Source organism: Miscanthus floridulus, chromosome 8 (assembly GCF_019320115.1).
Source record: "Miscanthus floridulus cultivar M001 chromosome 8, ASM1932011v1, whole genome shotgun sequence".
Taxonomy (NCBI): domain Eukaryota; kingdom Viridiplantae; phylum Streptophyta; class Magnoliopsida; order Poales; family Poaceae; genus Miscanthus; species Miscanthus floridulus.
Window position 1 is genome coordinate 138,739,175 of NC_089587.1, and position 57,150 is coordinate 138,796,324.

General features: G+C 47.0%; 2 protein-coding genes across 3 annotated transcripts; both read right to left on the reverse strand.

The window, feature by feature from the left end:
* Positions 1-30,018: 30,018 nt before the first annotated feature.
* On the reverse strand, positions 30,019-32,345 carry LOC136473578 (transcription factor BHLH6-like). Of its 2 annotated transcripts, none has more exons than XM_066471230.1 (5): positions 32,073-32,345; positions 31,741-31,975; positions 31,405-31,647; positions 30,996-31,166; positions 30,019-30,422 (listed from the first exon to the last, which is right to left on the reverse strand). In XM_066471230.1, exons 1-5 carry the CDS (start codon positions 32,144-32,146, stop codon positions 30,312-30,314), a joined length of 834 nt encoding a protein of 277 aa, XP_066327327.1. In that variant the 5' UTR covers positions 32,147-32,345; the 3' UTR covers positions 30,019-30,311. The 2 variants fall into 2 exon arrangements, with proteins under 2 accessions (XP_066327327.1, XP_066327328.1); XM_066471231.1 differs by having other exon boundaries at positions 30,019-30,410; positions 32,073-32,340.
* Positions 32,346-38,000: 5,655 nt separating this feature from the next.
* LOC136473579 (protein SMAX1-LIKE 4-like) lies at positions 38,001-41,149 on the reverse strand. The gene is made up of 3 exons (XM_066471232.1): positions 39,634-41,149; positions 39,070-39,295; positions 38,001-38,922 (listed from the first exon to the last, which is right to left on the reverse strand). The coding sequence occupies exons 1-3, from the start codon at positions 41,094-41,096 to the stop codon at positions 38,260-38,262; spliced, it is 2,352 nt and encodes a 783-aa protein (XP_066327329.1). The 5' UTR covers positions 41,097-41,149; the 3' UTR covers positions 38,001-38,259.
* Between the last annotated feature and the right edge of the window lie 16,001 nt (positions 41,150-57,150).

A 57,150-nucleotide genomic window follows, 5' to 3' on the forward strand; every position in this document is an offset into this window, starting at 1 on the left:
GATGTGCTGGAGCAGGATGCTTGAACCCAGAGGGATAAGTTTGACGCCATAGTTGTCAGAGTAAAACCAGTGCTCGACAGCGTTGACCTAGAGGTGGCTCCTCAACCCGACGGCAGGCTGTCGCACCCAGACATCGTCATCCAAAGGTGCAAGACGGCATGGGAGAGCTTCAAGAGCTTCAACCACGACGTCGTTGTTATCGGCATTACTCATGCCCTTGCGGTGGTTTGGTCCCACTATCAATCCATTGACCTTCAGGCGATAGGGGCCGGATTCGCTAAAGGGCTGAGCGAGGTGGAGACCCAGCAGCTGGAGGATGAGGTGGAGGATGTGGCGAAAAAGCTAGCCGGCGACATCGACCTGTTTGGTGAAACGAGCGATGATGGCAAAGCTCGGTGATCTACTCAGAGATTATCATCTATAATATCTGGACAGGGTAGTTAGAATGCGTGAAAGCGCAAAAAACACTTATATATGTGATAAATGTTATAAGGTGCATGTGTATGCAGTTTGCTTGTATTTCGGCGAAAAAATCTTCATAGTTTTAACCATAACGCAATTATACATAGTATAAGTAGCGTCCGAGCAGTTGGTTCGCTACTGACCCCCATGGCCTTGGCTAGCCCATAGTCCATAACGTCGAGCGCGGAGCCCGTGCACATGTAGGAGGAACATTCGTGACCAAGGAACCACAGCCGACCACCCATAACATAGAGCGCGGAGCCCGTGGCATGTGTAGGGAGAGATCAGAGATTGCGTCTTCACCATATAGAATAGAGCGGAACATGTGCTGCTCGGCGGTTGTCGAAATAACTTGGAGATATATGTAGTATAACTGGTGTCCGTGCAATTAGTTCAGTGCTGAGCTCTCGGCCTTGGCTAGCCCATAGCCCATAACGCTGAGCGCAGAGCCCATGGACATGCAGGAGGAACAGGCGTGACCAAGGAACCATAGCCGACCACCCATAATGCAGAGCGTGGAGCCCGTGGCACGTGTAGGGAGAGATCGGAGACCGGGTCTTCTCTGAAGAGAACAAAAAAGAACGTATGCTGCTCGCTGATCGGCGAAATATCTTGGAGATTCAGAGCAAAAAGTTTGGCGATTTGGAGAGACATGTTTGGCGAAATACGTTGGAGATTTGGAGAAAACGTGTTTGGCGATTCCAAGAAACTCGTTCGGCGAAAACGTTGGAGATTTGGATAAATGTGGTCGGTGCAGCTATGGCGATTTCATATTGGAGTTCGTTATGGAGTAGCTGAAAGCTCGGCGACCATAAGTGGAGATTAAACCATAATAGAGAAATAATGGGGACAAATTGCGGAGATCAAAACTTTATTCATCATAAAGTGGAGAGTACATATCTAGGGCGTTTCAAGGATAGAAACATATGAGGTGTTCGATGTGCCATGGGTTGGGGACATCAATTCCATCTAAGTCACATAGGCGATAAGACCCTGGCTGGGTGACCCCTTTGACGATGTAAGGCCCTTCCCAGGGGGAGGAGAGCTTGTGCATCCCTTCGGTTTTTTGCTTTCTACGGAGAACGACGTCGCCGACATCAAATGAACAACCTTTCATGTTGTGATTGTAGTACCTCTGCAAGCCTTCTAGATATTTGGCTGTGTGGACACAAATGATTAGGTGTTCCTCCTTGGCCCTATCAACGTCCTCTGTCCGAACAGCTGTGGCTTGCTCTTCGTCATAATTTTCCACCCTAGGTGCTCGGAAGGCAATATCTGTTGGTAGTATAGCTTCTGAGCCATAGACCAAGAAATATAGAGACACACCGGTGCTGCGACTAGCTTGAGTGCATAGTCCCTAGACTATAGCTGGTAGCTCCTTGAGCCATCTGCCCGAATGTTTTTCTTCTTTCTGATATAGCCTCTTTTTGAGAGCATCAAGGATCAAGCCATTCGCCCATTTGACCTGGTCGTTGGCTCTAGGATGGGCAATGGAGACGTACTTGATGGAGATGCATTGGTCTTCGTAGAAGTCCCAAAAGTGATGGCCAGTAAACATAGTTCCAAGGTTAGTGATGATGCTGTTCAGGAGACCAAATTTGTGGATGATATCTTCGAAGAGCTCGACTGCTTTCTTTGCAGTAGCTGAGACGAGCGGTTTATACTCGATCCACTTGGAGAACTTGTCAATGGCAACATATACGTATTAGAAACCACCTAGCGCTGGCTTGAAAGGCATAATCATATCTAGTCCCCAGCATGTGAAGGGCCAGGAAACTAGGGATGGTCTATAGCTCTTGTGCCAGCACGTGTATCTGCTTGGCGAAAAATTGGCATCCTTCACAACGTCGGACTTAGGTCTTCTGCATCGGAGATGGCCGTGGGCCGGTAAAAACAAGAATGAAAAGCTTTGCCGACCAATGTTCTCGAGGCCACATGGTTGCCTCAGGAGCCAGAGTGAATTTCAAGAAGTAGCTTCACTCCATCTTCTTAGGCTGATGCATTTTTTGTAGAATCCCTTCCTTGGCACTTTTCCTCATCAAGTTGCCATCTACCAGCACGTAATGCTTGCTTCGATGGATTAGGTGTTTGGTTTCAGTCTTATTGGTGGGTACTTTGGCACTGGAGAGGTACTTGATGAACCGTTCCCTCCAATCGGCGGTCAGCAAAGGTACCATAAGTACCAGCTTGCTCGGCGGGGGGAACTTCCTGAATTTCCTTTTCTTCCTTAATGGATGGCCCCAGAAGATCTTGAATGAAGACCCCCAGCAGAATCGTGCAGCTCGAGAGGAGCCTAACTGTGGACAAGTGATCAGCTGAGCTGATTTTGATCGCATACCACGTGGTGGTACTCAATACCGTAGAACTTCCCTTCAAGCTTCCTGATTTCAGACGCAATATGCATCCATCTTCTCGCTGGAGCAGGACCAGTCTTTGTTGAGCTAGTTGATGACCAACGTGGAGTCCCCGTATACCATGAGATGTTTGACATTGAGCTCAATGGCTATACGGAGTCCATGGAGACATGCTTCGTATTCAACGATGTTGTTGGAGGCCGGAAAGTGTATCCGGAGAACGTATTAGAGTTTATCCTTGGTCGGCGTAATGAACAGGATGCCCGCACCAACACCATTGATGTTAAGGGCGCCATCGAAGTACATCACCCAGTGCTCGGGGTAGGTGGCAGCGATGGGCTCTTGGATCTCGGTCCATTCAGTGACAAAATCAGCGAGCGCCTGAGACTTGATAGTAGGCCTGCTTCTGAATTCAATGGAGTAAGTGCCGAGCTAAACCGCCCACTTGATGATGCAGGCCATTGGCCTCTTTGTTGTGGAGAATGTCCCCCAGAGGGAACTCGGTAACCATGGTGATCTTGTAATATTCGAAGTAGTGGTGGAGCTTGCGCGATGTAATCAGGATGGCGTATAGCAGCTTTTGGACCTGAGCATAATGAGTTTTGGGCTCGTTAGTGACCTTGCTGATGAAGTATACCGAACGTTGCACCTTATAGGCATGCCCAGCCTCCTCGCGTTCGACCACGATGGCTGTGCAGACGACGTGAGAAGTAGCGGCGATGTAGATTAGGAGAGTTTCGTCTAGTCATTGTGCCGTCATGATCGGAGGCTTTGTTCAGAACAACTTAAGCTGCTCGAAAGCTGTGTCTGCCTCCTTTGACTAGGAAAAGCACTCGGAGGCCTTGAGGAGTTTGAAGAAAGGTAGCCCTTTTTCACCGAGGCACGATATGAAGCGGCTTAAGGCAGCCATGCAGCCTGTAAGCTTCTACATGTCCTTGATGCACGTTGGTCATTTCATGTTGGTGATGGCGGAGACCTTATCAGGATTGGGCTCGATGCCTCGTACACTGACAATGTAGCCCAGGAGTATACCTGATGGAACTCCAAAGATGCACTTTGAAGGGTTCAGCTTCCATCGATATCTTTTTAGGTTGGCGAACGTTTCTTCGAGGTCGGCGATAAGATCATCGGTGGTCTTGGACTTGACGACCACATCATCGATGTAAGCATCGACATTGCGGCCAGTCTATTGAACAAGGCACATCTGGATAGACCTTTGATAAGTCGCCATGGCATTCTTGAGTCTGAAGGACATGGTGGTGTAGCAATACGCACCGAAGGGCGTGATGAATGATGTCTTGATCTGGTCTTCTTCCTTGAGGGAGATCTAGTGATAGCCGGAGTAACAGTCAAGGAAGGAGAGCAGTTTGCAGCCGGCGGTGGAGTCTACAACCTCGTCTATCCGAGGCAAACCGAAGGGGTCTTTAGGGCAGTGTTTGTTAAGATCAGTGTAATCAACACACATTCTCCATTCTTTATTCTTTTTTCGAACGAGAACAGGGTTTGCTAACCACTCAGGATGATACACTTCCTTTATAAATCCAACAGCTAAGAGCCATTTTATTTCTACCCTAATAGCCTCCTTCTTGTCTGGCGCAAATCGGCAGAGTTTCTGCTTGATCGGTTTGGCGGTCGGCAAGACATTCAAGGAGTGCTCGATCTTCTCCCGTGGTACCCCTAGCATGTCTGCTGGTTTCCAAGCAAACACATCGGCATTGGCACGTAGGAAGGAGACAAGCGCGCTTTCCTATTTGGGGTCAAGGTGAGCCCCAATCTTCACGGTCTTGGAGGGGTCGTCAAGGCCGAGGCCGACCTCCTTCATTTCCTTGGACTTGGTAGAGGTGCGGGGATGCTCCAGCTCTGGGATCTCCATGTCATCGGCGGGCAACGTCTTGGCTTCGATGACCACACTAGCCATCTAGATGGATAGGTCGGTGGCTTCAGTGAGGGCGAGACTCTCTGTCTCACAGGCATAGGCGATGGAGAGGGTGGCCCGTAGGGCCAGAACTCCTACAGGCGAAGGCATCTTCAGCACCAGATACACGTAGTGTGCTACAGCCATGAACTTGGCCAAAGCTAGCTGGCCAAGTATGGCATGGTAGGCGGTGTTGAAGTCAGCGACATAGAAGTTGATGTGCTCGATGTGGTAGTTGCTTGCCGTGCTGAACTATACTGGTAGGGTGATCTCTCCAAATGGTTTGGAGGCCCTGCCAAGTACCACACCCCAAATGGAGGAGTCGAAGGGTGTGAGATCTGCTAATCTGAGGCCCAGCTCCTTTAGGGCTCTAACGAAGAGGAGATTCAGAGCGCTCCCACCGTCGACGAGCACTTTTTTGAAAAGCACCTTCTGGACGGTTGCATTGAGGACGAGGGGGAAATGCCCTATGTAGGGAATGTCCGCCCACTGGTCGGCCCTGCTGAAGGTGATGGGGACCTCAGACCATGGGCTATAGGTGGGGTTGGCGGTGTTGTCCTCCGTAGTGACAGCGAGCACCCAACATGCGGTGAGCTTCCATTCTCTTCTGCTCTCAGTGGAGGCGAGGCCCCCGAAGATTGTGGCGACCACCTTGTCATGGTCCTAGAAAGCATTGTCATTGCCCCCAGGTGGTCGGCGACCTCCAACTCCGTCGTTGGCATCATCATCTAGCTTTTTGTCCTAGAACTCCTTAGCCAAACCGAGGTAGTTTTTCATCTTGTGCTTAGCGTTCTTATGGAGAGGGCATGGGCCGTCAAGGATCTTTTTGTACTGCTCGTCATAGTTGCGCTTGGTGTGAGGTTGATTGATGGTAGCATTGATGTGGTCTGGTCGGTGGCAGTGATTTTGACCAGACTTCGGCCCTTCTCGGCCTGATCACGACTGCTATCACGATGGTAACTACGGTCGTCGAAGTAGGCGGTCAGTTGTGGTGTCGATCGTCGGAGCGGTCATCAGTAGCGACGTGTTGGGTGATGAGTGCCCACATCCTCATTGAAGCGCACCTCGGCTTCCTCGGCGTCGGCGTACTGGTTGGTGGTTGTGATCATCTCGCCAATCTAAGTGGGCGGCTTGCGGTTGAACTTGGAGCGAAGCTCGCGGTGATGGAGTCCTCGGATGAAGGATGGTGATGACCTCGGACTTTCCGTGATGTTTGGAATAGAATTCCTCATCTCAGAAAAGCAGTCGGATGTAGCTATAGAGGAGCTCAGATGGCTTTTGGTTGATGCGGTTCAGATCATGCTTGATGCCCTGGCCGAGTACGCGTAGCCATGTAATTGTCAAGTGAAGACTTTTTTAGCTCTTCCCTAGGATCCGATAGAATCCGGGGCAAGGCTTGTGAACCAGCTCATAGCAGGCCGACTGTGAGCATGATGGGGACATAGTTTGCCATGACACTAGTGTCTCCTCTAGCGGCGTGGATAGCAGTGGCGTAAGCCTATAGCCACTATGTTGGGTTCATCCTTCCTTTGTAGGGCTCGACCCTAATGATTTGGAAACCATGGGCCACTAGAGTGTTTGGAGCGCCCTTGTGAAAGTTGGCAGCCCCTTAGGGTTGTTGGTTCCATCATCTATAGTGTTGTTGGTGGCGATTGGCTCGAGAGCTAAGTTTGGGTTACCGTACTCTTGCTCGTACTCCTGGCGGCGGCGTACTTCGTCATCATGGTGATCGAAGCGGCGTTCGTCGATACATCATCGTACATCTCAGAGATTGTTGAGGTGCACTCAGACGTCCTGGTGGACCTCCTGGTCAGGTTGGCGGTGATGTTCAATGTGGTTGCCCCTAGCTCAGCCCTAGAGGAATTGCCTGTCGTCACGGCGCTGGTCGGTGAAGTGACTTGGGCGGCGATCGGATCTTATGGCGACTGATCGATGAATCGAAGTGGTGGAGTATGAAGGTCTCTGATCCTGGCGAATCTCATTGACCTGGCAGTGCGCTGCTTTAAGCATGGCGGCAACCTTGGTGAGCTCGGGCATCTGCGGGAGGTGGGCGAGCTCATTGGCGGCCACTGCTAGATTGGCGCTTGGAGTCTTGAAGACGTCGTGGCCATCAACGCGAAGAAACTCTTCATCGAGATTGCGCTGGAGTGGCCTTCCTTACAAGTTGAGCTGCTGTTTGGCCATCGCAAGGGCATTCTCATTTGCTCGGCGTTGTGCACGGTTGACGTTCTGGTTCTCACGAGCGGTGCATTCCTCCTCGGTTTCGCCATTCCGAGGGGCACTGTCGACGCTGACGTTGAAGATTGTGCCACCACGGAATGGAGGGAGAGGAAGTTGCTTGGTGAAGGTTTCAGCGAGGGTCTCCGTAGAGCCCTAGGACTCAGAGCCGGATTCTCCTCCAGGATGATCTGGAGTGACGCTCTGGAGCGTCGACTGACGTGGAGCATGTTGACGGCTAGCGGAGGCTGGTCGGCGATCTGGTCGGCGAATTTGCCCCTTAGGGTGTCTTGGAAGGTGGCGGCAACATTGGTGAGCCCGAAGGGTAGAGCCACAACTCCTAGAGTTTTCCGAGCAGCCTCTAATAGATTTGGATCGGAGGGTGGTCAGCGCTGAACCAAAGTGTCCAGAGCTGATTCGGTGATGGATAGGCAATCGGCGAGCTTTAGACCGACCCAATCGATGGATTCGATCAGATCGTCGATGTTGATCTACCTCCTTTGGTAGCGAGGAAGCGGGCGGCGAGTTGCTGATGAAGGCGACCTCAGAGGTAGTTCCGAGATCAGATCTGTAGTCGCAGGTGCGGGGATGATTGGCACATAATCAAACTGTGCCGGCTCGAGGAGCTCTCTAACTCTATCAGCATTGATGATCAAGGAGACCGATCCGACCATGAAGATCTAGCCGGGCTGTGGGAGGGACGAAGAGCCTGTGGAAAAAGCCATCTTGTTCGATAGGGAAACAGCACGCAAGCCCCTACCTGGCGCACCAACTGTCGATAGAATATCATCGGCAGTCCTCTGAGGGGTATCCCACGAAGGTAGATTGATCGGCAGAGAAGCGTGAGATCAAGAATAAGAAGGCAATAGAGACACACGAGTTAGATAGGTTCAGGCCATTAGTATGACGTAATACCCTACTCGTATGGTCTGTTGGTTTGTATTAGCTATCGTATGATATTGCGGGAGTTTGGAGGGGTCCCTGCCCGCCTTATATAGTCCGGGGAGCAGGGTTACAAGTCGGTTAGATCTGAGAGATAACCGGAAAGTAACAACTGATTACAAGAATCTTGGGATCATACATATCCTAACAGATCTCGTAGTATCTTTAGGATATCTTCTAGATGTCTTGCGGGAAGCGCTGAGCAGAGTCATGGGCTAGGCCACCCCTAAGGGTGCAGCCCTTGTGGTCTGTCGTGGGTATCCAGGGTCATACCCCCACACAAACTTATTATCCCGAGCACATACTTGGGTATGGGCGCTTGGAAGACTTGTTACTCTCTTGTCATGGGTTCTGGCTCTTTCCGGACCAACTATTTTGGTGGTTTTTGGGTTAGGAGGTCCTTACACCGCACTAAGTCCAGGACTCAGGGGCGAGGGCTTGGAGTCCTAGTTTGGACAGGGACTTGGACCCCATCATAGGAGGGTAGTGGGTTGGTCCTGCTTGTGCCCGGGGTACAAGCGGGGCATATGTTTTCGGGGTACCCAACTGGGGGCATTGATTTGCGAATCGTCGAGAAATCTGGTATGGCTTGTCTAAACTCTAGGACCATAGTAAGAACTAGAAGATGAAAGGTGATGAAAAGGAAATCTGATAGCTTACCACCTGCTTGAAAGTAGTACAGGTGCTTACATAGGATGGTTAGTTAATGAACTAATGCACTGCTAATACAAATCTAATATAAGGATGCACTTTTAGTATTGTTTCTGCAGATGCAATAAACCCACAAGCCAGATAGCCTTGCATATCCTTGGAGTCTTTTCTTTCCACCTATCGAGTAAGTCTTGCTGAGTGCAATTGAGTACTCAGGGTTTTATTCCCCCTATTGCAGGTGACAGGTGGATGCTAGAGCTAACTCTTATGTGTGGATTCCTCCTGGTGGGCTCAGAGATGATTTCCTTACGCTGCGATCATAGTTTTTATTTATAACTCTCACCAAATGTTTTATAAAGGAAAGTTTTATAATCTGTTGTCATAGTTTACATATCAATGCTTCATCATGCCATGAATAGATAATTATTTCCACCGTAATTCTGATCACATGTTTATATTCCGCCGTTACATTAAATTGTTCATAACTCTGATAATATGATTACATTCCGTTGTTATAATAATAAATATTATACTCTGATGTTGTATTAAAGGTGATGTAAGAAATGGTTAATAATGATGTAAGCTTTATTCTCTCATTTGTGATCCTGATGGAAAAATATGGATTTTTGGGTTCTCCCATGGGGTGTGCCCGACAGAACCAAGTAATTTGGTGTTCTCCCTTGAGTGCTTAGTGTCTAATGGAAGACGAGCACTCCTAGGAGGCATTAGATTAGGCGGTTCTGCCACAAAATCCCATGTGAATGAAGTTTACTCCAATTGATCTTAGGGCTATTCCTGAGCTACCTAGTGCTAGGTTTAACAATTGTGCACCACACCTAACCCACTAGACTTACCTAGGTCAAGCTACTAGTCCATTCCCCCCTTAATAGTATGGCCAAAGGAAAAACAAAGTCCTAAACTACTCTAAGTGTCTCTCCATCACCAAACGACACTTAGAACTAGTCCGTCCTTAACCTTGCTGTCCATCCTTTGAAAACCAAAACAATTTCCATCGATAGGGGCTTGACAACCATGATTGTCCAATCAATTGCCATTACCATAACCTAACTTAAATTGCCTCTGCAAAACACATGTTAGTCATAGTAATCTTGTGTCGTCATTAATCACCGAAACCTAACTAGGGGACTAAATGCTTTCAGTAGTGTTTAAAATTACTTAGCAAACTAACAATTATGCCAATGAACGGGATGAATAAGCATATCTATTTTTACCTTCTCTAATAGTTTCTAATAATTATCTTCCTAAAACTTAAAAATCGGGTAGAAAGAAGGAAAACTAGTTGAGAGGGTGAAAAAATGTGCGAAAACATGAGTGGGAGTGTCCGGATGGATAGTAAGCGTGGAGCGCACTCGTATATTTTTATGAGTTAATAGTGGGATATTTATTGCATGCTTATCATTAAAAACTTTAGGATATCTTAAAAAACTCTCAAATTCTGATTTTGGCAAAAAGAAAAGAAAACAACACTCTAACTACTTTGTATCTAAACTGCATATAGATAACCATTTGGTAAATCTCCCCCTCAACCCACAAATATGCACAGGTGTTTTGTGCGTTATTTGTCCAGGCGCCCCCTCCACTGTGATTTTCACATGGTTTCCCTGTTTCATCCGATTTTTCCTTCTCCCACACGCTTCTAAGTTTTAGGAAGCCAATTGAAAGTGCATATAAGCTCTAAGTGGGTTTTGGTGAATTGAATTACAACACGATTAAGGGACTAACAAATTTCATGATAATGACATATATTTAGTCCTTGATATGGTTTTGGTGAATTGAATTACAACACGATTACAACATGATCCCATGAGCCAGCTTCTGAAACTCTACCTAAAAATCATCTACTGACTCAGTCTATCTAAGAGCATCAAACCGCTTGAGTAATAACTGACATTGATTCTTGTCAAAACAGTTCATCACCAATTCACACAACTACTCCCAATCCTCAATCCAGCCCTTCCTTTGAATCATCTGCAACCACGTCTTGGTGACTCCCTTGAAGTTCAGAGCATTCGTAAGCCGGTGCTGGCTAAATCGGTGGTGATGTAGGAGCTATCGTAAGACGCACCTCAATCGAGTCCACCCATGACACTACAAGCTCTACTAGCCTGGTCACCACGTCTAGCGAGGTAAATGTACCCTACGCTCGCTCACGCAATTCATCGAACGTCGTGTTCGCGGTCGCCTGCCATGCCCCAATGGCATCCACCGAGTCCATGGCACTCTGCATCATCATCTAGAAACCCATGAATTGCTTCATCATCAACCCAAGCTAAGTCAAAATCTCCTCCACTGACATCGCCATATCCTTCTAGAACTTGGATGGTCCTCTCTTCGGTGCTAGGCTTACGAGTAATCAACCGATTCCCACAGTGATCCCGAATTGCTCACCGACCCGTCAACCTCGGCTCAGACCTATGGAGACACCGAATCAACATCGAAGTGGAGACGATGAATCCTACCGACGGGGATTACGAATGTGATCAAGGTGACACAACCGATGTATCAATGGCTTTGATACCAATTATCATGAATCCGCTCGTGAATTCGTACATGATAACTAGAATTGGAGTTAGGGATTTGGGAGAGCAGGGAACCAAGGATAGAACAGCAAGAACAGAAATGTCAGGAGGAAGGATTCTATTCAGAGAAGTTCTATTTTAGTTGTTCGATACCGACTCCATCCTTTACAAGGCATTATATATGCCCGCATGGCCACGCCATCAAGACACCAAGCCAAGTAACCGACTCACAAGTAGTAATGGCGCCAATAGAATCACAACGCTCAGTAGGATCGAATCACCCCACACTTTCATCAGACTTCCCAGCCGTGACAAAAGTAGTTGGACACCCAACAATGACTCTACCCTTCCTTGCCGCCTTCTTGCTTATCCTGACATTGCCCCCTCCTCAAAATGTAGCTTGCACCCAAGCTGTAAAGGATGGAAAACGCCGACGCAAATCAGAAGCCTCTTCCCAGGTAGTCAGTGATTCCGGTAGGCCTGACCACTAAACCTTGATCTAGGACAACACAGTAGCACCTTTGTGCACCATTCGTGCTTCCAGAAAATGAACTGGCTGGGGTGAACTCAATGGGTCATCTAGAATGTCAGAAATATCATCTTGAACTAGCACTGAAGCTGGAATGTGGCATTTGAGCTATGAGACATGTACCATAGGATGAATCTTGCACTCAGCCAGTAACTACAGGTGATAAGCAATAGTACCCACTCTAGCCAACACCTTGAAGGGCCCATAATAATGAAAGCTGAGTTTCTGATTACTTCTTGGTGCCATCGAGGTTTCAATGTAAGGCTACAGTTTTAGGTATACCATTTCATCCACAGCAAATTCTTTTTCAGAGCGATGCAAATCTACAAAGTGTTTCATTCTGTGTTGTGCTCGGTGCAAATTATACTGAATGATATCCTAGAGCAGGTTTCTTTCAAACAACCACTATTCCAAATCAGGGGCATGGGACTGAATCTCATTGGAGATACAAAAGTGTCTAGGTGAGTGGCCATACAATACCTATGAAAGGGGACCATGATGCTTAAGAGGGGGGGGTGAATTATGCAACTTAAAAGTCTAACTCTAAACTATGGCCTCTGTTTCTATTCTTAGCAAAACCTATGCAAAAGATAAATTATCTAAATGTGCAACTATGGTTTTGCTAGTGTGTTGCTATCTCTACCGCAAAAGGAGTTATGCAAACAATGTAAATGCGGAAGCTAAAGAGTAAGGTAGAGATATGCAAACTCCCATCGACGACTCTAGTATTTTTACCAAGGTATCCAGAAGCGCGCAAGCTTTCCCTAGTCCTCGTTGGAGCCCCTCGCAAGGAATCCCTCACAAGGGCTAAGCTCCTAGTCGGCTAACTCCATGGATAGCCCTGGGCCTTCTCCACATGCAAGTGGGTCTCTGGTGTGCCTTTCGGCAAGCCTCTCCCAGACCGCTCCCCGCCGTCTTCACTATCAAGCTTCCAGCCAAACCATCGTGGGCCTTGTTCCCTTCGGTACACGGTGGCGGCCACACCACAAACACAGTTGGTATGATCTCGCAAGACTACAAGCCCCTCTAATGTACAACAATGGTGCGCGCAAGCACCGAGTGGTAAGAAGTATGCAAACCTCACTAAACATTAGGCCCAAACCTAGAGCAAGCGCATAAGCAGTGGTCTAATTAACCTAAGCACTTCGCAAAGTACCTACGCTAATCACCTAATGAACCACTAAGCACTATGCAAGTAGAGACACTAAAATGGTGTATTAACACCCTTGGAATGTTTTCGCAGCTCCACTCTTCTCAAATGGCCGGTTGGGGGGTCTATTTATAAGCCCCACTAAGAAAGTAGCCGTTGGGAACGAAACCCACCTTTCTGCTACTGACCGGACGCTGCTGTCGTCCTAACTGGACGTGTCCGGTCGTCCCAACCGTTGGAGTGCGCGTGTTGATCGGACGCTGGGCTAAGTCTGGTCATCATCGATTGAACGTGTTCGGTCATGCTGGCGCCGCTCTGGAACCTCTCTTGAAACGATCAGACACTACACTTCATGCGTCCGGTCGTCCAGTGCCGCTGCGTCTGGTCACGCTGAAAACATTGCCATGACGATGAACAGTGTCATCGATGCGTCCAGTCACTGCTTCGCTCAGCGTTCGGTCATAACTGCTGACGCCTGGTGTCACCGAGCAACTGATCGGACATGTTCGGTCCTTGTTAGGGCCGTGTCCGGTTACCTCTACCGAGCTCATTTCTTCGCGATCTTAGGTCCAGCTTGGTTCCCATCTTTGTGCTTGGACTTTGCTTGATATCTTGGGTCTTCTCTTGTGTTTCTAGGGTCTTGCTTATGGTGTTGATTGTGGGGTCATCATGTCACCTTCGTCCAAGTCATGTCTTGCACCCTATTGAACTACAAAACAATTACTTACAAATTCATTAGTCCAATTTGGTTGTGTTGGTCATCAAACACCCAAATCCAAAGTAGATGAGCCTAGGGTCCATTTTCCTTACAATCTCCGTCTTTTTGGTGATTGATGACAACACGACCAAAATAAGCAAATAATAAAAAATTTAGAATTTAAAAACTATTTACTTGCTAGGATGCAATGCAAAGGGCAAGGTTATATGATGCTAAAAGATACCACATGTAAACATTTTTGGAAACTTAACTTGCCCATGCAAATGTCCCCATGTGGCATTATGGATTTAAGCCTCCCCCTAACTGCATAATCCACTATCCTCCCTTTTTGGACCATTACCACTTGTAAATTATTATGATCGGGTTTGCTTTTGGTCCTACAAATTCTCCCCCTTTGGAATCAAACACTGAAAAGGAAACATTAGTAGCATAAGGGAGGGTCAAACTTTGTGATCCATTGTATGTGGAGTGGAATAGGTCACAAAATTTGACTCTCACATTACATAGACTAAGCTCCCCCTAAATATATGCATACATATGATGGAGAATGTAGTTTATGCATAATTGACAAATTAATGCTCAAGGGAGTTTAATCTATATAATGCATGGAGAAAGCATATAAATACCAAAGTGAAATCAACATGATGATATCAGTTTAGAAATACCACATGTGGAAACCAATTTGATTTATACCACTTGCAATAGGTGATGGATATTTGAAGTATGATGCTTAACTCCGGGGAGTCCATTTTCCTTGCAATGAAACTACTACACACATGATAAGCTTGAAAATGTGTTAGTCTCAAAGTATCCAACTTGTATAGTAACCTTCCCCTAAATTTGTGCACACAAGCATGGAATACTTGTAGGAGACATGCACATTGATTTTAGATTCAAAAATACCACTTGAAAGATGACATCACATGAATGTGAGAATCATTTCCGAAGGTGATATTTGGGAGAAATTATCTACAATTTGGAATTTGGCACATATTTTATGAACAATTGTAAAACAAGCTATGTGCCACGCTCCTAAACAATTTAAACCATGTAGGTTTGCCCCAAGGGTTAGGAGCGAAACCGAGCAAGCCTACCATAAGATATACCTAGTGTATGCATGACAAAAGATATAAGCATACAAATGCAAACCTAGGCATGAAAAGGAACTAGATGCTAATTAAAATTGTAAGAAATTAAATCTAGTTACCTAAGATGGGAAGGAGAATTAGGGTCCATAGTATTCACTAACCCACTTGGCAATTACCTTGTCCATAATGATGCACCCCATAAAATGCACCCGTACTTTGCCAAGTCTCCAAATTCCCTGAAGTCCATCGGACTTCTCACTTCCCTTTTGGGATCCAAACCTTCTTCGTGCTCTTCATGTTGGAAATGATCTCTTTTGGCACCCAAATGCGTTTAGCCCTATTGTTGGCTTGCTTGTTCACCTTGATGGCCACCACCTTGTCATTTTTCTTCTTCTTCAAGAGATAAGGTGTGGAGGCCTTTTTGTCCACCTTGTTGGTGTAGGTGTTGGTGAGCTTGCTTATTTCCTTTTTGTTTTTCTCTTTCTTCTTAGCTCCTCCCCCATTCTTCACCTTGCACTCATAGGACTTGTGGCCTTCCTTGTGGCATACGTAGCAAACCACGGCTTATCCTTCATCAAGCTTCTTCACTCCCTTGACGGTGTTATCTTGATGAACTTGGGCTAGCTCTATTTTGCCTCTTACTTGAGTCAAGTCCTTGGTAAGGCGAGCCACTTCTTGCTTGAGTTGCTCATTCTCCATTGCAACCTCTTGTGTGCATGTATCTACAACAACTTTTTTAACACAAACTTGGTTGCTCAAGGGTGAGTCTAAACATAAATCATTGCAAGAAGTAGAAGCATCCTTTTTAGGCTTGTCAAAGATAGAACTTTTCTTTTTAGGTACCTTGGTGAGGGTTGTACCGACGGCTTCAACATTAGCAACTTTATTAGTTAGCTCATCAAAATGTTTGCACATGGTTTCCATTTTAGCTAGTAAACTTTTATAAGCATCTTGTGAGCTAGCTAACTTTTCTTTTAATTTTTCATTTTTCTTTACAAGTTGCTCATCATTGATTGTGCATGCATTTGTTGTTGCACTAGCCTCAAGTTGCTAAATTTTAGTAGATAGTTCAATATTAAGATTAGCAAATGTCTCATATTGTTCAAGCAAGGTTTTATATGCTTCTTGTGAACTATCTAGCTTTTCTTGCAACATTTTTAGCTTCATTTGTTGGCTAGTGCAAGCCTTAGTATATTTAAGATTTTCTTGCACAAGTTCATTAAGAGAAGGCATTTCATCATCACTATCACTCTCACTAGAGGATGAGCTTTTGTTACCTCATGCCATAAGGAACACACGAGAAGAGCTTGACGATGAGTGCTTGAGGACTCACCTCTTGTGATGGTCTTCTTCTTCACTTAAAGAATCATCCCATGACCTTATTGATGTGAGGGCTTTGTCCTTGCATGCCTTCTTCTTTGTCTTGGGTGTGGGCTTGTTTGGACAAACTTCCACAAAGTGCCCCAACTCACTGCATCCATAGCATCCTTTCTTTCTTTGCTCATTTCTTTGATTGGTGAAGATGAAATCTTGAATTTGGATGGGCACACCCTTGACATTGAGCCTTTGGATCATCTTCTCCACCTTGTTGATAAGTTTGATTGATTCTTCATCAAGGTTGGAGGTGGAGGAGGAAGATTGATCATCATCACTTGAATCTTCATCATCATCATCATCCTCATTTTCTTCTTCATCTTCACTTGAGGAGCTTGAGCTTGAGCTTGTCTCAACTTGCTTGCCCTTCATCTTCTTTTTGTCACTACATGCGAGAGCTTTGCCTTTGCTTGATGAAGAAGCTTTCTCTTAACCCATCTTCCGTGATATTTCAAATGCCACTATCTTGCCAATGACTATGGCCAGGGTCATGGTGCTCAAGTCCTCCATGTTGTGAAGAATGGTGATGATGCTTGCATATTTCTTTTGTGGTAGCACGGAGATGATCTTCCTCATGATGTCCGCATCATCTAGCTTTGTTAATCCTATTGAATGGAGATCATTGATAATTAGATTCAAATAAGAATACATATCACGAACAAGCTCATCATCATTCATTTTAAAGGAATCATAATTTTGTTTAGCTAGACAATGTTTTTGCTCACGGACATTAGTTATGCTATCATGGAGCTCTTGGAGTTTTAACCAAATTCCATGTGTCGTATTTAAAGTGAACACTTGGTTAAACACATCCATGCTAAAAGATTCAAACAAGCAATTTTTAGCTCTAGCATTGAAATGAATTTTTTTTTCTTCACTCTTTGTGGGTTTATCGGGATTCTAAATGGGTTTCATCCCGTCATGAGTGACTCTCCAAACACCCAAATCTACTGCCTCAAGGTGACAAGCCATTCTAGCTTTATAGTAAGGGAAGTTAGTGCCGTCAAAGTGCGGGGGCCTAGAGGTATCCATCCCAACCACTCTAAATAGTGTCGGCTCAACGGCGGTGAAGCCAAAGGTCCAAATTGAGCCAATCAGCTCTGATACCAATTGAAAGGGGACTATGACACCTAAGAGGGGGGTGAATTAGGCAACTTAAAAGTCTAACTCTAAACTATGGCATCTTTTTCTATTCTTAGCAAAACCTATGCAAAAGATAAACTATCTAAATGTGCAACTATGGTTTTGCTAGTGTGTTGCTATCTCTACCGCAAAAGGAGTTATGCAAACAATGTAAATGCGGAAGCTAAAGAGTAAGGTAGAGATATGCAAACTCCCGTCGATAACTTCGGTATTTTTACCGAGGTATCGAGAAGCATGCAAGCTTCCCCCTAGTCCTCGTTGGAGCTCCTCACAAGGAATCCCTCACAAGGGCCAAGCTCCCGGTCAAGTAACTCCATGGATAGCCCCGAGCCTTCCCCACGCGCAAGTGAGTCTCTGGTGTGCCTTTCGGCAAGCCTCTCCGAGACCGCTCCCTGCCGTCTTCACTATCAAGCTTCCGGCCAAATAGCCGCGGGCCTTGTTCCCTTCGGTACATGGCAGCAGCCACACCACAAACATGGTTGGTGTGATCTCACAAGACTACAAGCCCCTCCAACATATAACAATGGTGCGCGCAAGCACCGAGTGGTAAGAGGTATGCAAACCTCACTAAACACTAGGCATAAACCTAGAGCAAGCGCATAAGTGGTGGTCTAATCAACCTAAGCACTTCGCAAAGCACCTATGCTAATCACCTAATGAACCACTAAGCACTATGCAAGTGGAGATCACTAAAATGGTGTATTAACACCCTTGGAAAGTTTCCTTAGCTCCACTCTTCTCAAATGGCCGGTTGGGGGTCTACTTTAAGCCCCACTAAGAAAGTAGTCATTGGGGACAAAACCCACCTTTCTGCTACTGACCGGACGCTACTGTCGTCCTGACCGGATGCGTCCGATCGTCCCGACCGTTGCAGCGTGCGCGATGATCGTATGCTGGGCTAAGTCTGGTCATCATCGATCAGACATGTCCGGTCATGCTGGCACCGCTCTGGAACCTCTCTAAAAATGATCAGACGCTGCACTTCGTACGTTCGGTCATCTAGTGCCACTGCGTCCGGTCACGCTGAAAACATTGTCGTGATGATGAATAGTATCACCAGTGCGTCCGGTCACTGCTTCGCTTAGCGTTCGGTCATAACTGCTGACGCCTGGTGTCGCCGAGCAACTGATCGGATGCGTTTCGGTCCTTGTTAGGGCCGCGTCCGGTCACCTCTATCGAGCTCATTTCTTCACGATCTTGCGTCCGGTTGGTTTCCATCTTTGTGCTTGGACTTTGCTTGATATCTTGGGTCTTCTCTTGTATTTCTAGGGCCTTGCTTATGGTGTTGATCATGGGATCATCATGTCGCCTTCGTCCAAGTCACGTCTTGCACCCTATTGAACTACAAAACAATTACTTGCAAATTCATTAGTCCAATTTGGTTGTGTTGGTCATCAAACACTAAAATCCAAAGTAGATGGGCCTAGGGTCCATTTTCCTTACAACCTCAAAAGGAGATTTGCCCAATGCTGAATGGTATGTAGTGTTGTACCAAAACTTAGCCAATGGTAGCCACTTAGCCCACTGCTTAGGACAAGAATGCACACTGCATCTAAGAAATCCCTCCAAGCACTGATTCAATCTCTCAGTTTGCCCATCAGTTTGAAGATGATAAGAAGAACTCATCAACAGCTAAGTATCAGTAAGTTTGAATAAATCTCTCCAGAAAGCACTAGTGAATATCTTGTCTCTATAAAAAATGATGCTTTCAGGTAGCCCATGAAGCTTGTACACATGATCCATAAAAACCTAAGCCACTTGCATTGCATTGAAGGGATGGGCCAAAGGAATAAAGTGCCCATACTTAGTGAATTTGTCAATGACAACCAAAATTGTATCAAATTTGTTTGACTTAGGCAACCCTTCAAAAAATCCATAGATATCACCTTCTAGGCCTATAGAGGTATAGGTAAAGGCTGTAATAGCCCAGCTAGTTTAGAGTGTTCTACCTTTGCTTGCTAGCACACAGAGCAAGATTTGATGAAGTCTTTGATTGAGTTTTTCATATTAGGCCAAGAAAAGAGCTGCCTAATTCTATAATAAGAGGCTTGAAATCCTGAGTGGCCACCCACACCACTAGTGCATAGCTTGGATCACATGTTGCTGAGCCAAGGAATTATTGCCCAACCACACTCTGCCCTTGTGCCTAAGAATACCATCTTGTATAGAAAATGAGCTATCCATAGCAGAATTTGTACTGAGCTCTTGAAGTAACTTAGTAGCTTCAGGATCCACCAGATACCCTTCCTTGACTTTACTCAACCAATCAGGGTTGGAGACAGCCACTGCCATAACAAACTCAAGAGCAGCACACCTAGAGAGAGAGTTAGCAGCCTGATTAGTGATACCTTGCTTGAACTGAATCTTAAATTGTAGATCCCTTAACTTCAATAGTGCTTTTTGTTGCAGTTTGGTTGTGATTCTTTATTCAGTCAGATGGAGCAAACTTCTATGATCAATTCTAATAACAAACTCTTGATGTTGCAAATAGGCTCTCCACTTATCTACTGCCATGATTATAGCCATGCACTATTTCTCATAGGTAGATAAAGCTTGGTTTTTAGCACACACAGGTTTGCTCAGATATGCTATTGGATGCCCCTCCTACATCAACACAGCACCAAATCCAATATCACTAGCATCAGTCTCCAACACAAATTATTTCTGAAAATTTAGTATTGCTAGCACTAGGGCCTGAACCAGGGAAGACTTGAGCTGAGTAAAAGCTTCCTCAGTAACAGAAGTTCAAACAAATGGGCTGGTTTCTTGAGCAAATTAGATAGTGATCTACTGATAAGGCCATAATGATTGATGAATTTCATATAGTATCCAGTAAGACCTAGGAAACCTCTCAACTCTTTCAGTTTCTTAGGCCTTGGCCACTGTTGAACAGCAGCAATATTGGATGCCTCAGTGGTAACACCTTTTCTAGAAATGCAGTGGCCCAAATACTCAACCTCTCTTTGAGCAAAGAAACATTTAGACCTCTTTAGGAGGAACTGGTGTTCCCTGATAACTAGAAACACCTTCTTCAATAACTCTAAATGCTCATCTAAGGTAGCTGAGTAAATCAAGATGTCATCCATAAAGACTAGGACTCCCTTCCTTAACAAATGAGCAAATATGTGATTCATTACTCCTTGGAAAGTTGCAGGAGCATTTGTGAGTCCAAAACCCATCACTAAGAACGCATATAAGCCACTATGAGTCTTGAAAGCAGTCTTATGTGTATCAGCAGGGTTAATGCACAACTGATGATAACCAGCCCTAAAATCTAATTTGGAAAACCACTGTGCACCTGCTAACTCATCAATTAACTCCTCTACAATAGGCATAGGATGTTTGTTCTTGACAGTCTGAGCATTTAAACGTCTATAGTCTACACAAAACCTCCATGACCCATCTTTCTTCCTTACTAAGAGCACTAGGCTTCCCCTGGGTTTAATGATTCCAATTTTTAACATCTCTGCCAACTGCTTCTCAATCTCATCCTTCTGGGCTAGAGAGTGCCTGTAGGCTCTGATGTTGATAGGCTGAGCTCTAGGCAAGAGAGGTATTTGTGATCAAATGGCCTAGGTGGAGGCAAAGTAATGGGTGCCTGAAAAATATCTTCAAACTACCCCAACAACTAAACTTCAGAATGTAGCTGCTGATTAGAAATTACAGCAATGTCCACCATCTCCTAAAACTGCATGTACTGTTGATCATCCAATCTTAACTGAATATAATGAGAAATAGCTTGTCTATTAAGAAGACCTTGCAAGGCTTTACTGGAAATAGCTGGGCACTGCTCAAGATCAGAAGTTAAGCCTTGCAATGGCACTCTCTTGCCATTTACAGTAAACCTCATAAGCTTTCTACCCCAATGAACCCACATTGGGCTATGCTCCTCAAGCCAATCAACCCCAACAATCATATCAAAACACTTGAGAGGTAGGATGCCAACTGAGGAGAAAAAAGTATGCCCCTGAGCAGTCCACTGCAAACTTGGATTCTTCTGGTCACACACCATTGGGCTTCTATCATCTACCATCAGCTGAACTAGAATACAAGAGACTATAGCCATTTATAGATGAGCAGCCAGTCTGTCACTAATAAAAGACCCCACACTGTCTGAGTCAACTAGAATGAGCATAGTCAATTTGCCAATGCTACCACGCAATCTCATAGTTCTCCTTCTAATATTGTCCTGAGAAGTTGCCTAAGATACAGTTGTAATGACCTCATCTTCCACTTCCATAGACACCTCTTCCTCAGGGTCATCTATAGGCTCAAGAGCATCCAAGATTTCTTCTAGAACATGCAAGGGAACCTGAGCAGGACATTTATGGTTGTTGCTCCACTTTGCCCCACACTTGAAGCATAACCCATTTTTCTTTCTCAACTCTCTTAGGGAAGCCAACTTATCCTCACCCTCCTTGATAGAGTTCTCAGCTTTGCCTCTGTCAATATCTAGAGTCTTGGATTTATCATATGACGGCCTAAAGTTACTCTTGGGATAGATACTAAACTTTGATTTCCCTTGAGCTAATCCTGCAAAAGGGCCAGAGCACTAGCAGTGTCCACATCTTTGGGCATATGCAGGGTGATGACTATTAGTTGATCTAGGCCTATTGGGCCCTTGGATCCACACCCTGATCGGGGGCGCCCAACCCTAATATGGTTGGTGGGCCCTCATCACACAGCGCCATAAATAGGAGGTGGGGGCCGGGGCGCTCGAGTCATGAGGTTCGCCTGAGCCGCCTAGCACCCCACCTATAGTACTAAACCCTAACCGATCACAGAGGGGGCACTGCTAAAGATCAAAAGCGTCGCCACCACCTTTGCATGATCTCAGAGGACTGCTACGATGCTAAGCTGCCCTACGACCTCTACACCAACCCCAGACGACACCGCTACTGCACCGCCACCTGGTTATCGCCAAGCACTACGATGGGAGCCCATCTTCATCCAAGGCAGCTGATGGTTTGGACCTTTTCACCCCTCTCTCTCATTCTATCTCTAATCCAGTACTAGTAGATGCTTCTAGGACTCACGGTTTAATTCAAAATGCAAGTAGACAAGCTAGATGTATGCCTAGCGATCCTGTTTTAGGTTCAACAATGGTATCAGACGCCTAAGTAGGTGTATATCTAGCCTATCAGAACCATCTGTCTAGATGTAGATCATGTCAGGGGTAAGAAACAGATTAGATCCGTTCGAATTTGAGAAGAGAAGAGGGTCATCAAACCCTAACCCCAACTGGGTGAAGGAAAGGAGTAAGAAGAAGAGGGACTCGGTGACAAGAAGAACCCAAATCTGAGCTCAAACCCACGAAGAACTCGCTGGGGAAGATCAATAGTGACTCTAGTGAGTCAAACCCTAACCCTAAACCCCAACCGGATGAAATCCGAGAAGAACAGAGAAGAAGATCCAAAAGGAAATGAAGAAAAAGAGAAAGGGGAAGAAAGGAAGGGGCCTACCACGCCGTTGCACCGTGTTGTCGCCTCGTCGACACGCGAGAAGAAGGCCGGTGCTTGTCAGGCTCTGGCCAAGGGCACCGAGGCCAGGCCACTCGACAGCGGCGCGCTCACCCGCTAGGGAGCACGTGTGCTAGAGAGGGGGCCGGTGACGGCGCCGTCATCACTCTCGCCTCACTCAATGTCGCTGCCTAGGCTAAGAGAGAGAAGGGAGAAGAAAGAATGGCACTAGGGTTTCGGGGAGGGCGACGCGGCGCCATTTTTGATCGGCCGAGATTGCCGTGCGACCGTCGGATCTGATCCAATGGCGACCACATAACGGGCCGCCTTTCGGCCCAGGCGGGCGAGGGCGCGAGACCACTTTCCTGGCCCAGGCCCAGGTTTCGGCCTAGGCATAGGAGAGCGCGTGGCACATGGCTCGCACGGCCGTGGGCCGTGGGCCGGTTTCGCGTTTGGGCCGAATTGCCACTAAAGGATGAAGCCATTTTTTCTAGTAAATGTCTTATTTCCTGGAAAATGGATAAATGGCTTAAAGAAAATAGAAAAGAGAATTTTCCTGTGGGTAAAATTCATTAAATTGAATTATTTTTCCGCTGCATTGTTAAAGTCAATAATCTTCTAATTAAATTCGAACCAATAGGAGAATTTAATTTGAAGAGTAGTCAATTTTAATCAGTAAATTATAATATTGTTATTTTTCTGACCAACGTTGATAATAACAATATTATAATGTTTAATCATACGTTTTCCATGTATTAATTCTATTTTTGCCCAACGGTGATGTAGAATTAGTGTATAAGAATATTGTTTGTTTTAATTTTGACCAACATTAAATTAAAGCATGCAATTATAATGATATATTTTCTCACTATCTCTGATGATGTTTTTTCAGGACTCAACCTAGTGGCATTTATCTCGCACATACCACCTCTAGAAGGGGGCAATTACAGAGTATGGCGAGAGATGTATGAGCTCGCACTTGCGCTATCCGAGAATGACTTAGCGCTCACCTCCCCGTGTCCTATTGAGCCAGTGGACCCGGTGAGGGAAGAAAATGAGTCTGATGCAGATTTCACTGCTCGATAGTGAGATCATGCAGAAGTGCGCATGAAGTATGATCTCGAGTGCAAGAAATGGGAAATATCAAACCGCAAGTGCTTGATGGTGGCTAAGTCCACAATCTCAGATGCTATAAGGGGGTCTATACTAGACTATGATACCACCACTGAGTACCTAAAGAAGGTGGAGAGTCAGTTCACTGGCTCTTCAAAGGCTTATGCTAGTACATTGATCAAGAAATTGTTTAATGAAAAATACACTGGTGGCGGTATCAGAGAGCATATTTTGAAGATGAGCAACACGGCTTCGAAGCTAAAGCCAATGGATTTAGGGCTCAAGGATGAGTTCCTGATTCATTTGGTTTTTGCTTCGTTGCCAAAGGAATATGAAACTTTTGTTGTTAACTACAACATGCAGCCCAACAAGTGGGACATAGAAAAGCTCATCGCAATGTGTGTTCAAGAAGAGAAAAGGCTGAAGTCCTTACAGGGTGACTCTGCTAACCTTGTGAAGGACAAAAAAAAGAACTTCAATAAGAATGTCAAACCTCAAGGGAAAGCCCCTCAGACTGAGCACCATCAGAAGAACTCCAATGCTCAAGTTGAGAAGGATCAGTGTAAATGGTGCAAGAAGCATGGACACTACCAGAGGGATTGTCCAGACTTCCTGAAGTGCCTGCTGAAGAGATGTGAGGATTTCATTACATTCATAGATGAATCCCTGTATTTAAGTTATGCAAAATCTACTTGGTGGATTGATTCAGGTGCAACTGTTCATGTTGCAAATTCATTATAGGGATTCTGTACGAGGAGGACCCTGCAAAGAGGAGAAAGAAGAATTAAAGTAGCAAATAGAGTTGAAGCTCAAGTTGAAGCCATTGGAGATCTTTCTCTAGAATTAGTTGATGGTTTTCTACTTAAGCTTTCAGATGTTCTATTTGTACCCTCTTTGCGAAGAAACTTAATAAGTGTGTCATGTTTAGATGATGATGGATATGATTGCCATTTTGGTAATGGCAAATGTCAGATTGTTTATAATAGTAAATGTGTTGGTCTTGCCTTCCGACAAGACAAGCTTTATTTATTATCACTTTCTGAGAATGTGAATGATGTAAGTACTAAGAATGAGAATGCTTCCTCGTCTATGAATGCAACAAATAAGCGGAAGAGAGTACATGATGTATCTTCAAAATTATGGCACTATCATTTAGGCCATATTTCGAGGGGGAGAATAGAGCGATTGATTAAGAAATCAATTCTTCCGCCCTTAGAATTTTCAGATTTAGAACAATGCATAGATTGCATAAAAGGAAAGTATGTTAAGAAAATAAAGAAAGATGTCAAATGAAGCGTAGGAATTTTAGAAACACTTCACATAGACATCTGTGGTCCTTTTCCTGTGAAGAGTGTGGATGGTTCTGATTCATTTATAACATTCACAGATGACTATTCTCGTTTTGGCTATATTTATCCAATTAAAGAAAGATCGGAAGCATTGGATAAATTTAAAATATTCAAGGCTGAAGTAGAGAATTAGCACAACTTAAAGATTAAGGTAGTAAGGTCTGACCGTGGGGGAGAGTACTATGGTCGACACACCCCATATGGCCAAGTTCCTAGACCCTTTGCAAGGTTCTTACAGGAAAATGGCATAGTAGCCTAGTATTCTACACCGGGCGAGCCTAAGCAGAATGGAGTAGCTGAAAGACACAACCATGCCTTAATGGATATGGTGAGAAGCATGATAAGTTATTCTTCCTTACCGATAAGTTTATGGATGGAGGCGTTAAAAACCGCCATTCATATTCTTAATCGAGTGTCAAGTAAGTAGGTGCCCAAAACACCATATGAGTTGTGGACAGAAAAGGAACCCTCACTAAACTATTTACGTGTGTGGGGTTGTCCTGCTGAGGCCAAAGTATTTAACGCAAACATAGGGAAGCTGGACTCCAAGATAGTTAGCTGTCATTTCATTGGCTATCTAGAAAAGTCAAAAGGTTATCGCTTCTATTGTCCTAACAGACAAACAAAGTTTGTAGAAACAAGACATGCTGTCTCCTATGGTTCAGGAACCATTCTTCATGCTCCCTATTGTTGCTGTACCAACAGTGCAAGATACTATAGTAACAGCACCTGTTGTTAGTTCTCCTATGGCAACAATGAATGAACATGAGGAACCTGTCCTTCAGGATCCCATAGAACCTATTGTCACACATGAGGAAGAGCAACAATAGCCTCATATAGAACAAGCGTCATCTAACGAGGCCCCTAGAAGGTCTTAAAGAGTAAGGAGATCAGTCATTCCTGATGATTATGAAGTTTATGAATGTGAGGAATTTCAAATGGAGGGTGATCCCACCTCATTTGAAGAAGCCATGAGAAGCGCTCACTCATCCAAGTGGCTTGAAGCCATGGAAGATGAAATGAAATCAATGAAAACCAACGGAGTTTGGAACTTAGAAATAATTCCTAAAGGAGCCAAGACAGTAGATTGTAAATGGGTCTACAAAACTAAACATGACTCCAAAGGGAATATAGAAAGGTTTAAAGCATGACTTGTGGCGAAAGGTTTCACACAAAGAGAAGGCATAGACTACAATGAGACATTTTCTCCAGTCTCATGTAAGGATTCTTTTAGAATCATAATGGCGCTTGTAGCACATTATGACTTAGAATTACATCAGATGGATGTAAAGACGACATTTCTAAATGGGGATTTGGAGGAAAACGTTTACATGGCACAACCAAAAGGTTTTGTTGTGGAAGGAAAAGAACGCATGGGATGTCGCCTGAAGAAATCCATTTATGGATTAAAGCAAGCTTCAAGACAGTGGTATTTGAAGTTTGATAGTACAATAAGAAAGTTTGGGTTTCAAGAAAATGTAGAGAAAAATTGCGTTTCTGCAAAGTTCAAGAATGGGAAATACATTTTCCTAGTCTTGTATGTGGATGACATCTTGCTCGCTAGCAGTGATGTTAATCTACTACTAAAAACAAAGAAGTTCTTGTCCTCAAAGTTTGATATGAAGGATCTCGGTGAAGCTTTGTTCGTCCTAGGAATAGAGATTCCCCGAGATAGAGAAAAGGGGGTTTTAGGACTATCACAAAAGGTATACTTAGAAAAAGTTCTAAAAAAATACAGTATGCAAAATTATAAGTTATCACCTGCTCCCATAGTCAAGGGCGACAGATATGGGGAATTTCAATGTCCCAGGAACCAATATGAGATCGATCAAATGAAAGCGGTTCCATATAGTTCAGCTGTTGGAAGTTTACAGTATGCTCAAGTGTGTACTCGCCCTGACTTAGCATTTGTTACCGGGTTGCTTGGCAGATATCAAAGTAATCTAGGAATAGAACACTGGAAATTAGTAAAGAAAGTTTTGCGTTACCTGCAAGGTACGAAGGGTCTCATGCTAACATACAGAAGATCTGATTCCCTGCATATAGAGGGGTACACAGATTCTGATTATGCAGGAGATGAAAGAAAGTCCACATCAGGGTACATATTCACTCTCGTGGGAGGAGCTATATCGTGCAAAAGCTCAAAGCAAATTGTTACTACATCGTCCACAATGTATGCCGAGTTTATAGCATGTTATGAGGCCACAGGGCAGGTGAATTGGCTAAAGAAATTCTTGCCCGGGTTGAAAGTGGTAGACAACATACATAAACCACTTAAGTTATACTACGGTAATAATCCAGCAGTATGTTATGCTCACAACAATAAGTCAAGTGGTGCTACCAAACACATTGACATAAAGTATTATGTTGTGAAAGATAAATTCCAGGATCATATAATTAGTCTTGAGCATATAAGAACAGAAAATATGCTCGCGAATCTGCTTACAAAAGGCTTACCACCCAGTGTGTTCAAAGAACACGTAGCCGGCATGGGTTTAAGGGAAAGCCTATGATTCCTAGACAATAAAGGCCTAGTTAAGAATCTGTTTCAAAACAGAGAGGTGCATTGTAGCTGTTTAATCTAATGGCAAGAGACCATGACGATGAGGCATGCTCTATGCACTGATCTGTGATGGAATGAGAACAAGAGAAAGTAAGTAAGTTAAGTTTAAGTTATAAGTGAGATCAAGGGGGAGAATGTTAGTTGATCTCCACCAATAGGCCCAACGGCCTATTGGGCCCTTAGATCCACACCCTGAGCGGGGGCGCCCAACCCTAATATGGTTGGTGGGCCCCCGTCGCACAGTGCCATAAATAGGAGGTGGAGGCCGGGGAACTCGAGTCACGAGGTTCGCCTGAGCCGCCTAGCACCACACCTACAGTCCTAAACCCTAACGCCGGAGGACTATAGGTTCGCCTGAGCTGCCAGCGATGGGAAGTGCCGCCATCGCTTATGATGTCGGGCTGCCCTGCGACCTCTACACCGACCCCAGATGACACTGCTACTGCACCGCCACTGGGTTATCGCCAAGCACTGCGATGGCGAGCCCATCTTCATCCAAGGCGGCCGATGGTTTGCACCTTTTCACCCCTCTCTCTCATTCTATCTCTAATCCAGTACTAGTAGATGCTTCTAGGACTCACGGTTTAATTCAAAGTGTAAGTAGACATGCTAGATGTATGCCTAGAGATCCTGTTTTAGGTTCAACAATGACAGCTCGGATTTCCTCCTTAAGGCCAGCCACAAATCTTGTGACAAAATAAGTATCATCATAACTGTTGTTGTACAACATGATCCCATGAGCTAGCTTCTCAAACTCTTCCTGATAATCATCTACTGACCTAGTCTGTCTGAGAGCATCAAACCGCTTGAGCAACAACTGATATTGATTCTTATCAAAATGGTTCATCACTAATTCACACAACTGCTCCCAATCCTCAATCTGCCCCTTCCTCTGAATCGTCTGCAACCACATCTTGGCGACTCCCTTGAAGTTCAGAGCGGCAAACCGGGTCTTCAATGAGGGTGGCACAACATATACTTCAAAGAACATCTCGCATTCATCCCACCATAAACGAGGAAAATTCACCGTCAAACTTTGGAAACTCCAATTTGGGGAAAGGAGGCGAATGAAAATTTGTTTGAACAGAATCATCCAGGAAAGGGGGTTCAACGGGGGTTGGAGTAGGATGCGTACCCTTCCTGAAGTCCTGCGGCTAGGGTCCAAGGATCCCGCCGCAGTCCTCGCCGTGACCCTTGGCCCGCTCCTCGTCCCTCGCAGGTGAGCACGAGGACAATCCGGGAGCCGCGTTGAGGTCCATGTTCCTCAACGCCGGTGCTGGCAGAATCGGTGGCGGTGCAGGAGCTGTCATAAGTCGCGCCTCAATCGAGTCCACCCGCGACGCCGCAAGCTCTCCCCGCCTGGTCACCACGTGCAGTGAGGTAGACCTACCCTGCGCTCGCTGGCGCAATTCGTCGAACGCCGTGTCCACGGTCGCCTGCCATGTCCCAATGGCATCCACCGAGTCCATGGTACTCTGCATCATCGTCTGGAAACCCGCGAACTACTTCATCATCAACCCGAGCTGAGTCAAAATCTCCTCCACTGACTTCGCCATATCCTTCTAGAACTTGGATGGTCCTCTCTTCGGCGCCAAGCTTGCGAGTAATCAACCGATTCCCACGGTTATCCCGAATTCCTCACCGACCCGTCAACCTCGGCTTGGACCTATGGAGACACCGAATCAACACCGAAGTGGAGATGATGAATCCTGCCGACGGGGATTACGAATGTGATCGAGGTGACACAACCGACGGATCAACAGCTTTGATACCAATTGTCATGAATCCGCTCGCAAATTCAGACAGGATAACTAGAATCGGAGTTAGAGATTTGGGAGAGCAGGGAACCAGAGATAGAACAGCAAGAACAGAAATGTCAGGAGGAAGGATTCTATTCAGAGAAGTTCTGTTTCAGTTGTTTGATACTGACTCCATCCATTACAAGGCATTATATATGCCCGCACGGCCACGCCGTCAAGACGCCAAGCCAAGTAACCGACTCACAAGTAGTAAGGGCGCTAACAGAATCACAGCGCTCAGCAGGATCGAATGACCCCACGCTTTCATCAGACTTCCCAGCCGTAACGCCAGTTGTCGGATGCCCAACAGTGACTCCGCCCTTCCTTGCCACCTTCTTGCTTATCCTGACAACCCACCTCTAAAAATCCAATTTTTATAAACGGTTCATTTGTTAGGGCTCTCGAAAGACATATTTAGGGATATTTTTTATGGAGCCGCCTCTATCTAGGAAAAAAAGATAGATATCTAAAAAATATTTATAATATTGAAAGGAGCTTTTGGAGATACTCTAACAGTTAACAACCCAAAAATTTCAAAGATCACCCGAATGCATATCCGAAACTCACAGGCCATCCAAACAAACAGTCATCCATATTCCATACTTGATTCAAGAAATAATCACTTGATAATAATTAAAGGACACATATAAAATTACAAACTCGATATGGCATACGTATGGTCGATCCTTCTCAATATTTCAATAAGATGCATTCTTTTGCATGCAAAGAAAAAAAAAACTATTGGGAACTTAATTCAACATTCATGCCATGGAGACCAAATTAATGCTCGTATGTAGGATGGAAAGAAAGCTTAGATTGCTTGTCAGCATGAACCAAAATTTCGAAAGTGATATCACGGTTGCCAGAGTTCTTGTTACATGAGAACATGATTATTTATAACTAATTGAAAGACCGGGAATGCATGCATAGTATTCCACAATTCTCTCAGTAACTCGTACTAGTTAGTGGACTTCCTTCGATATCAAGTTGGGATATTGCTGTCTCGATCATTTCCTTCATCTCTGTCTGATGCATTTCTTCTTTCTGGATGAATAACTACTTTGGGTTAGCACAAGTGTTACATGAGCCGACTACTTGCATGCATACAGTAATAAGAATACAAAGAATATAATAAAATGCGTATGCAGGAGCACGAAACAAAACATAATTATTATCAATATGACAATTTTATAGAAATAGAGGAAGTTGAGATGCTCTATGTTCGCAGAAAGGAGACGAATGAGAGGCGGTGCATTTATATGTAGAGAGATGATTGTGTTTCATGAGGGTTTACTGCTTCAAAGAGTCAAGGCAAGAAATTTCAAAGAATCTACGATCGAAATGGTGTGGTGGCAGTGTAAAACCATGGCGCCGTAAGTTGAATACTATGAAAAGCGCGCGCGTTCCTACTGGCTGGCAGTGAATTTCAAATAATCTAACACTGCACTTTGGCTCTTTGTTTGATTTGATTAATAAATACTACTGGTATGATGAGAAGGAATTTTCTTTTTTGACTTATTTTAAGGAAAAAGAAGGTAATGAAAGCAACACTCGAGTCTATCCTTACGGCCTACCCCCTACGTCACCCGTGTGACGTCAGGAACCAAGGGGCGCAAAAAAAGGCGGTACCTGGACGAGTGCCGTGTGCATCACGGTCCCCGACGCGACGGTGACGTTGGCGGCGATGACGCGGAGGTGGAGGCCGTCGAGCGCACGGCAGACCTTGGCGACGGCGTCCCTCCGGTGGGTGCAGGCGACGCTCACCACCAGCACCTTATCCCCGGCGCCCGACACCCTCACCTGTCGTTTCAGGAAACCGACGGGGGTCGATCGATTTCGATCAGTCCAGATCCAGACAAGCTAACCGCCGGCCGTCGGCGCGGCGCTGTAACAGGAAAAGCATCCAAGACAGGAGTACGTAGACATAGATTGGGTAGCGTCGGCCGGAGCCGGACGGTCGCTTGTCACCATTACTGCTCATTCCGCCAGCTCGTCGGGGCACGCAATTAATTAGCTAGCCTGTTTGCTTACACCGTACCTCGAGAGCGTCGACCGGCGGCGAGGAGGAGCGTCTGTGGGACGAGAAGGACGGGTTCCGTTTAATCTTCTTGGTCGGCGACACGGCGCAGCCGTCTTGCGTGGATGGCGTGCCGCCGACTACCAGATGGTGCGCGTTCGCGGCGGTGTCGAGGAGGGCTATCTCGGCGAGCAGCTGGCGCTCCAGCTGCTGCAGCTGCAGGACGTACTCGACGGCGTCCTTGATGATGGAGGCCTTGTCCATCTGCAATTCATTCCACGGACAAGCATGAACAAGCAATCAAGGGCGTATGTATGCATCATGCATGGGATGACTCAGTGACCATGCATCCTATACCTTGGTTATGTTTGGGACGACGCTGCGGAGGGCGTAGAGCCTGTCGTTGAGCCTCCGGCGTCGGCGCCTCTCCAGGACGGTGACCATGTTGCAAGGCCTGCCCTCCCTCTCCGCCCCATCCCCTGCGGCCGTCGCCGCGGAGAAGTTGGAGCCGGCGTCCGGGGCGCTGGAGTAGCCGTCGTGGAGCTGGCCGCCGCCGGACACCGCGGTGTCGCCGTCCGCCCCGATGTACAAGCTGCATGCACACAGGTTGACGATCCAATTATCCAGAGTACACAACACAGGATGGATGAAATGGCCGGCCGGGCAGACCGCAGAGGCGCGTGCATTACCTCTGCACCCCCTCGGAGTCGAGGCAATCCCAGAAGCACTCCAAGCTATCACAATCACCCATCGTCGGGTCCATCTCTCTCCCTCTCCACCTGGCCGGGTACGGTCTTGGTTGCCTTGCTGCTCTGCTGCTGCTGCTCAGCGGATGAGGGACGGGAGGGGGCGTGCCAGCTATAGGATGTTGCCGGCCCGCCAAGTCTGTGGATATCCGCGTGGCGGACCACTGGGACTCGGGAGTCCCCACGGCGAGGTGCCCGGGACCAGCCACCTAAATTCCATCCAATTTCTAGCCGTCGGATCTGCGCCGCGACCGGCAGCCTATTTTTACTCTATACCGGCGAAGTGATCAATTGCATCACGCCTTTGATGGAATTTGCGCGGTGAGGCGGCCATGGGAACTTCGCCTAATTGTTGTTGTCGCATGATTGGTTAGTCTAAAAAATTCTCTTGACTTTTTCTGATGACATGTCAGTCGGAAATTAGCTTATTGATAGTGAATTTAATCTCAATTAAAATTTTCTGATGACAAGTCCCTGTCCGATAGCATTTACCTTCAAGTTGCCGCACATCGACTGAATGAATGAATTTTGATGTTTCAAACTGGAGGCACTATCAATAAGTCATTGTAATAGTGGCTGAGACATGTCCCCTGCTATGGTATTATGGATAATTATTGGTAAATTAGAACATGATAAATGATATTAGAGGACTAGAGGGTGGTATTATCAAAATTATCAGCACCAGCAAGCTTGACTTGGGTGAGACTGAGAGTCTGTGACTACACCCAAGGTAGTCCAGTAGTAGTGAATTTAATCTCGCATATGGCAAGATCCTATTGAATACTTCCTTATTCATCATTGATCCAACATACCAATTTTAAAATACTACCTTCCTTTCCTTGTATGCTGGACTATTCCTTGTCAAATAACAGTCGACTATGTAAATCAGTTTGTGAAGCCCTCTTAATTATAAACAAAAGACAACTGAGATTTGTTTCTGCATTTGCCTATGCGGATGTTGGGTTCAGGAGAAGGAGCTCTTGCAGCTTAAGTGCGAGGCCCGTTTGTGTCAGTTTTGAGGAAAAGTTGCAGATCTTCAATGGCGTGTTGCTTAAGGTCAACAAGGCTACTATTAACATGCTTGGCAGGGTCGAGCCATATGTTTCATATGGGTAAGTTTTCTTAGCTTATTTAGTTCATGTCTTGCTGCTTTATTTTGATAGATCTTCCACTGGAAGTACACAGTTGAAAACAGATCATGCTTATTTTACTAGCAGTATGTTGGAGAAATCTGTAATGGCTTTTTATATTACTTCATCTATATGCAATTGCTAATTAGTAATTGAATGTCTTGCACTAGACTACTAATTTGCTTCCAAGAGAATTTATAGCGATTGTTCAGTTACCTATAGCTTGGGAATGGATGTTAAAAAAAATTTAGACATTGCTGGAACATTTTTTTAAGAAAGGTGCTTCAGTTAAATGATTCAGTTAATTGAGGAATCGATTAGTATTATGTTTTTCCATGTGTAAGACTGCATTAATACTGTCTTTATCCTTAAATGCTTCAGTTGAAGTATGGGTATGGATGTGATGCTTGCTGATTGCTAATTACCATGACTTTGGCAGGTACAAAATAGTGATAGTTGAAGGGAACTATCTATTACCATGCTTCCATAACTTGTTTTGCTCTGCCATATCTGAATAGCATTTCCAAATTCAATTTTCTGTAGTCTCAAGTTGACAGCCTTGCACTAGTTCATTTCCAAATTAATTAATTAACAATTATGTGTACAACACTTTTTTTTTCCTTTGACCTGTTTTGTTAGTTAGTTTTTCCAAGGTTCACAGAATCAAAATCACATGTAGCTTATGGTAGTGTCATCCAAGTGCATCAACTGATTCTTTCAATTTTTTTCCTGTATTCTTTCAAATTGGAGGACCTTACCTGGCTATATACTTCTGGGGTTTCATGTTTGTATTAGCTCTCCTGATGATGACAATATACCCCATTGTGATAGGTCCTCTGTTCAACAAGTTCACTCCTGTGAGTATCTTGGTTCAGTTGATAGCTCCAATGTGCTTCATCTGTCATTTAATTTCTCGTTTTCCACTAAATTAGCATGAGTTAAGATTGAATTTTGTGGTGCACTGATGTCAACAGCTTCCTGAAGGAGTCAGCTTCCCTCAAATTTCCTTTGAAAAAAGCTTTTCGTGGTAGATGGGTCTACTAGATCAAACCACAGTAATGTATGTTAATTACTCTATGTTCTGAGTCCAGTTTCATTACTTTAGTGCTTCTATTTGAACCATTGGTTCTCACTCTGTCTATGCATTGTTGCATTCTCACTCTGGGTTATAATTTTTTTTTCTTTCCTAGTAGTAGTTTTTGAAATAATGGAAGCAATCTCTTCAGTTATAATATAATGTTTGTTTGTTACAATGTAATGACAGATTGTGCTATACATGTGTTTCTGCAATTGTCAGCCCAAAACCTTTCATTCATACTATCAGAGGTATTATACTATGAGATAAAAAAAATTCCTTGTATTGCTTAGCTCCCTTCTTGTTTGTCTAAACTCATGTAGCATCATTTTCTATTTAGTGTTAGTCTAGGTGCTAGAACTCCGGAAGGTTAATTGTTGCCTGTTTATACCATGCAGCCTGCATTATATTAATTGCTTAGCTCCCTTCTCGTTTGTATAAACTCATCTATCATCATTACAAGTATGTACTTTGGGACCACATCCGACTTGCTGCCTCAAGTATGCACTGAGTGCTAATGCAAACCTTCAAATTTCTTGCAACAGTCCCACAATGGCTTCAGCATTTGGAACCACCTCGACTTGCTGCCTCAACTATGCACCTATCGGCTTTGCAGCCAAGAAGCACCTTCCCCTTGTTTCACCCTCACTTCACTGGTTTCGCTTCAGCGCAATAGCATTGCAAGTAAGTGACCAACTCCTCGCTCTAAGAATGGTTGGTTATGTTGAATAATTAGGCAATTTCTAGATTAAAATCAGAATATAAATCATGACAATCTCAAATACTAGTATAAGCATAGCTCATACACTAGTCATCAGATTAAATAGCATGAATATAAATACTAGTGAAAGCATAGCTCGTACACTAGTTAGATTAAACAACATGAATAGAGACACTGGATCACGGGGTGTGTACTTTTCGACTGTAGAGGAAGATGGTGTCGTTGGTGATGGAGATGCAGAGGGAGATGACGCTGGTGGTGGTGGTGCGAAATCGTCGATGAGCGGTGGAGGAAGAGCTCGGAGCAGCTGATGACGAATACACCGGGACATAGCACCGCCTGTCTTAGATGGAAGACGACCCATCGTGAAAGTTAGGAGCAGTCGCGTGAAAAGAGCGCTGCCCAAAAACCTTATTCGTCCTCTCTCTATGCATGATCGCAAGGACAAGGGTTCTAGAGACCTGCTTCCCCATCACCGATGCACGCAGGCGATCGAGAAGGAGAAACTACGGCGGCGGTGCAACAGAGAGAAAAGGCAAAAACCCTAGCTCAATTGGATACATTTTGGTAGGCAAAAACCCTAGCTCAGTTGGATACATTTTGGTGTGACCGATAGGCTGCTTATATCATGTCCAAGGCCCGTACCATCTTCATGTACTGCTTTGAGAATTTAATAAAAGCTTTCTTTATAAAAAAGCAATGCTTGGACAACAAAATTTCACTCCTCTGTAGTTGCATACAAATTTTCAATTTTCTCTATGGGGCCATTTGGTCGGGCTCCTACCTGCTCTGGCTCCCACACTATAGTGTCACTATAGCGCACAGGGAGCCAAAGTGAGAGGAGCCAAAACAAAAAAAAACTGGCTCCGACAGCTCCTTGTGTGTTAGAGAGAAACAACTTTTTGTGAACAATGCTGCTACAATGTGTGTGTGTCAGACCGGTGCCGGAGCCGGCGGAGTCCGTACCAAAGAGGCCCTATATATGGGGTTGGAAATGGAAATGGATATCAAGATTCCGAGGAGGCCCTATATATGGGGTTGAAAATGGAAATGGATATCCAAATTATCCAGCATCGATATCCGCTAAAACTTGTAATATGGATATCCATGTTTGTATCCGTTTGTAATATGGATACTAAATAGATGTATCCGAATTCGTTTTTAGTGTTTTTCTTTATGCAATTCCATATCCATATTCGATAATAACCGACAATATCCGTATCCGCAAAGAAAATAAGGTATCATGAACCTATTAAAAGTTTTCTCACCATAACGAGTGACCGATTATTAAATTTTATTATTACTAATGATGCATTAAAACCATTTAATAGTATATCTATAATAACTTTTAGTATTAATTTAAAATTATTAATGATACATAAAGATTAAACTTATTTTAGTATTTTTCTGATTTAGTTTAAACCTAATATATTTGTTGTTGTAAATTATTTTTATACTTTAGATTAGTTATTGATTTAAATTATTTTATATAATTTACATTTTAATGGTACATATTTATATAAATATAATATTGCTTGATTAATTGATTATTTCACTATTAAATATTTATTGATAACTATATTGTTTTTATGAGCTATCCTTGTCTATGTTATATACAGAAATACTTTAATCTCTACTTGTGTAATAATTTTGTAATCCTAAAAATTTGATAAAGAAAAATGTCTATTTATGTCTACCATTTTTATTTGAATTTCTTCACTTGACCTATTATTCTATTAAATATTATCTATTATAATTTAGTTTACTTCGATATCGGAGATTATTAGAAGTGGCTTTCATTAGTTCACTTTGGTTAACGATGAACTTAATATAAAATTTTATTCATGTATGTTGAATTTAACAATATACACTTAAAGTTGAGTTGAATAAATATCCGAATAGAAATCTGAATGGGAGACATCTGCTTTGTATTCATATTAAAAAACATCCATACCTGTATTAGTATTTGAATTAAATTATGGTAAAAGATAATATGCAGCCCGGTCACTCAGTCAGTATGGCCAACCACTGCCACGGTGCCACCGCAGCGCTCCGAAATTCCGACGTCTTTTCCTCTGCTTTTTCAGCGTGCCTGCAAAGTGCGTGCTCGCTTGCAAACAAACAAGAAAAGGGTCAGCAACAGGAGGGGTGAAAGACAGACGGGCGGCAGATGACAAAGAAACAAAGAGAAAGACGGTCAGAAATTTGCAGCCCCACTGCCACTGGGTGGTGCCTGCGCTCTTGTTTGCGTTGGAAGCCGCAATTCTCTTTTCGCTGTCACGCATTGCCGAGTGAACATGTACTAGTACAGTAATCCTACCCATGTTGGCTCTGAAAAATCACGGTTAGCAGGTATGACTCTATCCCAAAAATAATCATTGAGCTTATTTCACTAAATTTAGTAAGTATCAATATTTATAATATTAAATAAGTATTACTAAATTCATCATGACACATATTTTTATAGGATGCATATTTTGTGTTATAAATATGAATACTCTTTTTTATAAATTTTGTTAAACTTTGTGATCCCTAGAAAGTAGAAATGGTGAAGTACTACCAGTGTAGCTCTTGAAAGTAACTACTTTACGTCAAAAACTTGGCCTTTGTTCTCTTCAGATTCATGCAAATTTCGGTGTATTGAAAGTTTTCAACGGAATTGGTCATCAGTCAAATTTTACGGTGTTTCGATACTATTAGGATTTTATTTGTGTTTTTCCTTGTTTTGGAGTTTTTCAAATCATGAATTCAAAGCAGTTGCTATTACATTCGGAGGCAAAGGAGAACATCCGCATAGCGTAGTGGCAGGAGACCTGATGTTGAAGTGTTGAACCTACATGTCGAGAGGTTAACTCTGTGTTGTCAAAAAAGGGAAAAAGTCACTTGTACTATCTCAAAGGGTTCACGAGTAAACAAATAACAAGACTAAGAGATGGCGTGCCAATATATATGATCGATCTTGGTTGATAGTTTGACACATATATTTATCCTACATTATGGATGAACAAAAATTGGGAGCCAAAACAGCTCAGTCCACATGCATGTCGCATATGCGGCTATTCGAGCAGGAAGCCCAGAGCCGTCCCTGCTTCTCCTCTCCACGTTCCCGCCAATTCTGAAGTTTGAACGTTGCAAGCAGCAACGAGCCAACGACCACCTCTTGCTCCCTCCATGCATCTCCAGCACTCGCACCATCAACACCACTTAGTGATCGAAGTCGAAGGTCACAGCAGCGTGGCGATGGCTATCGAGGCTGTCGTCAGTCACATCACCACTGGCGCCTTCACCGTCGTTTGTCAAGTCGCTCGGAACGAGCTCGTCTTCACTGCTGCCACCGCCACCATCCTCCTCCTCCTCGTCAGCGCGTAGGTTCAGGTCAAGGCCACCGCCACCGCCACCGCCCATCCAGGGCTTGGACTCGCTCGGCATCCGGACGCTCTCCGCCTTTCTCTTGAGATCGCCGGACGGCAGCAGCTCATTATTGGTCCACAACCATGGGACGCTCTTCATGTCGCTGGATTTAGCTGCTGCCGCCACCTGATCTGGTTCCTGCGCCACCGGCCTGGCCATGGCCTCATCCATGCCCTCGCTCTCGTGGGGGTGGAACTCATCGGATGTCTCGACGGACTCCGGGAGTAGGCTCAGGGTGGTCTTGACGTCCTGCTGCTTGATCTTGCTCCTGCCAATGCCATGAAAGGTGGGAGCCTCCTCAAAGCTTAAGCACAGCACTGGGTTGCTATTGCTATTGCTATTGCTAGAAGAGGTGGTTGCATTTGCATTGCACGGACGAGTCGGTTGGTTCCACCGCGAGTGAACCCTCAGCTGGCAGAGCCGGCTCCATTTCCTCTTCAGCTCCATCAGATCATCCTGCATCAATCAAACGATGCGAAAAATGCCCTTGAATATGAATGACATCATTACTATTCAGACAACAGATTAATTCTTCCTGAATTTTCATATCAGCCGCACTTGCTAGTGTGTGTGTGTGTGTGTGTTTCTGTTTTATTACTGTACCTTGTGCGACGTCTGGGGCTCGTCTGCCTGCGGCCAGCCAGGGAAGAAGGTCAGCGCGAGATTGGTGCCTGCTGCCTTTGCTCTCGCAACCGATGCTTCATTTTCGTAGTACTTAGCGCATTCAGCACACAGGGTTGGCATTGGCACGCCATCCTCTTGGTCTTGTTTGGGTGCAAGATCCAGCAGAGGAAACTGAGCAGGTTGGGCGGCCTTGCCGTCAGCCGGGCTGCTAAGACAGCAGACAGCAAGAACAGATGCAACTATTACGCTTCAGTGTAGTATTTTTCATAACAAAGACGAAACAGTAGGCGGCAAGATTTATAGTAGTAGTAGTCGGATCAATATGAGTTGTGCATGCAATCAGATTATTTGCATTGGAGATTCCGAATCCTGCTAAGGAAATGAAAAATGAGAACATGTCCTCCTATTAATAGCCACTAGTCCAGTTTTCTGATTATTTCAGGCTAGTATGTCTGTCTACTCTAATGGATGGCCAAGCTAGCAAAGTGAGACACTCGATATGAGATAACACCCCTAAAATAAAATAAACAACAGCTTTGTCACCTTGACCTTGCTGTTGCAGCGCGAGGGCCGAGCTCCAGGTCGAGGCCGCCGCCAGCGCCAGCGGGGACGGACACCGGCTGCAGGTCCCACGTCACCTCCAGGGACGACCGCTGGCACCGCATGAAGGTCCCGTAGCTCGCGGCCGCCACCAGCCAGGCGCGCCCGCCGTGCGACGACGCGGCGCGGAGGCGGAGCTCGCCGAGCAGGCGGGCGAGCTCTGCGGCCAGGTGCGCAGCGGGGCTGAAGCCGCGGGCGTCGTCGTCGTTGCTGTCGACGGCCCAGCGCATGTCGCCGACGTAGATGACGAGGCCTGCGCCCGTGTTGTCGGTTCCAGTGGCGGCGCCGACGCTGCGGCGCAGGTCGGCCGCCCACGCGTCCACGTCGGCGCGGGTCATGAGCCGGACGTGGACGTGGGAGAGGTGGAGCCGGAGGACTCGCGCGCCGCGCAGCTCGTCGGGGACGTCGCCTCGCTCCATCCGCCGCATCAGCTCAGCGACGGACGCCCCGGCAACGGACGCGGAGTCGCCGACGACCACGGGGTTGGCTCGTCTCCCCCTCCCATGGCGCCGCGTCAACATCACCTCCAAGATCGCTCTCACGTCTTCCGCCTTGCATGATGACTCGGATTCCAAGGAGGGCGCTGCCCACAACGCGCCGCTGCCACTGGCGTGCGCCGGGAAGCCGCCGTAAGGCTCCAACAGGTACAAGTGAGGCGGTACTACTACGGCCGCGGCTGGAGGAGCAGGGGAGGACGACGGCGTCGAGGAGCAGTGGTGGTTGCCGAGGCCAAGCAGCATGGCGGCGCTCTCCTCCTCGAGGTTGGTCTTGACGGCGGCGCTGGAGAAGCCGGCCTCCCGCATGACCCGGCTTACGCTGGGGTCGTCGAGGATGGAGATGATGAGCTGGTCCAGCTCGACCTTGATCGTGAGCATAGGCTGCTGCTGCTGCTGCTGCTGGCTCGGAGAGGTGGACTGCGGTGACGGCTGGCTCTGCAACTCGACGCAGCCGCGGCGCTGGTTGGCCTGCGCGCGCTTGAGCGCGGCCACGAGCGCGTTGGACAGCGTCGGGCTGGGCTGTTGGAGGAGCGACGCCGCCAAGGAAGTGGAGGGCGAGGAGCCCATGCCCAACCCCGCATTGCCCGTGGGCAGGCGGTTGAGCGCGACGTTGAAGCAGAGCTCCAGCGCCCGGCACTGCGCCGGATGGGTCTGGGACTGGGAGCGGGACCTGGCGCAGGCGCGCATGAGGAGGCCACCGTAGGCCGGCGTGGAGGCGCCGGCGACGGTGGTGGTGGTGAAGAGCCGCGGCGACGGCGACGGCTCCGAGACCCCGAGCAGCGTGTAGGCGACGTGCAGCGGCGTGACCTGCGCGTGGCCGCGGCGGCGCGCCAGGCCCAGCGAGAGCTTGAGCACCGCGGCCGCCTCGGCGGTGAGCGACTGGTGCACCGTGTACGCCCCCGCCCGCATCGCTGTCGCTGTGCTGCGACACACCGCCGCTCACTTTGTCAGCAGCAGCTATGTACAACTACAATAGTAGCGTGTGTCTGTGTCACTCCCTGCCCTCTTTGTTTGGCCGTCAAGTGTAATCCTAGAGTGGATATAATAACCTGTGCTTAGTGGAGTGGCATTGCTAGCTGTGCGGACGTACTAGTACGCGCGTAGGAGTAGGAGTAGCTTTCTCTTTTGTGTTGGTTTTTTGAAGCTCAACTGTACAGTGTACAGAATAGGTGGCTTGCTCGTCCCTCCCTCTCATCTATCCGATCGGCGGCATGCTCTTTTCTTCTCTCAGACTATCAACAACACATACCCAAATCGTGAACTCATTCCATATTTTGGGTCATGCACAGTAAAAGGTCCCACACCTAAAACTCGCCGTTCTCTAACAGCCTAAACTAAAGTTCGTCCCTCTCTCAGTCTCAATTGGCGGTCGCGGGCGAGGAGGAGGTGCCGCGGGGGCCGAGCACTGACGGCGCCGTGGGGGCTCCCCGCCTCCCATGGCCGACCACCACCCCCTTGCCGGCGAGCACCCCCACCCATCGCCTACGACCTGGCCGCCACGGCACTGGGCCCGCTGCTGCTGCTCCCGTCAGAGCTCCTCCACGAGATCCTGCTCCGCCTCACCGTCCTGGAGCTCCTTCGCGTGCGCTCCGTGGCGCGCCCGCTCTCTAGCCTCATCTCCTCCCTGGACTTCCGCCGCCTCTACCACCTCTCCTCACCGTTCTCCGGCGGCGGCGGGCCGGCCGCCGCGTGGCTGCTCCTCTTCAAGAAGCTCCCGCCCCGCGACGCCGCCATCTGGGGCTTCCGCCGCGCTCTGACCCCCGCCTCCGTCTTATCCGAACCCACTCGGCCTGATTCGCACGATTCGCCGTTTGATTTCCCGAATCGGCGGCGAGATCCACCCGATTCGCCCCTCGATCTGATTCAGCCCGCGCCAGCCTCCAGGTGACTTGCGCCCTCCCCCCTGTGCGTCGGTAGAGATTTGCGTCGTTTTCTCTAGAACGACGCAGATTTGCGTTTCGACGAACCCGTATACAAAATGGATGAGGTGTTTGAGTCTTCCGTTGGAGTGTGGTTTCGGTAGCCAAAACACTATGCCGAACCTATTTTGCGTTTAGGTCTCCGAATGCATGCACTATTGGAGACAGTCTCGTTCCGATTCATCTGCGACTCGTGTCTCTTTGTGCAGAGAAAGAGAGGGGCAGGGCCAGTTTGTCGCTTTTTTTCACGCAGAAGACACAGCGGGTGTACTGTATTAGGACGGAAGTGGGGTTGGGCGCAGGCTGCTGACCTTTGCTTTTGTTTTGCGAGGACGGCTCCGTGCTCCCCTCCCAAGGACTGGCTACACATACATCCCTTTCAGTCTTTCTGCATCCGCGGCGGCCAGTACCACCCTTCCTTTTGCCCCTTTTTATCTTTTGCCCTAAATAACTAGCTAATGCCGCGGTAAGGGCCTGTTTTGACTGAAGCTGCTAAATTTTAGCTAGCTAAACCAGCCGCTAAACTTTAGTCACTTATGTTTAGTTTGGTGGATTAAAAGAGACTAAAAGAGATCTTTTAGCTCATTTTAGTCAAGATATTTGGCTACAAAGTGATTAAAAGGTGAGGCAGCTTGACTTTTGGTCTAGTTTAGCTTCCCTTGGTGACTAAACTTTAGCTCCACTTTTAGTCCCATTTAGTCTATGTGTTTAGATATAAAATGACTAAATAGGCTAAAATTTAGCCGGCTAAAGTTTAACGGCTCCGACCAAACACCTCCCTGAGCTAATCGTGCGTCCGTCGGTGACCTGTATTTTTACCCTTTCTGATCCTGGAAGGTTAAGTTTTTCCATTAACATGCTGTCAGTCCGGCTCTCTGCCCTAGCGAGTCACGAGCGCCATGGAAGAAGGAAATGGACGGGCCGCGCCTTTGCGCTCCACGAGGAAATTCCACTGCTTTCATTCCATTCCATGGGCACGTCGTGGTACGACGACAGAGGCGATCTTTTTCATCCATCGAACTTGGCGCCACGACCGCGATCCTTCTCTCATTCCTTTGGTCCTTTCCCTCTGTAGGAGCGACCCGGCACCGTCACCAGCAGCTGGCGCTACAGCAGCAATGGGCAATGGGTGCTGGGGGCCGGGACCGGGACCGGGCCCCTGCCGCTGCCGGCATGGCGCGCGCCTTTGGGCTGAGCCTCTGACGCCCCTCGGCCCCTGCCAGGGAGCGAGAGGAATTCGAGGTGGTTTGGATGAGATGGATGGATGGTGGGCGATGGGCGATGGCCGATGGACGGGTTCGCACTAGCCAGAGCGGGTGCACCGCAGCAAATCGGGCTTTCCCGGCCACCTTTTCCTCGGACTCCGGAGCGCCGATACTTCGCTATCGCCGTCTGCTCACCGGCCGCGCGGCCTTGACCGCCCGCGTGCTGCAGCTGCCGCGCCCGCCGGGTTTTCGATGTGCAAAGGATTGGAGTTAACCCAACTGCCTTTGAGTCTGAGCGCCTCTTTTCCGCCGAGATAGGGGAGCAAGGCACACACAAACTTTAACAAACTCCCAAAAGGAACTTTATGTCGTGAATTGTTGCCCATCACCTTTATCTATCGACGGCAGCAAAAGACCAGTCCAACGACACCAACAATTCGCATGGACAAATCTGATTCATGGCAAACTATTCATATATAAATTAAGAGCATGTTTGGTAGGAGTAGGATTAGTCGTTTTCATGCAACAAACACTGCATCATCTTCCAAAGATTGTTAGCTGGCTATATATGTAAAGTGCCACAGATAGAGCTTTTCCATCTAAGGATTAACACACACACACCAAGGACCCAGCATCGGGTCTAGTGTTTCCCTATCTGTGCCTCTGATTATTTTCATGGTTCACTCCCAAGCATTGCCGCACCATCTTGTATTGATTTGATTTGAATGAATCCATACTAATTTTTATGGATAAGTCTAGGCATGACCAGCTGCAGTATGTTGGCAAGGATTTTGGTGAGGATCTTAACAGGGGTATTTAGGAGAGAAATAGACCTGAAGTCTAAAACTTTCATAGCATTATCATGCTTAGGGACTAAGGTGATGAGAAAACCATTCAAGCTTTGAAGACAGACATTGTCATTGGAAAAGGCCTGACAAAGGTTGTAAAAGTCATTGCAGATGATGGGCCAACAGTTCGTTATGAAATCAGTATTAAAACCATCAGATCCCAGAGCTTTGTCTAAAGATAAGTGTGTTTAACCAGTAAATCAATTTCTTCTTTAAGAAAAGGATCCACCAGTGAGGACAACTTTTGTGCATTTTGAATAAGATCAGACCGAAAGTGATCCCATGATAGTGTTAGCATGATGTAAATATAGCAATGGTTGTCCTGTACTTTTGCATCTAGCGGTTGGCTTGCATGCCACCACGGCTGCCTATATATGTACCACATACACAATATGAAACACAATCACTCATTCTAATCACTCTTTCATGGTATCACAAACGGTTCGCTCCTGCGACCGCGCTTTCGCAACCCTTGGCCGCCGCTGACTTCATCCCCGGCCACCTACCCGCCCACCGCCGAGCACCTCACTAGGCCTTCCACCCACGCCGCCGCTGAGCCCCACGCTCGCCGACCCCAATCCATGCGCCGTCGTCGAGTCTTCACTCGTCAGCCCCGATCGCGCTCGCGTCACGCGTCCTCCTACCCTGAGTCGCTCCGACCGCGCCATTGCCGAGTCACTCCTGCCCCGACCGGATCGCGCCATCGCCGAGTCGCCCCGACCCGATCGCGCCATCGCTGAGTCTTCACTCGTCGGCCCTAATCCCGATCGTGCGTGCGCTCGCTGCATCACGGCTCATCCGCTCGACCCAAGCGACACGTCGCTTGCCCCTCCGCTCCACTCACGCTCACTTCTCCCTCCCTCCCTCAGCCGTCGAGTCGCGCTCCTGCCAGCTCCCTGGCTGCCCGCTTGCTGCTTGGCCGCTCGCTCTGCAGCGCGTGACGCGGGACTCGCGATTCTTCTGAGTCCATCTCGCGATCCGTGTCGCCTGCGCCATCCGCACTCCCTGGCCGCCCGCTTGCCTCTGTCCGATCCGAGTCGCGCTCCTGCCAGCTCCCTGGCTGCTCGCTCCGCAACGCGTGACGCGGGCACCTACAGGAGTACGGGACCGAGCCCTGCCCTCCACACCGTACACCGCTTAGCTTGTAGACACGGTGGGGGACTAGGCCGGCCTACCGTCGGCCCGAGAGAAAAAAAAGAAAAAGAGAGAGAGAAAAAGAAAAAAAGAGAGAAAAAAAGAAAAAAGAAGAAAAAAAGGGAGAGGAAGAGAACACACGCAATCCGGTCAGCCCACACCTCGCACACGCCGCTCCTTCGCGCGTCTCGCCCATCCCAGGCTACCGATCACGGCCATGGCGTTTGCTGGCACCCCACCCCTCTCCAATCCCTGGTCGGGGACCATGCAGCTCTGGCCACATAGCTACACCGGCCCCTCTGGATAGGCGTTGTGCCCTCCGCCGCCACCGTTCGGGCCCCAGCAGACATTCCACGCCATGCCCTACTCCCCAGCGGCACCACCGGTATCGACAGAATATCGTCGGCAGTCCACCGAGGGGTATCCCGCGATGGTAGATTTGTCAGTGGGGGTACGCGTAATCAGGAACCGGATGGTGACACAAGGCGCAGAGAGAGCGATTTAGACCGGTTCGGGCCGTCTGATCGACGTAATACCCTATGTCCTGTGTCTTTGTTGTATTGTATTGAGATGTAGTAGATAGATCTTGTCCGCTAGGGGACCCCTGCCTCTCCTTATATAGTCTGGAGGGGCAGGGTTACAAGTAAAGTATCCTATTTGGTACTATACAATGTCTTGCGGTGCACGCCGAGCAGCACCGTGCACGCCTTCATCTTGTGGGCCGGGCCACCTCTGATGGTGCGGCCCATGTTTTGTCTTATGGATACCGGGGGCCATACCCCTACAGCTAGTCCCCGAGCCTGACAGCAGGTGATGTAGTCACGTGGTGCTAGGGTCAGAAAGTAGAAGACCAGCCGAGCAGGCAGCCAGTCCCCGGGCATAGCCTCGAGATGAGAACAAGCACATTCACCGTAAGGTGAAGTGTGCCCACTTAGTCCCCGAGCCTACTGGAAGATGAAGAATGAATCTTGTAGCAGGGTCAAAGAAAAATAAGTCTGAAAGCTTATCGACGTCGTCTAACATGCGCGTATCAAGACCCCAGACGTACTGCCCAAGATCAGCACCCTGATCCAAACAGCATGGAGCAGCTTGATAGCACACCAATGAGACGTAGCAAGATCTGAGCACTAAGGAGTCCCCGGCGTAGCTCGATGTCCGAGCACCGAGGAGCGAGGAGTCCCCACCGTCGCTGGCGATGTCCGAGCACCAAGGAGCGAGGAGTCCCCGGCGTCGCTGGCGATGACCGAGCACCAAGGAGCGAGGAGTCCCCGGCATCACTGGCGATGACCGAGCACCGAGGAGCGAGGAGTCCCCGGTGTTGCGGGCAATGTCCGAGCCCCGAGGAGCGAGGAGTCCCCGGCGCCGCTAGCGATGACCGAGCATCGAGGAGCGAGGAGTCCCCGACGTTGCTGGTGATGTTCGAGCACCGAGGAGCGAGGAGTCCCCGACATCGCTGGCGATGACCAAGCACCGAGGAGTCCCCGGCATAGGCAGTGATGTTCGAGCACCAAGGAGTCCCAGGCGAAGCTAGCGAGGTCCAAGCACCATGGAGCCCCCAACATAGCTGGCGATGTTCGTGCGGTGAAGTGTGCCCACTTAGTCCTCGAGCACGAAGAATCTGAGCGCTGAGGAGTAACCGGTGTAGCTGACGATGTTCGAGTACCGAGGAGTCCCCGACGTAGCTGGCGATGTCCGAGCACCGAGGAGCGAGGAGTCCCCAGCGCCGCTAGTGATGTCCGACCACCAAGGGAGGAGTGAGGAGTCCTCGGCATCGCTGGTGATGTCCGACCACCAAGGGTGGAGCGAGGAGTCCTCGGCATCGCTGGCGATGTCCGAGCACCGAGGAGCGAGGAGTCCCCGGGGTCGCTGGCGATGACCGAGCACCGAGGAGTCCCCGGCGTAGGCGGCGATGTTCGAGCACCGAGGAGTCCTAGGCGAAGTTGGCGAGGTCCGAGCACCGAGGAGCCCCTGGCGTAGCTAGTGATGTTTGTGTGGTGAAGTGTGCCCACTTAGTCCTTGAGCATAAAGAATCCGAGCGCCGAGGAGTAACCGACGTAGCTGGTGATGAAGCACGAGCGACGAACAGTCTGGTCAACTAGTCGGCAGTGAAGTGAGCATTGAGTAGAAGCGACCGGCAAACAGTTCGATCAACTGGTCAGCGACGGAGTCCATGAACCAAGCGGTTCGACCAGTTGATCAGTGGAGAAGTCTGAGCACCAGGTGGTCTGACCACCCAGACGATGATCCTGTAATACAAATATGTAGAATGGGTAGTACATGATGTAAAGATATATGAACTCTAGAGAAAAAAATAACATATGTAGCTTGGCGATCAGTTGGAGCGAAGATGTATTTATATTTAATATAAACCGTCTGATCAGTTAGTGTGTAGCTGAGTCTTCAGCCCTAGCTAGCCCATAGTCCATAACGCCGAGCGCGGAGCCCGTGCACGTGTAGGAGGAACAGGCGTGACCAAGGAGCCGCTACCGACCACCCATAACGCAGAGCGCAGAGCCCGTAGCACGTGTAGGGAGGAGTCGGAGACTGGGCCGTCTCTTGAGGTGTCCGAGCATCAACATGACTGTTCGAGGGTTTGAAAAATCGTTTGGAGAGCAAATATGGAGAAAACAGCTCAGAGAAACATTATGGCGATTAACGAAGATTGGAGAATATTTAAAAGAATATTAAAGCGTGACTTAGCTTTAGACAGAAAGTCTAGTTGGCGACGTATAGCATTATCGGGTCGGCGAGAGGATGGACGTCTTCAACCTGGTCGGCGAATCTGCCCCTCAGGGCATGTTGGTAAGCGGCGGCGGCGTTGGCAAACCTGAAGGGTAGGGTCGTAACCCCTGGAGTTTCCCGAGCAGCCTCCGATAGATCTGGATCGGAGGGTGGTCGGCACTGAACCAGAGTGTCCAGAGCCAATTCGGCGATGGAGAGGCAATCGACGAGCTTCAGACTGACCCAATCGATGGATACGATTAGATCGTCGTTGTTGATCTACCTCCTCTAGCAGCGAGGAAGCAGGCGGTGAGTTGTTGATGAAGGTGACCTCGGAGGTGGATCCGAGATCGGATATGCTGTCGTGGGGGCTGGTGTAGCCAGCGATGAATCGTCGTCGTGGACCGGCATGGATCTCCACGAGATTGATGACGAGAATGCGCTATTGATTTAAGGTCCATCTGGCTCGCCATGGGATTAAGCGCACACCCCTACCTGGCGCGCCAACTATTGACAAAATATCATCGACAGTCCACCGAGGGATATCCTGCGATGGTAGATTTGTCGGTGGGGGTGCGCGTAATCAGGAATCGGATGGTGACACAAGGTGCAGAGACAGCGATTTAGACAGGTTCGGGCCGTCTGATCGATGTAATACCCTATGTCCTGTGTCTTTGGTGTATTGTATTGAGATGTAGTAGATAGATCTTATCCGCTAGGGGACCCCTACCTCTCCTTATATAGTCTAGAGGGGTAGGGTTATAAGTAAAGTATCCTATTTGGTACTATACAATGTCTTGCGGTGCACGCCGAGCAGCGCCGTGCACGTCTTGATCTTGTGGGCTGGTGAAAGGTCCTAATGGCTAGAGGGGGGGTGAATAGCCTAATAAAAATTTCTACAACAACACTTAACCAAATGGTTAGACAATTATGAGGCGAAGCGAGTGTTGCACTAGCCTACTTAAAATGCAAGCCACCTACCACAATTCTAGTTTAGATAGTGTCTATTCACACAATAGCAAAGACACTATCCTATGTTAGTGTGCTCTCAAAGACTAACTAAAGAGCCACACCAACCAAGCAAGCAAGCTCTCACAACTAGCTACACTAAAGAGCTTGTCAACTAGTTTGCGGTAAAGTAAAGAGAGTGGTTAGGATAGTTATACCGCCGTGTATGAAGAACCAATCAATCACAAAGATGAATAACAATGAAGACCAATCACCTCGGAATCAATGATGAAGACAATGATTTTTTACCGAGGTTCACTTGCTTGCCGGCAAGCTAGTCCTCGTTGTGGCGATTCACTCACTTGGAGGTTCACGCGCTAATTGGCTTCACACGCCAAACCCTCAATAGGGTGCCGCACAACCAACACAAGATGAGGATCACACAAGCCACGAGCAATCCACTAGAGTACCTTTTGGCGCTCCGCCGGGGAAAGGTCAAGAACCCCTCACAATCACCACGATCGGAGCCGGAGACAATCACCACCTCCGCTCGACGATCCTTGCTGCTCCAAGCCGTCTAGGTGGCGGCAACCACCAAGAGTAACAAGCGAAATCCGCAGCGAAACACGATCACTAAGTGCCTCTAGATGCAATCACTCAAGCAATGCACTTGGATCACTCCCAATCTCACTATGATGATGAATCAATGATGTAGATGAGTGGGAGTCCTTTGGCTTAGCTCACAAGGTTGCTATGTCAATGAAAATGGCCAAAGATTTGAGCCACAGCCGGCGAGCCCCCATCAAATAGAGCCGTTATACCCCTTCACTGGGCAAAACGCGCTCTGACCGGACGCTCCGGTCATACTGACCGGACGCTGGCCCTCAGCGTCCGGTCGCCCGATGGACGCCACGTGTCATCGCCTTCAAACGCTGTTCGTCAGATTCCAACGACTACGAAGCTGACCGGACGCTCCGGTCAAAACTGACCGGACGCTAAAGCCCCAGCGTCCGGTCGTTTCCAGTAAGCTCCCCGAGGCATGTTTTTCCGACCGGACGTGTCCGGTCCACCTTGACCGGACACAGCCAGCGTCCGGTGCTCAACCCTAGCCTACTGTGCCGTCTGACAGCTCAACCGGATGCAGCCTTTCAGCGTCCGGTCGCTGAGTGACCCAGCGTCCGGTCAGTAGACCGACGCCAGCATCATTTCGACCAACTCCATTTCAACTCTAACTTCTTCACCCTTGCTCAAATGTGCCAATCACCAAGAATTTTGCATCCGGCGCAATAGAAAATAGACATTTTATTTTCCCAAAAGCGCCGAATCCCGCCGAGCTTGTTAGCATATTTTCACAAATATTATCAAGGGACCCAAACCCATCTCAACCCTACAACCACCTTGTGCACATGTGTTAGCATATTTTCACAAATATTATCAAGGGTGTTAGCACTCCACTAGATCCTAAATGCATATGCAATAAGTTAGAGCATCTAGTGGCACTTTGATAACCGTATTCTGATACGAGTTTCACCCCTCTTAATAGTACGGCTATCAAACCTAAATGTGATCACACTCTCTAAGTGTCTTGATCACCAAAACAAAATAGCTCCTACAAGTTATACCTTTGCCTTGAGCTTTTTGTTTTTCTCTTTCTTCTCTTCAAGTTTAAACCCTTGATCATCTCCATGCTATCACCATTGTCATGTTATGATCTTCATTAGCTTCTTCTACTTGAAGTGTGCTACCTATGTCATGATCACTTGATAAACTAGGTTAGCACTTAGGGTTTCATTAATTCACCAAAACCAAACTAGAGCTTTCAGCTGGGCCACGTCTGATGGTGCGGCCCATGTCTTGTCTTATGGATACCGGGGGCCATACCCCCACAACCGGGCTCCCCCATACAGGTGCCCGACTTGTCTTCGTCAAGCTTGCAGCCACTGTCCCCCATGGACGCCTATGGTAGGGGGTTCCTAGAACCAGGCGCCACTCATCAACAACTTCAACACGATGTCCATGACGCCGCCATCCACAAACACTGAGTGGTATGTTGATTTTGGTGTGGGCTCTCACATGACCGCCCACTCTGGTATTCTCTCATCTCCTCGGCCATCCTTCTTGTCTGGTCCTTCATCTATCGTTGTGGGCAATGGTGCCTTGCTGCCCATCACCTCTGTTGGCTCATACTCTTTTGCTATGCCATGTCACCCTCTTATTCTTAATCATGTCTTAGTTGCACCTAACATTATTAAGAATTTGATTTCTATACGTTGGTTCACTACTGATAATAATTGTTCTATCGAGTTTGATCCTTTTGGACTTTCTGTGAGGGACCTTTAAACACAGAGCGTGATCACCAGGTGCAATAGCACATGTGACCTCTACCCATTCTTCCCACCCTCCAGTGTTCCAACCCTCACTGCTGCTGTCCCTTCCACCACCTTGTGGCACTATTGTCTTGATCACCTCGGCTCAGAAGCCTTGTCCAAACTCATTAGCTCTCAAGCTATCACTTGCACTAAACCAAAGAATGATAATGTTTGTCATGCTTGCCAATTGGGTCGGCATGTTCGTCTTCCCTTCGCTTCATCACAATCTCGAGCACTTAATAAATTCGATTTGATACATTGTGACCTTTGGACATCACCTGTTACTAGCGTGTCCGGTTATAAATATTATCTCATTATTCTTGATGATTGTTCTCATTATGTTTGGACCTTTCCGCTTCGCCTTAAGTCTGACACTTTTGCCACTCTTTCTAACTTTTTTGCTTATGTGCGCACACCGTTTGGCTCCCCTGTCAAGGCCGTCTAGTGCGACAATGGCTATGAGTTCGATCACTCCTCGGCCCGCACGTTCTTCCTCACTCAGGGTGCAATCCTCCGCATATCGTGCCCCTACACCTCTCAACAAAACAATAAAGCAGAGCGCACCCTTCGCACCATCAACAACATTCTTCGCACTCTGCTCTTTCAAGGTAGCCTTCCACCTATCTATTGGACTGACACCCTCCATACTGCCACATATCTTTTCACTCGCCATCCCACCAAGACCTTAGGCAGCCTCACACCGTTTTTTGCTCTTTTCGGCACTCACCCATCTTATACACATCTTCGTGTTTTTGGATGTGCCTGCTACCCAAACCTGTCTTCCATAGTTCCCCATAAATTATCGTTCATCCCTGTGTGTCTTCCTTGGCTACTCCTCTGACCACAAGGAGTATCGATGTCTCGATCTTCATTCCAACAGGATCATTATTTCTCGCCATGTCATATTTTAATGAATCCATGTTTCCCTTCTCTAAGATGTCGACATCGCCATTGGATCCCACTAGCTTGGAATTTTTGCACGATGCTGATATTTCCACTATGCTAGTTAGGCCTAGTGCTGTGGTTGCAGGATCCTCTACCGTTGCTTCTGTGCCCATGTAGTGCACGCCCGCCATTGAGGTCAGCTATGGCCAGGGCAGTGCCATGGCGCCGGGTCCTGGCTCTTCGAGCTCCCCACTATGTCTAGTTTTGCTGCCCCCGTGGACACTTTGTCCCGTATTGTTGCCAGCAGTACTGGACGCACCACCACCACCCTACCACCAGCCATGGTTCCTATCATCGCGGCGCTGCCTCGTGCTATCGGTACCGCTACCCCTACGGCTCGCACCCAGGTCGCTACCAGCAGCACTAGCCACACTGCCTCCACTCGGCTAGTCGTCACTCCACCAGTCCACAACGCGCATCCTATGCGCACATGTGGCAAGGCTGGCATCGCTCAGCCTATGGATCGTCTGAATCTCCACGTTGTGCCTATGTCGCCATTGCCTCGCTTCGTCCACGATGCTCTGTTAGACCCCAATTGGCGCTCCGCTATGCAAGCTAAGTTTGATGCACTCATCGCCAATGACACTTGGTGCCTTGTTCCCCGACCTCCGGGAGTCAATCTGGTCACTAGTAAATGGATCTATCACCACAAATTTTTTGCTGATGGTTCACTTGATCGTTATAAGGACCACTAGGTTCTACAAGGGTTCATACAATGACCCGGTATTGATTATGATGAGACTTTTAGTCCTGTGGTGAAGCCAGCAATAGTTGGGGTGGTTTTATCCCTGGCATTGTCTCAAAATTAGCCTATTCATCAGCTAGACGTCAAAAATGCATTCTTGCATGGCACTTTGACAGAGACAGTCTATTACATACAACCATCTAGATTTGTTGATTCGTCCCGTCCTAATTATGTCTGTCGGCTCAACAAGTCTCTTTATGGTCTAAAGTAGGCTCCCTATGCTTGGCATACCAGGTTCACCTCCCATCTCCTATCCCTTGGTTTTATCGAGGCCAAGTCAGATATACTTCCCTGTTCACATACCACCAGGGATCAGACACTACATATCTGCTGCTCTATGTTGACAATATTATTCTCACTGCCTCGTCAGTTGGGTTTCTTCAACATATTATTGCAGCCCTTCAGCATGAGTTTGCTATGACTGACATGGGACAACTCCATCACTTCCTTGGTCTCTCCATCACCTGCTGCGATGATGACCTTTTCCTCTCTCCGCGGTAGTACACTCTAGACATCTTAGAGCACGTCGGGATGAGTGCTTGCAAGCCTTGCAGAACCCCCATCGACCTACACTCTAAGTTGTCTACCGACGGTCCTCCAATTGCCGACTCTACTCAGTATCGTAGTTTGGCTGGTGCACTATAATATCTAACTTTCACTCGTCTGGATATTGCCTATGTCATCCAGTAGATATGTCTCTACGTGCATGATCCACGCGAACTGCACCTTGCTGCTCTCAAATGGATACTACGGTACTTACAAGGTACTCTTTCCCTTGGCTTGACTCTACATCGCTCTTCGCCTACAGAGCTTGTTGTTTACACTGATGCGGACTGGGTCGGCTGCCCCAACACTCGCTGCTCGACCTCTATCTACGTAGCGTACCTCAGTGACAATCCAGTGTCCTGGTCTTCTAAGCATCTAAAAGGACCTAGGATGCCGCCTAAAGGGGGGTGAATAGGGATTTCTCAAAATTAACACCTTCAATTGCGAAAAACGATTAGTAAAGGGAGTTTCCAAAATGGAAACTCCAAATAAGAGTAATACCACCCCTCACAAGTTAGCCATAGAGTATACAAGGTATAAAGAATATATCTAGAAGCTACAACCCTGCAACACAAAGTTAGAACAGAGAATGAATATATTCAGCACAGGCAGGAAATACCGAACGTGTCCGGTGTGCACGGTTTCTGCAAAGCAGACCCAAACTTGCTCCTTTCGATTTCTATCTTCAAACCAAACTATAGGTATCTACTGGAGCTAGAGCAACACAAATATCGAATGAAATGTGAATTGAGATACGATATTTGTTTTATCGAAGTTTAGACTTGTTTGAGTCCTACTATCCATTGAGGGGGCTACGAGCGACCCCACGAAGGTCAGCCCTAGAGGATACCACAAAGGTCACTCTAGCTGGAGTCTTTTCCAACTCCTTTTCCTCCTTCCACTAGTTGATTCTGAGGCGGCGGAATCGACCGTTACAAACTTTCTGAGGCACACCATAATCTCTCGGGTGCTCTCTGGCAACGCCTAGCCGTCTAGGACCGAAGAGTCCAAGAGTAACAAATACAAATCATGAGATTGACAATATGCACAAGTGCTCAAGTGGTGGCTTGCTCTCTTTTTCAAATTCTCTCTTAACCCAGAAATGAATTTGGCAATTGGACGAATCACTCACTAAGAGAGGGTTTGGGAGAGTTGTCAAAGCTCAAAAACATGCTAGAAGATTAATAGAATCAGCAGCCTCCAAAGGTGGTGGCTTGGGGGGTATTTATAGCCCCCTTGAAAAACTAGCCGTTTTATAGCCATTGCCTACCGGACACGTCTGGTATGACCTACACTGCTTCAACGGTAACTGAGTTACAGTAACGTTGTGAGGCGTTGAAACTCCCAATGAATGCCGGAACTCCTGATCGTCGGAACTCCCGACTCATGTCGGAACTCCCGACCCTTAGCACATTTGAAAACCACAGTAACTGAGTTAAAGTATGTGAGGTGTCGGAACTCCTGATGCATGCTGGAACTCCCGACCGTCGGAACTCCTAACCCTCAAGGCTTTTGAAAACTAGCCATTGGCCTCTGGCCATCCATACCGGACATGTCCGATATGAATACCGAACACGTTCGGTATGACCAGAACAGTGAACTCTCCATGTCAGTTTAAGCGTGAGATGTCAGAACTCCTGACCACTGCCAGAACTCCTGACTGTCGAAACTCCCGACTCATGTCGGAACTCCCGACGAACCAACCCAAGAACAACTTTACCGTTGCTGGGCAAATACCGGACACGTCCGGTATCAATGCCAGACCAGCAAAAACAGGTTAGCTCTTTTGTCTCTCAAACACTCAAAACTCACATGGGTTGGCTTGAGCACTTATGAAACATTATCTATCAGCATGATGCATCCCTCTTAATAGTACATCATTCCTATTAACTCAAATTTAAAAGTATAACAAATTTAAACCTTTTGAGTTGATCTCTTTCAACCGAAGCCGTGTATTCCAATCTTCTTCAAGTGAGGGTGCCAACATGTCAACTTTGATCTTTTTCACTTGAGCATAGCCATCTTGAGCATGTGACTTGATTCCATTCATCAAATATGAATAACTCCAAATGCATCAAGTCACTTCCAACAATTTATCCAATATAGATTTGATCCTCCACATCAATATGACCATCATAGCTTGATTAGTACCTCAACTAAATGCAAGTACTTTCTTCTTCACCCTAGCTAGGTTCTTCGGCCGCCAAGCCGTCGCTTGGCCTTCACCCTTGCTTAGTACCTCGAAGCCTTTCCTTGCTATCGTCACCATCTCAAGCCATCAAGTCACATCTTGTGTTGAATCATCCTTTCATTTGTATTGTTATCTTTTTCATTTCAATTTAGCAAGCTTCAATTATGAGACCATTCCATATGCAATCCCTCATGTCTCATCAACTAATTTTTACCGGGCTTGCTTTCACATAGTACATGGAAATCCCACAATAAATAAGCCTTTGCATAAATTCCATTTGCATTGTTGTCTTGTGCTTGAACTAGATTGTTTATATAACAACACATCATTTTGGCTTTCATTAAGTGCCTGTGAGATAACCTATTACCTATCCACACTTAGCAAACGGGTTAGACATTTAATCACATTGTCATTCAATCATCCAAAACCCACTAAAGGCTAGATGCACTTTCAATCTCCTCCTTTTTGGTGATTGATGACAACTTGATTGAAGCTTACAAAAGAATATAAACATTTAAGCTTTTGGGTTCAATGATTTATGAGAGGCTCCCCCTTAATATGTGCTTATGATTAGAATTCATAAAATGACCTCAAATGTCAATTGCACATACTAAAACATATAGGAGACTCCCCCTAAATCATTGCATCCATGGGGTGCATGTGTGTGTGACAAAGTAAAACCGTGATGCATATGACAAGATATATCACACAAGAATAAATATAAAGGCATCGCATCAAATATTTTCATTCTATCATGCATAGTCCTTATGAAAATAAATACAACACATGTATGTCACACATAGCACTCATTACACATTTTCTCAAGTTCACAAGCCACTGATATATAAATAAAGATCATGTCTCAAGAGATACATAGATAAAGCATAAGTAAGTCTCGTCTCTCATATGATACAATCTATCTCAAACTCAAGATACATCAATGAAGCTCAAGAAACTACAGCCTGCAATACATATCTTCAGGCACAAAGATAAGCAAATAAAACAAATATCCTGAAGCTTTAATCAGTCTCTCTCCCCCTTTGTCATCTATCACCACAAAGGTCCAACAATGGCATACAAAGGACAAAGGGGCTATAAGCTATCTCTGAAAGTTGTGATTACTCATCATCATCTTCATCTCCACCAACATCCTCATCATCTGAGCGTGGAGCATTGGCTAGACAAGAACCACCAGCACCAGATAGGACATAGCCACCAGGCCCGTAGTAGCTGAAACTACCTATGAGGTCACTCCACCAGTCTGAAGCATACTCATCTGTAGCACTAGGACGTGGCTGAGAGTGACTAGGCAACCGAGCCTGTACTAGTAAAGTGTTAGGGTGCCCTAGTGCCTGCTACTGCTACTGCTCCTATCACTGAAGAAACTCAGCA

Excerpts from the sequence above, each read along its gene's own strand:
- LOC136473578 (XM_066471230.1), bottom strand. The coding sequence starts at position 32,146 with ATGGACCCGACGATGGGTGATTGTGATAGCTTGGAGTGCTTCTGGGAT. Across the intron at positions 31,976-32,072 it reads GACTCCGAGGGGGTGCAGAG|CTTGTACATCGGGGCGGACG; the intron begins GTAATGCACGCG and ends GTGTGCATGCAG. Across the intron at positions 31,167-31,404 it reads CGCCGGTCGACGCTCTCGAG|GTGAGGGTGTCGGGCGCCGG; the intron begins GTACGGTGTAAG and ends CTGAAACGACAG.
- LOC136473579 (XM_066471232.1), bottom strand. The coding sequence starts at position 41,096 with ATGCGGGCGGGGGCGTACACGGTGCACCAGTCGCTCACCGCCGAGGCG. Across the intron at positions 39,296-39,633 it reads GCTGCAACAGCAAGGTCAAG|CCCGGCTGACGGCAAGGCCG; the intron begins GTGACAAAGCTG and ends CTGTCTTAGCAG. Across the intron at positions 38,923-39,069 it reads AGCCCCAGACGTCGCACAAG|GATGATCTGATGGAGCTGAA; the intron begins GTACAGTAATAA and ends TGATTGATGCAG.